Below are 72,089 nucleotides of genomic sequence, written 5' to 3'. Positions count from 1 at the left end.
CTTTTTCAAAAATCTGTTTCTCAAAACGATTTGCCGGATTTGGACTCTTTGGTTCAGATTAGGAACCGTGACATTTAAGAGTCCGAGCTGTAGTGACCCCAAACGAACAGAACGGGAGCTCGTTCCTCCCGGGGCGTTCGGGGGACGTCTACAGTTTCTGGCGACTCTGCTGGGGATTAGAGAGCTTGACTCGAACTCATGATATCTGTTTTTGACTACACTTGTGTGTTTCTTTGCATTGCATTTGCATTGGTGCACCTAGGACACCGTGTTTGCCATCTGCTATTCCTGAACGGTTTGCCGAAGGCTTGTCTTGTCAAGGCATGACCATAAGGCTGACCGGTTGTGGGCTCTGCCAGTATGGGAACACAAACCCCGGTTTTACCGGGGCACCCTCTTTGACCATTCGGCCTAGTGCATATTCGGATCCATAGTGACTATTCCAAATTAGGACAGGTTGCTTACCCGTTTATAGGTTGTTTGAAACCGCTGCGTGCGTAGTGAAGCCCTAGCTCCTGACACAATAGGACAGGGAAACCTTACCCCAACATAGGGGTGTTTTGGCTCTCACTCATCTGTTATGTGCTTTAGAGTGCGTCTCTACAGGAATGCATGTATCAGTATATGAGTTTGAGTATCAAGCCTGCGGGCTTCAGTTCAGTATTGGCAGTATCAGGCCTGCGGGCATCAGATCAGTATATGAGTTTGGGCATCAAGCCTGCGGGCATTAGTTCAGTATTGTCAGCATCAGGCCTGCGGGCATCAGTTCAGTATTATGGGTATCAGGCCTGCGGGCATCAGCCAGTATTCGAGGATTAGCTATCTGCGGATATCAGATTCTGTTTTAGGGAACAGTGATACAGGGATGATAATCAGTGTTTGAGGACAGTGTGTATTTTAGCTTATTGACCGTGTGTTGATTATGCCCGACTGTGTGTCATGCATTTTATTTTAAGCTGTTATGCTGTCCGTTTATCTATTTATTTATTTCCTTTTCGCTTTATTTATCTTTTGCTAGGTCAGTTTTAGCACGATTGCTTCCAACCCAGCAGGCATTCCCCAAGCACCTTGGACACGAGGTCGTCGACTCCATCGATCTGAGGATCTAATCGACGGACAGCCAGTGTTCCATTCTCTACCCCCTGTTACAAAGAGGAAGCAGAAAAAGCGTAGTGCATCTGAACAGAGAGCACCAGGACAGTGGTTCCCCCTACCAGTGGACAGTTGGACTGAGATCCCCATTGAGATAAATCTGCCAGTAGTTCAGACAAATCGAAGCAGTATGACGACACCGACAGGAGTTGAGGAAATGATACGCCAAATGCAGGAAACTATGCGGGCCATGCAGCAAGATGCTGTCCGCCGGGATGAGCTTGCTAAGCAACAAGCTGAGATTATGACCCAACAGGCTGAGCTTATCACCCGACTGCAACAACAGAGTACAACATCTGCTTCACACCAAATTCCTCCTCCGGCCGGAGCCCCGTTACCTGAGAAGGCTCCTGCTATTCAGGACGTTCCTCCGAACACCCAGAATACTATACCGACTATCCAAAGTCTGCAAGAGGACACAAGTCTTCCAACGGGGCTAGCCCCGCCCCCGATTCCACCACAACTGTCCAAGGTCCATGCCCCCAATCACCCGGACTCTCCATCCGAGGTCGAGGTTGATCAAACAGCTCTGAAATTGAGCAAGCTGGAGAAACTCTTCAAGAAATCCCAAGGGGCCAAGGCTATGCCGGATATCGGAGATGGATATACCGAGGAGGCCGTAACACTCCCCGATAGGTTCAAAATGCCACAAATCGACCGTTTTGACGGGACCGGCGACCCCATGGTCCATATCCGACTGTTTGCGGATGTCTTGCGGCCAATGGGCCTTACACGACCACAGAAGCTCTCACTATTCGGTCGAACCCTGTCGGGTGTGGCCTCTCATTGGTACGCAAGATTACCAGATGAAGTGAAGAAGAATTGGGATGAGATGGCTGAGGCCTTTGTCACGCAATATTCATACAACACTCAGATCGAGATCACAACCCGTGATCTTGAAACGACGAGGCAAGAGCCCAAGGAATCCTTCTCGGACTTTGTGATCCGATGGAGGGCCAAGGCGTCGACGATGACTTTAAGGCCCACTGACAGAGATCAAATTCGGATGATTGTGCGCAATCTCCACCCGAAGTTAATGCAAAGAATGATTGTGGTCCCCTTCCCTACTTTCGCAGATTTACATGATATGGGGGTGCAAATAGAAGATGCTATGAAACAAGGTCTGTTTGACCAGGACAGAGAACAACCGAGGAGGACCTTCAACCGCAACAACAATGCAGGCCCGAGCGGCGCTGCAAATACAAGGGCCTCGGAAGTTAGTATGGTTACCACCACTCCCCCTCCCTCTCCAAGGCCCACGACTGCTACACCATTCTCCGGCGCGTCCGGAAGCAACTCACAAAGCAACCGATTCCAACCACGAGGCCAAAGAACCTTTACTCCACTATATATGCCTCTGACCAAGGTTCTGGGAATATTGATCAGGAAAAATCATTTAAAACCCCTGGAACCAAAGCCATTACCAAATCCACTCCCCCCCTCCTACGACCCGTCAAGGTACTGCGCATATCACCAACAACACGGTCATGACACCGACCGCTGTTACAGATTGCGTCATGAGATTCAAGATCTTATTGACAAACAGGTGATCGCGCCTCCTGATAAACCCAATGTCACAACCAACCCTCTCCCACCACATAACCAAGCTCCTCCTCCCAAAAGAATTAACTTTATCCAGACTGGGGTCGCATCTTACGATCCTAGCATCTATATTACGCCCACCCACCTACCCAAGCCGGAGGTGCTCCTCCCCGATTGCGCTGACTTCTTGTGCATGGTGGACATCTCCAAAACCCAACCGGAACCGATGGTGGCGACCGTCGAAGACAGGGCAAGGCAGATTTTAGGAGAGACTGAGTCTATTGAATCTGGGACTGGGCAGAATTTTGCTGGGGGAGCCTATGATCCAAGCAAGTACATCCTATCAACGAGCCGAATTGGGCTAAGTGTAGAATTGCCAGAGACAGGAGAACTATGCATGATCCGAGGGGATGGATCTGGGCTATGGGCAGATGAGCCGAAAGCCGTAGAGGAGGACTTTGCTAACTTGCAATTTCTTGAGGACCAGGAACTGGGGGATGCGTCGATTAATTGGTATGATTATGAGGAATCAGAGGAGGCCACGGGATGGCTCGAAGATCAACCGGATGCAGTGGGGGAAGCCCAACCAGAACAAAGCCCGGCAGGGGCAGAAATATCAGTTGTGGCCGGAACGGCCGAAAATCAAGTTGTACCGCCGGAGAGCGCCGGTGTTGAGAATTTCGCTCGGGACATGGGCATTGTAGATACAGAAATCGTTAAACAATCAGCTGTACTGACGCAGTTGGAACAAGAAAAGTTTGAGGCTACTGAGAGAGCCAGAAAGGCAAAGGGCCCTGAGGGGACTGTAAGTGCTGTGTGCACGAAGACAAACAATGCTGCGAGCATATGGACAGAGAGCACTGAGAGTGCGAGTAGACCGGAGCCGGACAGATGTCTGTTGGCTGCCAGCGGAATGTGGTGGGAAGATGACGATTTGTGTCTTGCCCACACCGATGAAAATTGGGGAAATGGCCAGCCGGATGATACTTGGTATCTTGATGAAGTGGACCATATGACGAGAAGTGGGCAGTACTTCAAGCCCCCACACCTGGACCAACCCGAGGCATCCGGGAAAGATAGAGAAGTGGAAAAACAGAAGGAGAAGCAAATTAAAGATGAAGCTGTGCTGAAACAGTTAAAAAAGATACAAGCGGGCATCTCCATCTGGGGACTGCTAATGGCATCACGAGTACACAGAGAAGCTGTCCTATCTGCTATGGACAAGTCCAAGCTTTCCATAGACACCACGCCTGAACAGCTGGTTGGGCTGGTTTTTCCGGGAGGAGGTTCCCCGGCATTAACCTTTTCGGACAAGGAGCTACCGCCTGAGGGCACAGGTCATAACAAACCTCTCTATATTTCTGTCGAATGTAGAGATAAGTGGATACCGGTGGTACTTGTTGATACCGGGTCTGCGATCAATGTCTGCCCGACCAGAACGGCATATGCAATCGGGTTAAAACCCGCGGACTTCGTCCCAACCACCCAAGTGATCAGAGCATATGACAATACCAGCAGAGAAGTGATGGGGACTGTTAAAATTCAAACCAAGGTTGGTCCAGGACAACACAGTGTCGAATTTCATATCTTGGACGTTCCCGCAACCTTTAACTTACTTTTGGGGCGACCGTGGTTGCACCAGGTCAAAGCAATCTCTTCCACTCTACATCAGATGCTAAAGTACCCCCCACGGGAAAGGGGTAGCGATCATTTTTGGGAATTCATCAATCCATCCGCCGCCGGAAGTGTCCACACCTGTCTTGGAGATCGAGCATGGCACGGAGGATGTGTTTTTGTCGGGGTTCACTTTGGCCGAGGCTCAAGTGGTGCAGAATGTCATGGCTGTGAATGAGGGTATATACGTGAGTGCACAATCTATCTACCTCATGAATAAGCTAAAACATATCCCCGGGATGGGATTAGGGAGAAGTGGCCGGAAGGGCGCCTCAGTATTGGCCGAAGTGCCACACAACCCTCACGCCTTTGGACTGGGTTATCTGCCCACCAAGGAGGATTGTGTAAGGAAAGGAAAGGAAATGGCCGGAAGGGCCAGAGCAAAGAAGGCCGGGAAGCCATTTGAGTTAATGCACAAGCCCATCTGGGGTACCCTAAACGGACGCTTCGTCCGGGAGGGAGAAGATTTTCCATTCTGCGGCTTCCCGGAGCCATGGCTAAACGCGGAGGGGACGCGCGTGCCTGGTTTTGAAATCTTCTTCGACATACAATTATCTGGGGATGACGTTGCCGAAGCGCAGACAGACCCACCAACTGAGACTGAGCAGTGTGAAGCAGTGGATCCTGAGGGCACAGAGCTTGAAATGGGGGTAGCACTGGCGAGTCTACTATCAGATCCTCCGATCGGCCAAGAGTGCTTGGGGGATAACTTTTCGGTTTCTGTTATTGGAGATGAAATAGCTGCAGGCTTTCCAACGCCGATCTTGGATGCATCTATCGCACCTTCTCTCATCTGGCAATATGAATAAGGCTTTTTATCTAGCAGTTCCGGGTCAGGTAGTGAGCCGGAATCTGATTCTGCCGAATCTTCTACGTCGGAATCAGATTCCAGCTCGACTGAGTCTGAGTCCGGTATTCCTGGGGGTGATAACCCGGATGCCACAGTCCTGTCTAGGTCGTCTTTTTCATTTTCTTTTGAGTCTGTTGTAACAGAGGAATCAGACGGCTTGGAAGTATTTAATGAGAATGATGTGGATGTGGTTTCCGAGTATTTTTCTGTGCCTTTGATTTATTGCTTAAATCAGGATTTTCAAAATTTTGATGAAAACAGCGAGGAAGAAATTCCCCCAATTTTGCAACGGTTAATTGATCAGGAGCAGGAAAGATTTGTTAAACCTTTAATGGATGAAATCACTACTGTGAATATTGGTACTGAGAAGGACCCGCGGCTGGTCCAGATCGGGTCCACGTTGTCTTCAGAGGAGCGCGAGCGCTTAGTCGCTTTATTAAAAGATTTCAAAGATGTTTTCGCGTGGTCCTATGAAGACATGCCTGGAATCGATCCTGAGATTGTACAGCATCGGATCCCTCTTGATCCAGAGGCCCGCCCTGTCAAACAGAAACTCAGAAGGATTCGCCCGGACTGGGCCCTCAAGATTAAGGAAGAGGTCACCAAGCAGATTGACGCAGGGTTCCTGCTGGTATCTGAATATCCAACTTGGTTGGCCAACATAGTTCCGGTGCCAAAGAAGGATGGCAAAATTCGGGTCTGTGTAGACTTCAGAGATTTGAACAGGGCCAGTCCGAAGGACGACTTTCCCTTGCCACACATTGATGAATTGGTGGATTTCACGGCAGGACACACTTTGCTTTCGTTTATGGATGGTTTCTCAGGCTATAATCAGATAGTAATGGCACCCGAAGACCGGGAGAAGACCGCGTTCACTACCCCGTGGGGTACATATTGTTATCGAGTAATGCCATTCGGGTTGAAAAATGCTGGAGCTACGTATCAACGGGCAGCAACTACAATATTGCATGATATGATCCATAAGGAGGTCGAAGTGTACGTGGACGACATGATTGTCAAGTCCAAAGATAGAGAGGGCCACTACACCGCCTTACAAAAATTCTTTCAAAGGATCAAGGAGTTTCGGTTGCGACTAAATCCCCAGAAATGCACGTTTGGTGTTACAGCAGGGAAGATGCTAGGGTTTCTGATCACACAAAGGGGCATCGAGGTAGACCCTTCCAAAATCAAGGCCATCTTAGAAATGCCACCACCAAGGACTGAAAAGGAGGTGCGAGGCTTTCTGCGTAAAGTGCAATTCATAAGACGGTTTATTTCTAAATTAACCTTGACTTGTGAACCACTTTTTGGTCTCCTGAAGAAAGGAAAGAAATTCCAATGGGACGGCCGATGTCAAGCAGCTTTTGAGCAGATCAAAGAGTATCTACAGAACCCACCCGTGTTGTCACCGCCTGAGCCGGGGAGACCGTTGATACTGTACCTTTCGGTAACTGAGACTACCATGGGCTGCATGCTCGCGCAGGAGTCAGAAGACAAAGTGGAAAGAGCCATCTACTATCTGAGCAAAAAGATGCTGGATTACGAGACCCGCTATACACCGTTGGAGAAGGCTTGTTTGGCCTTGGTATGGGCAACCAGGAAGCTGCGGCACTACCTGTTAGCCCACTCTGTAATGTTGGTTTCGCGTTTGGATCCTATCAAATATCTTTTCGAGAAACCAGCACTTACGGGTAGGCTAGCTCGTTGGTTGCTGTTGCTCTCCGAATTTGATTTAAAGTATGTAACGCGCAAGTCAGTAAAAGGCAGAGCGGTAGCGGAGTTCCTTGCCGACCACCCGGTTGAGGGGGATGAAGCGGTTGAGTATCTATTCCCAGATGAAGCCATTCTGCATGTCGAAGATGAAACCTGGACAATGTACTTTGACGGAGCATCAAACCAGTATGGGTATGGGATAGGGGTGTTGCTGATAGCGCCTGATGATTCCCGTATCCCTTTAGCATTCAAGCTCCAGTTCAAAGTTTCCAACAATGAAGCAGAGTATGAGGCATGTATTGCTGGCCTGGAAGCAGCCCTGGAACTAGGGGCAAGACGGTTGGACGTCATTGGGGACTCGAACCTTGTTGTGTCTCAAGCAAAAGGAGATTGGAAAGTCAAAGAGGAAAGGATGATAATCTACCACCAAACCTTGGATTTGTTAATTCCTCGGTTTGAGAAGCTAAATTTCACCCACCTCGTAAGAGAGAACAACAGGTTTGCAGATTCATTAGCAACTCTATCTTCTATGATAGACATCCCGTCCGGAGTCCGGATGCGTCCAGTTATTATTGATCAGAAGTTCGTGCCAGCGTACGAGTCGATTTCCGCCATAGATGAGGTTCAAGACGGCAACCCCTGGTATTACGACATCTGGAACTTCTTGGAAAATGAGACATATCCACTAGGGGCAAATGCCAAGGATAAGAGGGCTGTCAGAAGAATGGCTGCTCAGTTCGTTATCTGCGGGGGAAAGTTATACAAAAGGGGCCATCTGGGAATGCATAAGCTCTGTGTAGAAGCTGAAGAGTCAAGACGCCTGATGGAAGCCATCCATGGGGGAGAGTGCGGTGCACACATGAATGGAGTGATGCTGGCCAGAAAGATCCTCAGACAGGGCTACTACTGGTCAACCATGGAGGAGGATTGCATTGGTTTTGTTCGGCGATGCCACAAATGTCAAATTCATGCAAATCGCATGAACATCCCGCCGTCAAAACTGTACAACATGACTTCGCCGTGGCCTTTTTCAGTCTGGGGAATTGACGTGATCGGAGCTGTTACCCCGAAGGGGTCAAACGGGCATGAGTTTATCCTGGTAGCGATAGATTATTTTACAAAGTGGGTCGAGGCCCAATCATACGCAGTGTTGAAGGCGTCGCATGTCGCGAAGTTCATCAGGAACAACATCATCTGTCGCTACGGGGTGCCAAACGAGATAATTTCGGATAATGGTTCCCACTTCAAGAAAGAAGTAATAGACTTGTTGGAGAAATACAATGTGGCTTTTCATAAGTCATCTACATACAGGCCGCAGACCAACGGAGCAGTTGAGGCCGCCAACAAGAACATCAAGCGTATACTACAAAAGATGGTGGAAACCTATCGAGATTGGCCAGACAAGCTGCCATTTGCTCTGTGGGGCTACAGGACTTCAATCAGAACTTCTACTGGAGCAACTCCATATTCATTGGTCTATGGAATTGAGGCTGTTCTACCCATTGAGATTGAGGTCCCATCGTTACGAGTATTGGCTGAATGCCAGATAGCCGAAGCAGATTGGCAGCAAAGCAGATTCGAAGAACTCATGCTCTTTGATGAAAGAAGACTGAAAGCACTGTACCACATCCAAGGCTATCAACGCAGAATCGCCCGGGCTTTCAACAAGAAGGTTAAGTCCAGGAATCTGAAAGAAGGAGATTTGGTGCTCAAAGATAACCGAGCTCCCATCCACGACCCAAGGGGCAAGTTCAAACCTAATTGGACTGGTCCTTACATCATCAAAGCTATCTGGTCAGGTGGAGCTGTGGTTCTGATGGATCTAGATGGCTTGGAGTTCTCACAACCGATCAATATGGACAAGTTGAAGAAATACTATCCTTGAGAGGCTCGCTAGGCCGAAAACCCGAAAGGGCGACCTAGGCAAAATTCAGAGCACAAAAAAATTAGAAAATATAAAAACTGAGCTCGCAAGGTTGAAAACCCACAAATGGCGGCCTTGGCAAAAGTTAGAGCGCAAAAGGAGAGTGAAAATACTCGAGTGAACCTTAGCCTGAACTACGTAAGGCTTGATTCCCATCTTTGGGATACGTAGGCAACTTCACCTTGAAGTTCAGCCATAAACTTTTTCCCGATCAACTCTGTCCATCTTGATCATCTCAGTCATCTTTATCCATCAGCATTTATCGTGATCTCCGGTACAGTGCTGCTCAGACTAGGGGCAACTTTCCGTTGCTATGGAGTGCCGCATTGTTCTTCAGACTAGGGGCAACTTTCCAGTTGCGGGGATCTGAGGTTGTGCATCTCAGTGACAGATTTTCGGCGTGTCCAATTCTGATCCACATCGAAAATAGTTTTGAAAAGTTTTAACAAAAGTTGACTTTGTTCAAATCAATCTTTTTACGACTAAGACCATTTTTGGACCAAAAACGGAAAATTTTCAGTACCACAACTTTCAATTTCATTGATTTCAAAATAGAGTTCTCCTGCTCTTGCATTACAATCGAGGTTGCTTTTTTTGGTACATTCATAAAGAAAACTTGAAAATGCTAAATAAGCAATAAATTTGGGGCATAGTTGAATCAAGTATCTCTGCGTCCCCTCCCAGAGCTGGACGAAGCATCTGATGCCAAGCTGGGCCCAACTTGTGCCTCCTCATTGAGCCAATCCACGCACTCATCTGACAAAGTGCAACTGAAAGTGGAAGCAGGGGCCAGGAGCTCTCTAGTCCTCCATGCTGTGGCATATCGGGCAAGCTGTGCACCCCGGACCGGGAAAGCGGCTGGGTACTCAATCCCCTCCGGTGGACAGGTCTGATTATGGCCAAACTGACGCAGGAACCGGAACGGAAAGTAGAATACGCAGTGGGTTAGACCAATCAGTTGGATCCCAATCAGCCGGGACATACTATAGCTCATTGCCGGGAGGTTGAGCCAAGGACAACGCCAAGCAATGCCGTCTGCGGACAAATTGCACATCCAATCAAACCACCACCTTTCGTCAAGAGCATTGACAAGGCGCTGCCGAAAGAAGTAGCCTCGCGCTGAATAAGCCGGGCAAGAGTCCACGACCTGCAACTTGTCCATTAACCATACCTAGGGGAGGGATGGAAAATGAGAGAATAAATAACAGAGAGATGTACGATGAGAGAAAAGTAAGACAAGGGTTTTGTGAGAAAAATCGAGCCTGAGGGTCGAGTGATGTGAGCAAATATATATGTGAGGTTGGGAGGGAAACATTACCTGCAGCAGCAGTGGACTCCCAGCAAACCTAGTCGCCTCCCGGCGATAGACAGAATCTAAGCCCATCAATGTCTCGGCCAAGGTCATGGCAATACAGCTCTTCCCTTCTCTCAAACCTTGGGCGACTTCAATCAAGCGAATGCTAGCCCCGCCAAAGCCCGAGGAAAGCAGAAAGTGAGACAACAAACATAAGCAGAGGGCGTGTTGCCGGAAACCCTGCCAATAATGGTTGCTGCGATCACCGGCGTCGGAAAAACGATGGATCAAGTCGAGGATGTCCAGTTCCCCACTGCAAATCAGGGATCGAGCGTCGTGTGCCGTGAGCCCACACATCCGCCCTAAAGCCTGTGCGTGACCAAAACGGAGCTGAGGCAAGATCACTTCAGAGCACTCAGACTCCATCAAAACCTGAAAATCTTCGAAAGTAGGGCACATCTCTTGGCCGCCAAAGCTAAAAACATGCGTCACTGGATTCCAAAACCTGGCCGCGGCATGGAGAAAAGGAAGCTGTAGCGGAGTACGGCTCAGCGTGAATAGTGCATTCAAGCCGAAACCCCAGAAATTCAACTTTTCCGAGCCATCTAAAGAAGAAATCCAAGATGTGACATTTTCTGCGAGAAACGCCTCCATCTTTGGCTAAAACTAAGATGAAATGAATGTTCCCGAAGTTGGGGCTTTTATAGAAGGAAAAACACTGTTCACGGGGACACGTGTCAAAAATCTGGTGGCTGCAGGACTGAATGGCCGGCCAGCTACTTTTTCTGGCTGGCCAGCCATTTACTTTTTCAGAAATGGCCGGCCAGCTGTCTCTCTCCACCAAAAATGGCCGGCCAGCTCCCAGGGATGGCTGGCAATGCTGCAGTGTATCTTATTGGCCCTGTTTTACCCTTTTGAGGAAAGTTCCAAGCATTTCCATGCAACGGAAGAGTCAAAGGCCTCCGTTTCGGATGCGTTCCGGTGCCCAGGTCGTCAGGAGTACACTTTGTTGTGGCTGAGTTTTGTTTATTTGCGTTGTTGCATTTTGCTTATCGAGTTGTAAACTTGCTAAAGATTCTGTTATATCTTAGTAAGTTGAGTTGCTTAGTTTGTTGCGTCGGTTCACTACCTGACTTGGTGATCACAATGCGCATTTCCATACAATTTCATTCTTGTGCAAAACAAATTGATGCGATACGATGCTAAAAATACAAACACTTTTCCAAAAGCTATTTCATTCCATCATGCTTTACAACAAACAAAGGTACAAGTTTTACAAAAAAAATAAAACTGCCTAACAATGTGCAAAGTGCTACAAACTACTAGTAAAAGAAAAATAAAGCAGGAAATAGCAGCATCAAAGTCCTCGCGAGCGGGAACGAGAAGCACGCCTCATCCTCTTCTGCGGGACAATCTCCGCACCATCATCATCATCCGAGTCGGAGTTGTCATCCTCAGGATTCCCCTCAGCCTCCTCCTCCTCCTCCCCGGCAGACGTCTCGGACTGACGATCGGTAGCCTCCTCCTCCTCATCAGGCTCCACCTCCACAACATGAGCCCTGCGTCTGCGGACAGGCCCTCCTCGAGCTCCTCGAAAAGGCCTAGATGGCCCGGCTCCTCGGGAAGGTCGAGATGACCCCGCCCCCTGAAAAGGCTCAGATGGCCCAGCTCCCCAATGAGGCCCAGGTGGCCTGGCCTGCGGCTGACCAGACCATGAAGGCATCTGAAAACAAAGAGTTCAATCCAAATACATCAGTCCAAATATATACATCAGATGCAGATACAAGCAAAGGCTACATGAAATGGGTGCATGTAAATACAGAATACAAGTGGGGTGTGTGTCAGATGTGCTCTACACAAATAGTCTATCGATGCAGTAGAAATCAGCATGTTGTCAGAAGTATGATAAATGCCAGAAAACTGAAGGGTACCTGAATGCCCGCAACAGACAACTGTGCCTCCCTGCGCAGGACCATGCCCTCGAGTGTGGCCACCAGTCCAACCACCTCCTCTATGTACCCTCGCGATGGCTGCAAAAATGAGCTCATAATCATCAGTGAACAGAAGAGTGTCTAAACATCTGAATGATAAATGAAAAGAAGTGGAGCATACCGGCGGTGAGTCCGGATCAATGGCGTATCGATCACTGGGCATCGGAGGCTCTAGTGGGATCGGGGTCGGAGAGCTAGCCCCATACTGCCATGCCATCAACTCAGTAGGCATATCTGGCCATCCGAGATGAGGATGAATCGACGGAGCCGGAGGAACCAGTCTACTCCCGCCTCTAGATGTACCAGCCCTACTAGAAGAAGGGACGTCTGTAGCTCGAGCCCGAGCCTGGTCCGAGGATGACATACCGGCAGGTCTCATCATCGGGATACGAGCTTCCGTCAATGGAGGCATCAAATATATGTGACGGTAAGTGGCGTAGTCCCCCTCCTCAGTATATAGTAAAGCTTCGCTACCCAGCATGACGCCGACTACCTCCGAGTAAGAGAGCCTGTCAGCGGTCCGCATACCGGCTGGGGGTACTGCGGGAATATCCTGAGAAAGATACCCCCATACCTGGCGCAGAAAGCGCTCCCCCAGGAACCATACCCTGCCAACCGGCCCCTCGAGCAGGACCCTGTACTGGGAGATACCTGACGCTCCGGTATACTGAAGTCGGAGATCATCACCCAGGGGCGCCCAAGGTTGCCATGTAATCTGCGGATGATGAATGCATAAACCAATCAGAAATCGAGAATGTACAAAGCAAATCAAAGATGAAATTAAAAAGAACTGGAAGTTCTGAAGTACCTCTGAGTGTCGCACAGTGTCGAAGTACTCTCGCAGGCGAAGGAGGGTCTCACGAGGTCTCGGCCGATACGGGCCCTCGAATATCAATGAATATGGGGTCACGGGAATCCCTACCACCTCCAGCTCTGGGCCTAATGATGGGAAGTATATATAAACCCATAGTTGAGAAAAGCAATGCAGAATGTAAATACGAAATGCTAAGAGCAAAATACAAACTGTAAAAGTGCGCTGTGTGTGTGCAATGTACAAGTAATGAGAAGCGGAAATGTAAATCAAGGGGACAGAAAGTACCTCCCAAGCTCTCCAGTAGCCGCCAAGCAAATCGCCCCGCCCGCGGGAGGTCGCGCTCATATAAAAATAAAGGGTAGCCAGGCCGGCGCCACCCCAATCATATCTATGGACCTGTGATAGGTCGACTAGAGCGCTCAACAGGTATAGCCCAACGGTGTTCCCTCTGTCGGCGAACAAGGTAGTCCCGATGAGGAACGTCAGGAAACCACGGGCGTACTGCTCTGTCTCCTCGGGACTCTCAAGCACCATCTCCGCCCGCCGAAAATGGGAAGAGAACCAAGTGTATCGGACTCTCCCTGAGACCCTATCAACAGGCGGGCGAGCCCCCAACAGATACATCCAGACGGCCTCCCACTCGCCCATATCCTCATCGTAAGGGATGGACCAACCTCCGACGTCTAAGCCGGTCAATACAGCAAAGTCAAAAGGGGTCATAGTCATGTCCCCGGTAGCAGAGAAATGAAAGGAATTCGTGGTGTCCCACCATCTCTCTACCAAGGCTGCCATCAGCGTCCTCCTGGCAGGACAACGTGACAACCCGATGCAGAAGGGTCCGAATCCTGCCAAGTCTACTAAGTCTCTGACGCCCTCCGGGAGCTCAGCATACCAATCCCGCCCCATGGTGGAACCATATCCCCGCACACTGCGGGAACAAACCTGCATTCAGAATGAATACACGTGTCAAACAATGAAATGAAATGGGCTGTGCGCCAATGAAATGAATGGGCTGTATGCCGATGAAGTGAAATAAACTACATGCCAACCTACCTGGGCTGCGTGTTCAGAAAAATTTGAAATTTGGGCTGCGTGTTCAACTTTCAGTTAAATTGTGGGCTGCGTGTTCACTATCTACCTGGGCTGCGTGTTCAGAAAAATTTGAAATTTGGGCTGCGTGTTCAACTTTCAGTTAAATTGTGGGCTGCGTGTTCACTATCTACCTGGGCTGCGTGTTCAGAAAAATTTGAAATTTGGGCTGCGTGTTCAACTTTCAGTTAAATTGTGGGCTGCGTGTTCACTATCTACCTGGGCAACGTGTTCAGAAAATTTGAAGTTTGGGCTGCGTGTTCAACTTTCAGTTAAATTGTGGGCTGCGTGTTCACTATCTACCTGGGCTGCGTGTTCAGAAAAATTTGAAATTTGGGCTGCGTGTTCAACTTTCAGTTAAATTGTGGGCTGCGTGTTCACTATCTATCTGGGCTGCGTGTTCAGAAAAATTTGAAATTTGGGCTGCGTGTTCAACTTTCAGTTAAATTGTGGGCTGCGTGTTCACTATCTATCTGGGCTGCGTGTTCAGAAAATTTGAAGTTTGGGCTGCGTGTTCAACTTTCAGTTAAATTGTGGGCTGCGTGTTCACTATCTATCTGGGCTGCGTGTTCAGAAAATTTGAAGTTTGGGCTGCGTGTTCAACTTTCAGTTAAATTGTGGGCTGCGTGTTCACTATCTATCTGGGCTGCGTGTTCAGAAAATTTGAAGTTTGGGCTGCGTGTTCAACTTTCAGTTAAATTGTGGGCTGCGTGTTCACTATCTATCTGGGCTGCGTGTTCAGAAAATTTGAAGTTTGGGCTGCGTGTTCAACTTTCAGTTAAATTGTGGGTTGCGTGTTCACTATCTATCTGGGCTGCATGTTCAGAAAATTTGAAGTTTGGGCTGCGTGTTCAACTTTCAGTTAAATTGTGGGCTGCGTGTTCACTATCTACCTGGGCTGCGTGTTCAGAAAATTTGAAGTTTGGGCTGCGTGTTCAACTTTTAGTTAAATTGTGGGCTGCGTGTTCACTATCTATCTAGGCTGCGTGTTCAGAAAATTTAAAGTGTGGGCTGTGTGTTCACTTTTGAATTCGGGCTGTGTGTTCGACAAATCAGTGTTTGAACCGTGTGTTCTAATGTGGGCTGTGTGTTCGCAATTAATTAATGAGCCGAGTGTTCAGAAATTCGAATGTTGAAGCTACATGTTCAAGATGCAAGCAAAGTACTATGTCATAAGCTAAACTGCATGTTCAAAGCATGGCAAAGGTGCGAAATGTAAAATACAGAAGATGAAGTAAAAAATACCTCTCGGGCCTCGTGAGAGAGATGCTGCTCCGGCTCTCTGAGAAGCAGATCCACAGGTGCTCGCTCGTCAAAACTGGTAAAGTGACGGAAGACGACACGAGGGAGGACGTGTGCTGCCGGACGGTACCTCTCGGGAATAAAAGGGCGAGTCCTCGGAGGTAGAGTCATGGGATCGAAATCATCTCCGGCACCTGGAAAACCTCCACCGTGGGGAGAATTACTCGCCATTTCCAAGAATCTGCAAAAGGTGAGCAAAAATGAGAAAAATGAGCAAAAATTGCAAAAAGTCAACAAAAGTCAACTCCCGAGAAAATATTCTAAATATTAAGATAAACTTACCTCAAGTGGTGAAAATGCAAAAAGAAGCTCCGAAGCCGGAATTTAATCGCTCCAAAGTGCTTAAAACTGAGTGTTTTTACGAAAACAATTTGCGCAGGGCGTTGGAAAACGCGCGTGAAACTCAAAACTGGAGAGGAAAATGTTGTAGAAGGCAAGAAAATGAAGGGGGCTCGGCTGCCATTTATAGGCTTCAAGCCTTGGTTGAAAAGGGATGCAAAAAGGAGGGAAAAAGACCAAAATAGCCTCGGAAAAAGGCCATGGCCGGCCGGCCCCTTTTTCTAGCTGGCCAGCCATCTGCTTTTTGCAGAAATGGCCGGCCAGCCATCTACTTTATTGGAAACCGGTTGGCCACCTCCCCTTGGGAAGATAAATGGCCGGCCATGCTCCCCATATGCTCACCTAGCCCTCTGCAAATTTTGAGGAAGATCAGAGTTCCCGGGACCTGAAAAAGTTCAAGAAAGGTACACTTCCGGTCGTGAAATCGCTCCGTCGGGACTTCGGCTTCAAGTTCTGACATATGTCTCATCATCATTCATCAAAATCAAAGTGTATCCTTTTTGAAAGAGTTGTTACCTTTCAGAGAAGTGGATCGGAGGCCGTGATCGAGTTACCTTCGCCGAAACACGCATTTCCGTACTCGTTGGTTCATGACAAATGAACACCCTGATTTATGCTCGTTTTGTACTATCCTGCACATTATCTTGCATTCTCATGAGCATACTTATCTTGTCATATACACTTCTTGTTATTGGCATACCTCCATGTTTGAGCATATGTTGTCACGCATATTCTGTTCTTGCATTGCGATGCATTCACTCACCGACGCTGCGTGTGTCGAACTTTCGAAATCACATTAAATACATGTTGGTAGCATGTTGTACTTGTTGCAATTTCTCTTTTGCAGGCACGATATTGTATGTACGGTTCAATTGAGGTTGGTGCGACCAGACAAATCGCGCAGGTATCGTATCTTCTCCGTGTGAGACGTGGCGGGGATTGAATAATCCTCCGCATTCTTAACTGCATGACATGTAGTTGTTGCTTTGCATTCTTGCTTAAAACTGTTGCATCTATTTGCGAATACTTGCTTCATTACAGCTTGTTGCATTTGCACGATCATTGGGTTACCTTTGGCTTCTTGCATATCATTTGCATTTTGCCCCCTGCCTGCGGGCATGCCTGCGGGCGCATTTCTGTTTATCCTGTCTGTTTGTCTAAGTCTTCGGCCTTGTCAAAAATGGGTCGTCTCTGGGCTTTGACATTCACTCCCGTCACTTGTGACTTCCGAGTTCTGTCAAAGAGGGGCAACTATAGACACCCCATTTTTGACCGACCTTGAGACTCAGACGTCACCGATTGAGCGCTTGGTGATGTTGCATAATGTGCTCGTTCAGAAGTTTCAGAGTCACGGCCGTGAGCCCTGCCTCCGGACTTCCGAACCCTTTTCCGTGCCTTGTCTCGGTTTGCGAACCAGACTCGGTTCTCTCTGTTTCTTTTCCTGAAGGGAAGGAGAGGTCCCGTAGACCATCTCTCAATGTCCGTAGGCTACATTTGGTGGCCGTAGGCCATTTTTCCCATTTCGGAGTCCGGTTCCCGGTTTTCGGAGCCGTCAGGCCGTGTGCCTCAGTTCGGGACCGCTTAACCATCTCCTATTGCTCTGATTTTTGGCATACTTCTTATTTGCTCCCTTTTGAGGGACACTGGGGGCTGAGAAACCCACTTCGTGGCCGAATGCCACTTTCGGTGCTTAACAGCCCATTTTCGGGACCCCGAACTGCGTGTTTTGGCCCCGGAACATTCGTTTTGCAACGGTTTTCGTTCATTTTTGGCAGGTACCTCTGTTTTGTCACCAGGAAGGTCACTGAAGGGTGGGAGGCCAGCAATTGTTGCAGCAGCCAGTTATCTCTCCTCCGGAGCCTCCCGGCGCCCGTTTTTCGCACTTCCGGGCTAATGTTGAACACCCTAGGGTTAGTGTTGCCAACTTTCAACCACATATCTGTGATCTACACACCTGAGAGGCCACTAAAAGTTGGTGGCCGGCCATTAAGGTTACCTGACCCTTTTGACCCCTTTCTTCCGGGCTAATGTTGAACCCCTTGGACCCTTTTTCTTGAACTTTCAACCACATATCTGTGATCTACACACCTGAGAGGCCACTAAAAGTTCATGGCCGGCCAGTAATTCAACTTGACCCTTTTGACCCCCTCTTTCCGAGCCAATGTTGAACCCCTTGGACCCACTTTCTTGGACTTTTAACCACATGGTTGTGTTGTACACACATAGGGGTACCTCTCCATTAGCTGGCCGGCCAGAAAATCTCATTGAACCTTTTGACCCCTAGCCGGCCGGCTAGGTGGTGTGGCCGGCCGGCCACCCGCAACAAAAGTAATGGGTCGGCCTGCTTCCTTGCACTGTGCACTTTACAGCTGTGGGGCAATATCCCCCAGATATTTTCTGTATCCGGGGGATATTTTGTGGGGGAGTTTTCCTCTCCTTCTCCCCCACCTTTACACCCCCTTTTGGACCCTTATAACCAGCTGGTGGCCTCCTTTGTAAGGGTTAGAAAATTTACTCTTCAAGCTTCCATAGCCAACTCCATCTTCTTCCTTCTCAATTCTTGAAAAAACCCTAAGTCCCTAACCATTATTCCTTCTACACCACCAAGCTCTACCACCACCATCTCATTTCCAGCAACAAGGAAGGATTCTTGAAGGCTAAAGAAGCTGCAAATCCATCCAAGAAACAACAAAAGTTTGGATCTTCAAGGGTAAGTAATGCTTTTACCCTTTTGACCCTTTTCCTTGATCTATTTCTAAGCCCCACTTCCTTTTTGTTTCAAGCTCCGGCCCTAACTGAAAAGGGCCATCTTTTGAGCTCATCTTCACTTTTCATCAAGGGCTCAACCCTGTTTGAGCCCTCCATGACACACTTGCTTCATTGATCCTCTTGTATGTCATAGTTTTGCATGCTATTTTTGGTCCATGAGAAATTTATTTTCGAGCATGTTGTAAACTGATATTAGGCTTATTTTGAGCCCCTCTTCAAAATTGGAGAAGGGCTCAACATTGTTTGGTGTCTCCATGTGTCACTTGTAGTTATATCCTTTATTTGGCCCCATTTTTGCATAAATTGGTAGTCCTCTTTTCTTCTGTTTTTGGACCTTGGTCCGAACTGAAAGTGGTCTTATTTTGGCCTATACTTCATGTTTCATTAACACTTTTTTTCTATTTGGTGATTATTTTGTATACTTCATGTTATAGCACCTTTTGAGCCCTGTTTTGCATCACATTTTTAGCATATTTTTATACTGATTTTGAGGCTTCCATATACTGTAAATGTTCATATTTTTGGTCCATATTCAGTGTTGTAGAAGGAAATTTTTCAGTTTGGATTTTGCTTATACCACTTGCTTCATTACCCCTCTTTTGGCCCCTATTCTTGCATGCTATTTTTCCCTTACCTATGCTTGCTGTTTGGCCATGTTTATAACTGTGAAAGTGCATATTTTGGGACTGTCTAGCTTCTGTCTTTGCATTGCATGTCCATATTGTGCGTGTTTAGCATAGCTATAGGCCATTTCGGGTGCCTAATGTTGCATTTCGGGACAATTTCATGCATTTGGTATCATTTCGCTACATTTCGGGACTGTTTTCCCCATATTTTGTTGCTGAAATTCTGTTAGTATGCTTGCATATCATTTTTGCCATGTTTCATCATATTTTACCATTGCCTCGGTTTGCGTGCCCGTGTGCACGCATTTCGAGGCACCTCTTTTTTATCCACCGGCATCCGATGTGAGTGTGGCTGAGGCTCACACACGTTGGTATAAGCCCATTTGTCATTTCATATCATTTTACCATTGCCTCGGTTTGCGTGCCCGTGTGCACGCATTTCGAGGCACCTCTTTTTTATCCGCCGGCATCCGATGTGAGTGTGGCTGAGGCTCACACACGTTGGTATAAGCCCATTTGTCATTTCATATCATTTTACCATTGCCTCGGTTTGCGTGCCCGTGTGCACGCATTTCGAGGCACCTCTTTTTTATCCGCCGGCATCCGATGTGAGTGTGGCTGAGGCTCACACACGTTGGTATAAGCCCATTTGTCATTTCATATTTTACCATTGCCTCGGTTTGCGTGCCCGTGTGCACGCATTTCGAGGCACCTCTTTTTTATCCGCCGGCATCCGATGTGAGTGTGGCTGAGGCTCACACACGTTGGTATAAGCCCATTTGTCATTTCATATCATTTTATCATTGCCTCAGTTTGCGTGCCCGTGTGCACGCATTTCGAGGCACCTCTTTTTTATCTGCCGGCATCCGATGTGAGTGTGGCTGAGGCTCACACACGTTGGTATAAGCCCATTTGTCATTTCATATCATTTTATCATTGCCTCGGTTTGCGTGCCCGTGTGCACGCATTTCGAGGCACCTCTTTTTTATCTGCCAGAATCCGATGTGAGTGTGGCTGAGGCTCACACACGTTGGTATAAGCCCATTTGACATTTCATCACATTCTGCCATCGCCTCGATTTGCGTGCCCGTGTGCATGCACTTTGAGGCACCTCATCCTCATTGCATTTATCATCGCCTCGGTTTGCGTGCCCGTGTGCACGCACTTCAAGGCACCTCATTCACATTGTTGCTATCATCGCCTCGATTTGCGTGCCCGTGTGCACGCACTTCGAGACACCTCATCTTCATTGCATTTATCATCGCCTCAGTTTGCGTGCCCGTGTGCACGCACTTCGAGGCACCTCATTCGCATTGTTTCTGCCATCGCCTCGGTTTGTGTGCCCATGTGCACGCACTTCGAGGCACCTCATCTTCATTGCATTTATCATCACCTCAGTTTGCGTGCCCGTGTGCACGCACTTCGAGGCACCTCATTTTCATTGCATTTATCGTCGCCTCGGTTTGCATGCTCGCGTGCACGCACTTCGAGGCACCTCATTTTCATAGCATTGTGCATACTAGGTTGTATCTTAGATTGTATTCTGTCATTTTCTCGATTTGCGTGCCTGTGTGCACACATTTCGAGACATGTCTTTTCATAGCATTCTGTGTATGTTAGGATTATATTTTAGTTGCATTTCATGCATATCATGCATATTGCATCGTGTCCGGAATAGAAGCTAGCCCGGGCACGGGAAACGAGGTACATTTCGTACTCCGAGTGACGGAATGTGTCTCAATTCCCCAGTCACCGACACTCCGGATTATCCATGATGGAGTTAGGTTTTTTTTTTTTAGCTGTAGTTTCATGTGCATTCATCCTATATTGAATTGTGCATTTCGACTCCTCGGCCATCATGCCTCGGTATGCGTGATTGGTGGCACGAGGATCGAGACATGCATATATCTGTGCAGATACATTGCTATGCCCCTTTTCTGCTCTCTGTTGCAGCAAAACGAGGAATCAACAACTTTTTGGAACTTGGCACGCATTTCAAGAACAGGTGTAAACAGAGGCTAATTGGAGCATTCCGGTGGATTTCCGCGCAAGACAACCCAGACATGCATCATCCATCAGAAGCAAGGCAGTCCCTGGCTTGCACGCCAGTGTTATTTGTTTTCTTAGTTAATTCTTTAATTAATTAAGATTTTGTAATATTTTGGACTGTAATATTCTTTTATTCGGGACTGTAATATTTGGACTGTATATTTATTCGGACCCTCTCTGCGAGGGCACAACTGTAATAAGTGTGGGTGAGTGTGATGTATGTTTTCCAACCCCACGTCTTTCTCCTTTTTATTTATCCGCTTATGATGGTTAGATTAGGGCATATTTAAATTAGCATACAGTATGACAGCATGTTTGCATCATTCATCTGTATTGCATGCACCGGGCTCGGCGCACCATACTAACTGCATCGTACTTTCAATTCCAAGTTGAATACATGGTAATTGTAGCATTTCATATACCATCTTAGAATAGCCGAGCCTGCTATAGTTGCATTTTGCATGTGTTGCATTAGGCATTTCTGTATACTTAGGATCATGCATGATTTCTAATGTAGTTTCTATTTTGGCTTGGAGTACCCGGTAAGTTTTATGCTTTAGCATCCTTGCATGCGTGTGAGTGCTGCCATGAATAGCATGTTTACCATGAGGCTATGTGCTTATTTGATATAACTGCCTGAATGCCTGTGGGTGAAGGTTGGGTTATCTGAATTGGAATAAATCATCAAATGTTTTAAGCCTACCTGCGGGTAGCAAACCATTTTCAAAAAGCGAACATGAAATGTTTTGTTCCAATTTGGACGACCTGGTCTATACTTGTATGCTGTGCGCATCACATAGTAACCTAGGCTAATAACCGGAATAAGAGCATACAATGTTTTCAAAAATTGATATCATGGTTAGTAGAGGCCGGTCTTTGACCGGGCGAGCGGGGGTGCTCATGAAGTGACCTTCCCTAATCGTACCCAAGTTCCCGAGCCGAGGCAACTTTGGTGATGACGGACACGTGGCCTTTCGGCACCGAGTCAGGGTTTCCTAAATTTCCCAAAATAAAATATTTAGGTGGCGACTCTGTATCTGGCAAAACAGTCCATGTTTGGCACTACTTTTTCAAAAATCTGTTTCTTAAAACGATTTGCCGGATTTGGACTCTTTGGTTCAGATTAGGAACCGTGACATTTAAGAGTCCGAGCTGTAGTGACCCCAAACGAACAGAACGGGAGCTCGTTCCTCCCGGGGCGTTCGGGGGACGTCTACACTAGCCTTCATCGACAAATATTCAAACAGTTTATCATTTAAGCAATTAGCCTCATAGCAAGCATGCTAGACATGGCAACAATCATATTCGTGCAATATGCTAAAGCACAAAAGAGCTCACCTAGTACTCTAAGCCAAAAAGATGAAAGAGTTAGGAAAAATGCATGATCGTAACTAATGCAATATGACTAATGCAACGCATGCGATATGCAATCTAAATAGCCTCGACTACTTAACATGACATGTGAATCAATTTGATAGTATGCGGTCTAAGCACGTTTGTAGACGTCCCCGAACGTCCCAAGAAAATCTCGTTTTGTTCATTGGGCTCACTACAGTTCGGACTCGATGTCACGGTTCTGAATCTAATCTCGCAAAGTGCAATGCAAGATCGATAAATCACCAAAGAGTCCAAATTCGGCAAATTGTTTTGAAAATTTGATTTTTAGAAAGAAGTGCCAAACATAGACTGCTTTTCCAAATACAGAGTCGCCACCTAAATATTTTATTTTTGGGGAATTTAGGAAACCCTGACTCGTGCCTAAGGCCACGTGTCCATCATCACCAAAGTTGCCTCGGCTCTGGAACTTGGGTACGATTGGGGAAGGTCATTTCATGAGCACCCCCGCTCGCCCGATCAAAGATCGGCCACTACTAAGCATGATATCTCGTTTTTGAAAACACATGTGCTCTTATTCCGGTTGTTAACCTAGAATTACTATGTGATGCGCATAGCATACAAGTATAGACTAGATTGCCTAAGTTGGAACAAAGCATCGCATATCCGTTTGTTTTGAAAATAGATTGAAGTTTGCTACTCGCAAGTAGGCTAAAACACGGGTTTTGACGAATTATTCTAATTCAAGCAACCCAACCTTCACCCACAGGCATTCAGGCAATTATATCACATAAGCACATAACCTCATGGTAAGCATGCTATCATCGCAATCACTCATACGCATGCAAGGATGCTAAAGAATAAACACTTACAGAGTACTCCGAGCCAAAGAAAGAAGCTAATTAGAAAACATGCATGAATCCTAACTATGCTGAGATGCCTAATGCAACACATGCAAGAATGCAACTAAGATATGCTCGGCTATTCTAAGATGGCATATGAGATGCTACGGGTAACATGTATTCAACTTGGAATTGAAATACGATGCAGTTAGTATGATGCACCGAGCCCGGTGCATGCAAGACAGATGAATGGATGCAATCATGCAAGCATAACAATGCTAATTAAAACATGTCCTAAAACTAACCATCATAAGCTGGTAAATAAAAGGGAGAAAGACGTGGGGTTAGAAGACATACATCACACACACGCACACTTATTACAACATTGCCCTCTCTCGGAGGGTCCGAATAAATAATACAGAACCAACTAGCTAATCTAAGCTAATTAAACTAGTTATTACACGATCGAAATGAATAACGAATTACAACAAAATATTACACAACATTAATTAATTAACGAATAAAACTAAGGAAGCAAATAAATTAGCATGCAAGCTACATGAAATGGACTACTTCAGCTCTGTTCCGAATGATAAAGGATGCATGCATGCTCGAGTCGTCTTGTCAGAAAATCCATCGCGATGCCCCAGCTTGCCTTTGTTTGCAATTGATTTCCGAAAGTTGCACGAGGCTCCAGAGAGATGAAACTCCACCCAAGAAAGCTGTGGGAAGGCTGCCGACCAAGCTATGGGCAAGGGAGACCACCTGCTGACCACCTTTGGTGGTGAAGACCAGAAAAGGTGGTCCGCCTGCCAGAAAACCTGGTCGGCCGACCAGTTCATTCTCCTGGTTTCTGCTTTTTCTGCAACAAAGGCAAAGGACAGAGAAGGCAAGGTATTTTCAGCATATGTGTGCCCGACCATTCTCCCCATCATTGCATAAGCTCTAGAGAGTGTAGTCTGCAATCCTCGGGCCACCAATCACGCATCCCGATGCATGATGGCCGAGGAGTCGAATTGCACGACTCAATGAGACATAAATGCACATATAAGCAACTAAAACCAACAACTCCATCATGGATGGTCAAGAGTGTCGGCGACCGGGAATCGAGGCACGTTTCATCACTTGGAGTATGAAACGTTCCTCGTTTCCCGTGTTTGGACTAAATCCTACTCCAAACACAATGCAACAAACAATGTATGGACAAATGCAACTCTAGCATGCGATCTAAAGGCAATGCAACTAAGTGATGCGAAGATGCACGGAATGACATGCAAGCATGCAAATGGCATACACAATGCTATGAACTAATCAATGGCATACTCAATGCACATGGATTATATGGCATGCATACACAATGCACTAACATACGCAATGTTATGAACGAGGCATACGCAATGCAATGATCAAACATGCGATACCATGGACTATAGGGCATACACAATGCGAGATGGACTTAAACCAAGATGGATGGGCCTCAGCCACACCCAAATCAGTGGCCAATATGATAAAAATGAGGCAACAAGGTACATGCAAACATGCAAAAATGCAAGGGACCAAACCTAAGGAACAAAGTGCAACTCTACCAAAGCATGACAATGATGAAATATGGCATACAATGACACATGTTCCAACTCTGAAATGACATACAAGATGGTCCCGAATCAAGCAAACAACTCACCCGATGCATGTTGGATGACACAATTACCGAAACTAGTGAAGTGCATTACACTAGAGGTATGCAAAGCGATACCCAAATGACCAAACCAACCCCAAATAGTCCCTGTGCAGACCCAAAACAGTGGCAAAATGGACTAAAATGATGGCTTGCAATGCACAAGAATGAAGCTCATGCAATAGCCCAAAAATGAGGCATACAAGTACAACTCTCAAGCGCATTTAAAGAGTGGAAAACATGGGAATATGGCATAAGTATAAGCTCTGAAATAACATGTTCAATGATGCCAAAACATGAAAACAACTCAAGTTAAGCATGCAAGAGGCTTCAAAACTCGAAGCTAGGCAAGGGTATTACACTACAAGCATGCATGGAAAGCATCATTCGACCATGGGACCTCAAAATAGAGCTAAGGTAGCCCAAATCGTGAATAAAATTAGTTTAGAACATGGCCAAAATGTGCTAGAATCAAGGGCCAAAACAACATGCAATGTGAGCTAGTGAGCATGGATTACACTACAAGCATACGAAGCATTCAAGAGGCCACTAAACCAGCAAAATTTAGAGACATGACATGCCAAATAAAGCTCAAAAATCCGCTGAAACATGATCAATGCATGAAAGAATGTCATGCTCCTTTGATAGGCTATAAGAGGGGTTATTCTACACATGCAAGAGACACACCCAAGGTGACAAAACCAACTCTGGAAAGAACCTAGGCAGGCCCTAAAAGTCATTGAAAGGGGCCTGAAACAAGGCTTCGAGGTGTGCAAATGAAGGCTCCTTTGTAAGGCCAAAAATGCTAGTGAACAAAACAAGGAGGGAGAGGGTCACCCCTCTCTGATTTTGGCTCTCAAAAACACATTTTAACCATTGAAAATCTGATAGATTTCAGTGGTTAAAAGACCAAGCAAAGGTCAACACAAAGGCCTTAGGGCATGGCTCAAAACAAAGGCAAAAATGAAGCATGCAAGGGGGTAGATGACCCCCAACAACAAAATGACCTTAGACAAATATCAAAAGGACCTCAAAAAAAGATTTTTTTCAGTTGACAACGAAGCTCAAATATGCATGAAAATAAGGCTAAGAGATGGATCAAAATAAAGCTAAAAAGAGGGAAAAAGTGTTACCCTTGTAGCTCAGCAAAAACCAGCAACTTCTCGTGCCCAAAACCAACTCTTTGAGACCTCTCAAGACCCTCCAAGAACCTTAGAACAATGGTGGAGGTGTGTGGCTATGAGGTGTGCCGTAATCGGTCAAGAGCAAGACTCTTTTGAACCCAAAATATAAAGATATAGATAGAGATATATTGTATGCCTTCCAAGAAGTTCTGAACCTGGTATAAGGAGAGGAAGGCTCTCTCTTATAGAGATACAAGGCCAAAGCTTCTTCAAGAAGCTAAAAACCAAGGCTCAAGATCCTCCATACACATGTATGGAGGATACAGTCTGTGCCTTCCAGCTGGCACAGCTGGCACACACTCACACAAACAAAACAGAAGGGAGTAGGCCGACCAGTTCAAGTGGTCGGCCGACCACTTTCCCTGGTCGGCCGGCCAGTTCAAAAGGTTCAACCCCAAAAAAGTTGGTCGGCCAGCCCATTTGATGGTCTCCCAACTGAATGCAAGCTAGTGGTATGGTGGGAGACTAGTAAATGTGGCTCAAAGACCAAGAAGACCAGCTTCCTGACAAGAAAATCGGCTGGCGGGAGAAAAGTGGTCTTCAAGGAGAAAATGTGGTCTCCCACCCTTGTACCACCTCCCAAACAATGAAAACAAGGTCCATGCCAAAAATGAACCAAGGCAGATGCAAAACGAGAGTTTGGGGGTCAAAACACACAGCCGGGTGCCCCGAAAACAGGTTGTTAAGCATTGAAAGTGGCGTGCGACCACAAAGGTGGTCTCTCGGGCCACAATGTCCCTCTAGAGAGAGGAAGCAAGGTGTACGCCAAAAACCGTGCCAAAGGGAGAAAGTTAAGTGGTCCCGAACCGAGGCACGCGGCCGACGGCTCCGAAAATCAAAAACTAGTCTCCAAACAGGAACAGTGGCCTGCGACCACGAAAAGTAGCCTACGGCCACTGAGAGATGGTCTACAAGACCTCTTCCTCCCTTCGAGAAGAGAAAACAAGACCTGGTTCGCAAATCGAGACAAAGCACGAAAGGGTCTCGAGGTCCGGGTGTAAGGACCTCAGCCGAAACTCCGAAACCTCAGAGCGAGCACAACATACGCAATCACCGAGCGCTCTATCGATAACGTCTGAGTCTTAAGGTCGGTCAAAAATGGGGTGTCTACAGTTGCCCCTCTTTGACAGAACTCGAAAGTCATATGTAACGGGAGTGAATGTCAAAGCCCAGAGACAGTCCATTTTTGACAAGGCCGAAAACTTAGACAATCAGGCGGGATAAGCAACAGATGTGCCCGCAGGCAGAGGAAAAATGCAAAACGATATGCACAAAGCCAAACATAACTCATGATCATGCAAAGTGAGCTGTAATGAAGCAAATATTCACAATAAATGCAACAGTTTTAAGCAAGAATGCCATGCAAATCAAACTACATTTCATGCAGTAAGGATGTAAGAAAATTATACAATTCTCACTGCGTCTCACGCGGAGAAAGCTAAAAGCGACCACCGAGAACACCTGGAGTCTCAAACGAAACAACTCTCAACGTATCAAACGCAAAAAGAGAAAGCGAACAAATGGTATGAATGAACACCGGAACTCATCCGAGTGTTTGAAACCGAAGATGTCCTAACGCACCGCATGCGAGAGGAGAAAAGGTATGAATGAACACCGGAACTCATCCGAGTGTTTGAAACTGAAGATGTCCTAACGCACCGCATGCGAGAGGAGAAAAGGTATGAATGAACACCGGAACTCATCCGAGTGTTCGAAACCGAAGATGTCCTAACGCACCGCATGTGAGAGGAGAAATGGTATGAATGAATATCGGAACTCATCCGAGTGTTCGAAACAGAAGACGTCCTAACGCACCGCATGCGAGAGGAGAAAAGGTATATTCAAACTGAACTGGAACTTCTCTTGAATGAACCGTACATACAATATCGTGCCTGTAAAAGAAAGGAACTTAATAGGTACAATAAGTTAGCAACATATGTTTAGAGCTATATCAAACGCGGACAAGTATGGTGCCGATGGCAAAGTGTATAACGATGCAAGTGAAACGTGCGCAACGACGCCTGCAAAGCATGGAGGCATGATAATACCAATGAAACGTGCACAACAATGCAAGTGGTGTGCATAACAACGCAAGATAAGTACAAACATAACTTTACAGAGTTATTACTCACAGTGGGCCTTGAGACGGACAGACGGAGTAAACTTGGTCAAACGGTACGTGGCACGTGACCTACATAACACATAACAGATGCACACTTGAAACACACGTTCTAATTGTACAAAACTTATTTCGTTGGCTCTTAGTGTGTTTCTAATCTCTTATCCTCATTATGGGGTCTTAAACATGGCCTAGGAATGCCTAGGATGGAATGAGGATGCAAGAATGCATTGAAAACCATTTCTCAAATTTTGCTGAAGATAAGGTCCACACTTGAGCGTGGCTTTCCCCGCTCGAGCAGACATGCAAACAATGAAGCTCTGCTCGAGCGTGGGCTTCCCCACTTGAGCAGACTGCAAACTTATGAAAAAAAAGTGCTGGATGCATGAAATTCACGCTCCACGGGCCCTCGAACCCCGCTTGAGCGTGTGACACAGACCCTCACTCGAGCGTGGCTTCCCCCGCTCGAGCGGACTGCAAAACACACAAACTTCTGGGTATACGCATTTCACGCTCGAGTGTGACTCTCGCCGCTCGAATGGAAGTGCATGTACTCAGGTTTCACGGTCGAGCATGAATGTCCCCGCTCGAGCGTGGGTCAAATTTCTGGAAAATCCAGATTGACTTCCAAGCATGAAACTCAACCTTTAAGCCTTCAAAACTCATTTTTCTGGGCCAATATTTGAGGAAACATATAATAACTCATAAAACAACATGTATTAAAAATCATTTCAAGAAATCATGGCCCAAGAACAACCCAATTTGTGCAAAATCAACATGAACTCTATGAATATGCTATTAATTCAACATGCAAGAACCTCCTTGAATTCAAACCCTCCAAAACCTAATCAAACTTGATAATTTGATGGAAAACAAGTTGAATGACCATAATGTGAGTGAAATTAACACATGCATGGAAGAAATCTTAGAATTCAAACTCAAAGCATGGAAATTTATGCATGCATGCATGGATTGACTCTCAAAACCACACATTGAGCTAAGTCTAGACTTTAAATACCAATTTCACCATGAATCTAGCAAGGACAACTCAAATTCATAATTAAAATGATGAACTCCCTACCTTAGGCCTTCAATTCCAAGTATAGAGGCTCAATTATGCAATTCTTCTACAATTCTGCAAGTTCCCCAAGTAATTCTCTAGATGAAACCAAACTTCTCCTCTTTCACTCTCTCTCCTACGGTTTTAGTCAAGAAAATGGCTGAGGAGAGATGCTTCTAAGTGTAATGAGGTGTAATATAGTTGATCTCAAATTAAGCCACTAAGTGGCAAACTTGTAATAACTCAAACAAGTATAAATTAACATTATTTAATCTAATTTAATCATACCAAATCAAATTTTAATTAAATCTACCATAAAATCACATATATTCTAACTAGTATGAAACACTAATCAATTTCGAAATCGGGCGCCGATAAGGCTTTCAATTCGCAGTTCAAAGTCTAAATATGAACAGATCATTTTATGGCAAACAGGTAGAAACGCAAAGATAATGCAATACATATGCAAATTAATTCCGGATTCTTTCTAAATTACTGTCAGGCATAACTAATCATGGATTAGCATTAATCAGAGGTCGGGGTTATCACAGTCTTCCCCCCTTAAAAGAGTTTGGTCCCCAAACTCGAATTACCTTCATTCTGGAACAACATTGGGTCCAACGGGAACAAATCTAAATATCTTTTCATCATGTCTTCCTCGATTTCCCAAGTTGCATAGGTCCCTCCGTGATTTTGCCAATCAACTTTTACTAGTGGTATTTCCTTATTCCTCAATCTTTTGACTCGGCAATTCACAATCTGGATAGGTTTCTCCTCATAAGTGTAGTCATCTTTCAAAAGCACATGTGTCGGTTCGATGACGTGGAGTGGATCTCTCAAATATTCCCTAAGCATCGATACATGAAAGATGTTGTGCATATGTTCCATTACTGGAGGCAAGGCTACCTGATACGACACTGGATTGATCTTTTGAAGGACCTTATAAGGTCCAACATACCTTGGCGCCAACTTGCCCTTAACACCAAACCGAGTTTGACCCTTCATCGGGGTCACCTTTATGAATACATGGTCCCCAACTTCGTATTCTATCTCTTCTTCGGACATCAGCGTAGCTTTTCTGCCAACTCTGTGCAGTTTTCAGGCGTTGCTGGATCAGTTTCACTTTCTCGGTTGTTTCTTGCACAAGTTCCGGTCCCAACAAAGGTCTATCACCTACTTCAGCCTAACATATCGAAGAACGACATTTTTTTCCATACAAAGCTTCGTAAGGAGCCATTTCAATGCTTGAATGGTAACTATTGTTGTACACAAATTCAGCTAATGGCAAGTAGGTCTCCCAATTCCCTTGGAAGTCTAACACGCACATTTTGAGCATGTCCTCTAAAGTTTGGTTAGTTCGTTCAGTTTGTCCATCTGTCTGTGGGTGATAGGCACTGCTCAGTCTCAATTCAGTTCCCAAAGCCTGTTGCAAACTCTGCCAAAATCTCAATACAAACTTTGAGTCCCTGTCAGACACAATAGATACTAGCACTCCATGCAATCTCACAATTTCAGTCATATAGATATTGGCTAATTTATCAGCGTTATAAATAGTTTTGACAGGCAGAAAATGGGCAGACTTAGTTAAACGGTCAACTATAACCCAAATAGAGTCCATACCTCGAGAAGAACAAGGCAATCCCACAATGAAGTCTATAGTAATGTGCTCCCATTTCCATTCCGGTATTGGGAGTGGTTGTAGCAAACCAGCAGGTCGTTGATGTTCAGCTTTAACCTGTTGGCAATGTAGACATCTCGCCACAAAGTCTACAATACTCTTTTTCATTCCAGGCCACCAAAAATTCTGTTTCAAATTATGGTACATTTTCGTGTTCCCCGGGTGCATAGCAAACTTACCACTGTGAGCTTCGGTCATAACACATTTTCTCAAATCACCACAATCGGGTACACAAAGACGGTTCTGAAATTTTAGCACATCCTTCTCAGACACAAATCCTGGCCTTGGCTTCGAATCAAATTCCTTCGTGATCTTTTTCAAGTATTCATCATCGCACTGTTTCTGTTTGATCTCATCAAGAATTGTAGGTTGAGCGGAGATAGCGGTTAACAGCCTAACTTGTTCTAGGTCATTCTGCAGTTCTTTCCGGTTAGATAATAGACATGACAAACTTCCCATTGATTTTCGGCTCAAGGCATCCGCTACGGTATTAGCTTTCCCTGGGTGATACAAGATCTGCAAATCGTAATCTTTGATTAACTCTAACCATCGCCTCTGTCTCATGTTTAATTCTTTTTGAGTGAAGAAGTATTTCAAGCTCTTATGGTCGGTTTACACCTCACAAGTTACCCCATACAAGTAGTGACGCCAGATTTTCAAAGCAAACACCACAGCTGCTAACTCAAGATCATGCGTTAGATAATTCTTTTCATGAGGTCGGAGTTGTCTAGAAGCATAGGCAATCACTTTTCCGTTTTGCATTAATACACACCCCAAACCTTTGTAGGAAGCATCACTGTACACTTGAAACCCATCAATACCATTAGGCAAAGTTAAGATTGGTGCAGTGACTAACCTGGTTTTCAGTTCTTGAAAGGCTGCGCCTCTTTGTTCGTTCCAGTCAAATGGCACATTTTTCTGAGTTAACTGGGTCAATGGCATGGCAAGCTTGGAAAAGTCTTTCACAAATCTTCGGTAGGAACCTGCAAGTCCCAGAAAACTTCTAACTTCCGTTACGTTCGTCGATCTAGGCCAATCCACAATAGCTTCAATCTTCTGAGGGTCAACAGAAACACCATCCTCATTGATCACATGTCCCAAAAATGCTACATTATCAAGCCAGAATTCACATTTGGACAATTTAGCATACAGTTTCTTTTCCCTCAAAATCTGCAAAGTAGTTCTCAGATGGTTCCCATGTTCTTCCCTGTCTTTAGAATAAATCAGAATGTCATCAATAAACACAATAATGAATTCATCAAGATATTGTTTGAAAACCCTATTCATTAGGTCCATAAAAGCTGTAGGTGCATTTGTTACTCCAAAAGGCATTACCAAGAATTCATAATGTCCATATCTAGTTCTGAATGCAGTTTTCTCTACATCTTCTACCTTAACCTTTAACTGATGATAACCGGACCTAAGATCGATTTTAGAGAACACTTTAGCTTCTTGGAGTTGATCAAACAAATCATCTATTCGGGGTAATAGATATTTGTTCTTAATGGTCACTTTGTTCAATTCCCGATAATCGATACATAACCTCAAAGACCCGTCTTTCTTTTTGACAAATAATACTGGAGCACCCCAAGGTGAGGTACTCGGACAAATGAATTTCTTGTCTAAGAGTTCCTGTAGTTGAGCTTTCAGTTCTTTCAGTTCAGAAGTTGACATCCTATATGGAGTCTTGAAGATGGGTTGTGTTCCAGGTGTTACATCAATGATGAATTCTATTTCCCTATCAATTAAGTCCCCAGGTAGGTCATTTAGAAACACATCGAGAAATTCACAAGCAACCGGGATAGTTTCTACTGTAGTTTCGTCAGATGGTGCAGTCAATATATAGCACAAGTAACCTCTACATCCCTTTCTAAGCAGTTTTATGGCTTTCAAAGCTGAAATCAGATATTGGAGAGGAACTACCCCGTCCCCAGTAAAAGTAAATTCAGGCATACCTGGTGGTCTAAACACAACAGATTTACTTGCATAGTCAATGGTAGCACAGTATTTAGTCAACCAGTCCATTCCCAAAATACAATCAAAGTGATCAATGTTCAAGGGTAATAAATCAACATATAATATCACATCGCCAATCATAATATCACATGCTGGATAAACATGAGTACACACCATAGGATCCCCAGACGGCGTAGATACAGATAACACATATGTCATAAGTTCTAATGGTCTAGTCAATTTTCGAGAGAAAGCATACGATACAAAGGAATGTGTAGAACCAGAATCTATCAGTACACATGCATTTTGAGAACATATAGAGAGTGTACCTGACACCACAGTATAGGTGTTGGCACGTCACCAGGCACTAAGGCGAACACTCTCCCTTGCCTCAATGTGTCATTATTTGCATTCCCTCTAACATCGGCCCTTGCATTCAGTCCTGCTGCGGAAACAGACCCGGTGGAACTTGTCATAGGACAGTTAACCTCGTTGAATCTCATCGGGCAATCCCTCACCATATGGCCAGTCTTGCCACAACGAAAACGCGCACCTAATGCTCGATAACAAGCACCTCTGTGCTTCTTTCCGCAGTCGGGGCAGTTTGGAGTAGATCCGCTACTTTGGCTAGAGCTGCTGGAGGATCCTGTATTTTGCCTCTTCAAAACTGATCGGCCTTTCTTGAAACTGAATCTGGTCCTCTTTCCTCTCCATTCTGTTGTTGGTGTTGTAGTTTGTTTCTTAGCTGCTATTGTGGCTTCTGCCATCAATGCCCTATCGAGTACCTCCAAATAAATAGGTAATTTTAGGACACCCACTCGGTCAAATATTTCCAGGTCCAGCCTTCCCTCAAACTTCCGTGCTTTCTTGTAATCAGTATCCACCATATGGAGCAAAATGTGCCAATTCGAGGAATTTGGCTTCATACTCTGCTACAAACATTCTTCCTTGTTTAAGTTCTTGAAACTCGGACACCTTCCGATCCCTGAAGCATTGGGAAAAATATTTATCATAAAAGATTGCATTAAACTGTGCCCATGTCATATTCCCATTGCCACTTCGAATCAGTAACCACTACCTTCGGGCTTCATCTTTCAGAGTATAGGTAGCTAGGAGAACTTTCTGAGTTTCTGAACAAGGGAACACTTCATATAACTTCTCCATTTTAAGTAGCCACATCTCTGCTTTCAATGGTTCAATTCCGCCATAGAACGTTGGTGGTTTCATTTTCATGAATTTCTGTGTCAGATTGATGATGTCATTATTATCCGCCTCGGCTTGTGCCGGTGGAGGCAGAGGGGCAAAGGTTGTTGCCTCTGTTGTTGTGTCAGAGTTTCAGTCAATGCTGCTAACATCTGTTCCATCGGCCCATGCAAGCCTCTGAAGATTCACTTTCACCACTTCCCCTTGCATTCTCCATCTTACTATACAAACATCAAATGAGAATAAACACAGGCATAATCTTATTCATTTCCTTCAATTCATTTGATTCAAATGTACATTCAGTTTTCATATTCAGTTGCAATACCACACACTCACACATGCAGATGGAATGCCCCTAACTCTTACTAGGACATCCTAAGCTCATACGGACCTGTGTGTGCGGTAGAACACGTGCTCTGATACCACTCTGTCACGACCCAAACCCGCCCCTGCGGGTTTAGGACCGTAACCGGCCAGTAATCCGTGGATTACCAAAGGCCTCTGAACAGATTAGCAAATAATAAAGGCCTGTGGAAGGAATAATACAAAATAGACAAGGTCTAATGAGCCGTGATAACATACATGGGACAGAACATTTCAAAACTTATTTATATATATACATAAACATGCCAGTCAAAGGACACCACTATTTACAAAGTATTTACAGAAGTACACATCTCAAGACCTGACTTTACAAGACAGTCACAGAGACTAGCATGAATACAAAAACAGCCATAACGAGGCTTCAATCGGAACCTCCTCGGGAGGCACAACGGTTGGCTGACAAAAACAGAACAGCAGGCCGTCAACTCTGGCCCTGATCACCCGCCGGCTCACCTACATACATAATATAAACTGTAAGCGGAAGCCCAGTGAATAATAATAGAGTAAAGGGGTTTTATGAATGATGTCCAGCACAAGTTAGGATCCAGTATTTAAATCAGAACATATTCAGACTTCAAAACAGAAATAGATTTAGATACACACTATGTTCATATTCAGATTTCGCATAAGATCATACGTGGTACACCCATTAGTTATCAGATCAATTTGGTCCAGAGACCCACATGCGTAATTGGTACCAACGACCATAAAGGTCCATATCTTGCACGCAAGTAGCCATGGTATTGTTGCCCCCAGGCGAGGGCCACGTGCAGATTGGCCGCGGTATTATTACCCCCGGGCAAGGGCCACGTATAGATTGGCCGCGGTATTGTTACCCCCGGGCGAGGGCCACGTGAACTAAGGATGCCACAAATACTTTTCAGAAAATTGGACATTCATTCATAATTCGTAAGATAGCATTTTAGAAAACAGATCATACCATACCAGTCAGAAAATACTTAAGTTAAACATAACTACAGTGAGCCTTGAGACAGACAAACAAAGTAAACTTGGTCAAACGGTACGTGGCACGTGACCTACACAACACATAACATATGCACACTTGAAACACACGTTCTAATTGTACAAAACTTATTTCGTTGACTCTTAGTGTGTTTCTAATCTCTTATCCTCATTATGGGGTCCTAAACATGGCCTAGGAATGCCTAGGATGGAATGAGGATGCAAGAATGCATTGAAAACTATTTCTCAAATTTTGCTGAAGATAAGGTCCACGCTTGAGCGTGGCTTTCCCCGCTCGAGCGGACATGCAGAAATGAAGCTCCGCTCAAGCGTGGACTTCCCCGCTCGAGCGGACTGCAAACTTATGGAAAAAAGTGCTGGATGCATGAAATTCACGCTTGATGGGCGCTCGACCCCCGCTCGAGCGTGTGACACAGACCCTCGCTCGAGCATGGCTTCCCCTACTCGAGCAGACTGTAAAACACACAAACTTCTGGGTATACGCATTTCACGCTCGAGTGTTACTCTCGCCGCTCGAGCGTTACTCGCGCCGCTCGAGCGAAAGTGCATGTACTCAAGCTTCACGCTCGAGCGTGAAAGTCCCCGCTCAAGCGTAGGTCAAATTTCTGAAAAATCCAGATTGACCTCCAAGCATGAAACTCAACCTTTAAGCCTTCAAAACTCATTTTTCTGGGCCAATATTTGAGGAAACATATAATAACTCATAAAACAACATGTATTAAAAATCATTTCAAGAAATCATGGCCCAAGAACAACCCAATTTGTGCAAAATCAACATGAACTCTATGAATATGCTATTAATTTAACATGCAAGAACCTCCTTGAATTCAAACCCTCCAAAACCTAATCAAACTTGATAATTTGATGGAAAACAAGTTGAATGACCATAATGTGAGTGAAATTAACACATGCATGGAAGAAATCTTAGAATTCAAACTCAAAGCATGGAAATTTATGCATGCATGCATGGATTGACTCTCAAAACCACACATTGAGCTAAGTCTAGACTTTAAATACCAATTTCACCATGAATCTAGCAAGGACAACTCAAATTCATAATTAAAATGATGAACTCTCTACCTTAGGTCTTCAATTCCAAGTATAGAGGCTCAATTATGCAATTCTTCTACAATTCGAGTTCCCCAAGTAATTCTCTAGATGAAACCAAACTTCTCCTCTCTCACCCTCTCTCCTACGGTTTTGGTCAAGAAAATGATTGAGGAGAGATGCTTCTAAGTGTAATGAGGTGTAATATAGTTGATCTCAAATTAAGCCACTAAGTGGCAAACTTGTAATAACTCAAACAAGTGTAAATTAACATTATTTAATCTAATTTAATCATACCAAATCAAATTTTAATTAAATCTACCATAAAATCACATATATTCTAACTAGTATGAAACACTAATCAATTTCGAAATCGAGCGCCGATAAGGCTTTCAATTCGCAGTTCAAAGTCTAAATATGAACAGATCATTTTATGGCAAACAGGTAGAAACGCAAAGATAATGCAATACATATGCAAGTTAATTCCGGGTTCCTTCTAAATTACTGTTAGGCATAACTAATCATGGATTAGCATCAATCGGAGGTCGGGGTTATTACACTAAGAACATATGACTTGTGAGAAAAGATGGGACTCAAAACCGATTTCCAGTTTTGAATCTAGAGCCTAATTTATATTTGTGAAAACTTGTCCTTTAGAAACTTTTTTCCCGAACTGGTTGACATACTAAATTGGTCAAACGGTGTCGAATGTCAACAAAACTTAACATATACGACTAATTAGGCACAAATGACTTGTAGGAAAAGACGGGACTCGAAATCGATTCTCGATTTTGAATCTAGAGCTTAATTTCTATTTGTGAAAACTTGTCCTTTAAAAATTATTTTTCGAAGAACAATTGGAAAAACTCTTGGCAAATACATTGTGTGGCGTTTGATTTATGCATATGTTGCAATCTTATTTATTTATTTATTTTATGAAATAAATATCAAATGTTTTACATATTTTTTAAGCTTGAAATTAATTATATTATAAATATTTTTATTTTTTTTTGCAGATGCTACCCTTTTGAGTACATGATGATATCTTCACATATCGATATTGGAGCTTACTGTTGATACTAAAACAAGTTGTTAATATATATGTTTTTTTATTTGTATTGTCAATACTTTGGTTTTGTTTTAGATACAAATTTAAGTTTTTAAATTATCAAAAAATATTAGTATTGTTTGAAGATGTTTTATATATTTTTGTAAAGAATGTTTGGTCGACCCTGTATCGTTACAGGGTATATATATATATATATATAATTATTCGTATATATGATTTTGTGAATGTAAATGTGAATGTGAATGTGGATGTGTATTAATAATTTGTACAGGGAATGAATTAATAAAATATATATTTATTTTATGAAAAAAAAATTGCAACAGTAATAGATCGTCGCTAATGGAATCATCATTTCCTTACATTTTAATAGTGACGGGTTAACCTGCCGCGTATACATATTAGTGTCATCTTTAGCAACAGTTTAAACTGTCACGAATACATTATTAATTTAATTCTATTTTTTTGTGACGTTTAAGACCGTCGCTAATAATACTTTTCGCAACTTCAACTACCGTCTCTAAAAAAGTTTTTGGTGACGGCTTCCTAAACCGTCGCTAAAAGAGATTTTTTTTTCGTTTTTTTGTGTCAAGTTAAACCATCATAAAAACCATTGATTTATCGTCACTACAAGAAAGCGACGGTTTGTAATCATCGCAAATACTTTTCGTCACGCCTCCTTCTGCCACCCCCCGTTTCTCGTCGCTATTTCGTCACAAAAGTCTTTTGTGACGGCATATGCACTTTTTACGACGTTTATAACCATCGCAAAAGCTCCGAATTTTAGTAGTGAATTATACTTTTCATCGGCAAAAATCAATTTTGAAATTTCCACCCATGATGATGAGTTAGTTGTTGAGACAAAAGTACGAAGTTGTAGACTCATAGAGTAGGTCTTGTAGTAAACTGTCAAAATAAATTTTATTTATCTATATATCTTCTTTAAATTGTTCATTGTTTTGATCAGAATGGAACATGTCACCAGGGTGTCATATATGACGACTTGGAAAAAAAAATTTGTGGAAATCATTTGGTTTAGTTTTAGGATTATGATTTGAGTGTGGAGTTGTATTTTGAATTTTAAGTTTTTGAATCATGATTCGAAAAGAGAAAATTTATTTAATTATGAGTTTTGAAAATAATTTTGGGATGATTTGTAATTTTTTTTAATTTTTTTTTTTTTGTTGATTAATGTATAGAATGTGAGAGGAGAAATGAGAGAGAAAAAGTGATTGATTGATTAAATAATAATAATAATAATAATAAAAGAGAGGAGTTTTGAAAGCAATTTTGAGTTGTATTTTAAAAATATGTTTGATTAACATGTTTCATTCAGATTATTTGCTTGGTTAGAGTTTTTCAAAATTATTTTTCAGAAAATTCTACTTTTTTGTTTTTCGTATTTTTTTGTTTTTACTAAATTTTTTTAATATTTTAAGAATTTTTTTTATTTTTTAGACATACCTAACATAAATATACCTAAAAAGTAAAAAAAAAAAAATTGTGAAAAAAACCTTTTAAAAATTAACTAAATACCAAAAATATAAAAAATAAAAAAAAAAACGAGAATTCAGTATATTTTTTATATTTTTATGTATTTATTAATTTTTTAAAATATTTTTTCACAAATTTTTTAATTTTTAAAGGTAAAAAAAATGTTTAAAATTTTAAAAATATTCACTAAAAATAAAAAAAAAAATACGAAAATCAAAAAATTCAATTTTCAAAAAACTTAATCTAAAAAACTCAAACCAAACACACTGAATTTTGAAAATTAAACCAAACTATCCTAAATTTTCAAAATTTTTGAAAAGGACAAAAAAAAAAAAGTTTTTACTAGTTTTCAAAATAAATTTTCAATCTCTCCTTCCTCTCCCTCCCACCACTTCCAGCTACCACCCGCCGGTGACCCTCCAACAAGCTCCAAACACCTTCCGACAACTCTCTAACTGACTCCAATAACTGTCACTGCCCGTGATCTCTCTGGCCACTACCATCAGTAACTCACTAAATAACTTTCTTTCTTTCTATTTTTTGTTTATTTTTAAAATACTTGTATAAATAAAATAAGCATTTTGCTTTTGTTTTAAAAAAAATTAACTTGTTTCCTATTTTGTAAACAACAAACAGGAAACTATGGTGGGGTGACCCAAATTGGCTGCCGAAGGTCACGTGTGATGACCGCCTGATCATTGGAGCCAGCCAGAAGGTGGCCAGAGCTTGGAGCTTACCAAAGGGTCACCAATGGTTGGCTAGCGATGGCGGTAGGTTGGGTGCGGCAGTGGGTGGTGGGCTGGTGGGGGAGGAAGGAGAGAGTGAATCAATTCCATCTCTTTTTGTTCTAAAAAAAAAATCCATTTTTTTGAAAACAAATTTAGTATATAAATAAGTTTTAATTTTCAATTTTTTTATATATAAAATTAAATAAAAACAAAAACATTAACAAACGAGCCTAAATTGCCACCCAAAAAAAATATAGACACCTGAATTGCTAAAAAAACCATATTAACCACAATATATTACCCCTCTACTGGATCAGGTCGCAACTGTGTTTTGTTACAAAGCTGAAATGGTAATTACCATGACTTACAACTGCTGACAAGAAGCTAACAAGCTTTCACATGAATATGTTCCAGTCACCAAAAAATTAAAAAGTAAATTGACATGGACAGGCCCACGAGGCATACGGTATGGACAGGCCCACGAGGCATACAGTCCACAACAAACCACCCCGAACCCATCGCTTAGGACTAATAGCATAACCCGGTTGGCAAAGCCCAGGACAGCTGGAGGCCATCTAGTCACGGGGGGCCAATGGCATTCGGGCACGTGGCAGGTGGAACACGGGCCACGTCAGCAGACAAAGATCTGCAGAGTTATTACCATAACACATCACCATTAATGCATCCCATCACAGCATTTATTACGACAACACCTCCCCGTCGGAACAGAGCCCGCTCACCCTGAACAAGGTAAGCTACGGCACAGGCTTTCGGCGGAAGGAAGCACGTCACGAGAGACAGTGAAATGATTACCAAAGGATATAAGCAAGAATTAGAGACAAGAGGAAGGTTAGGCTTTTCTATCTCTCTTTTTCTCTCTCTCTCTCTACATTTTCCTTCTTCCTCTACTAATTCACTCGCCGGAGGGTTCACTGGGGGACTACCTCGTTCCCCTTTGGACTTGCTTGCAGGTCATTTGGTGGAATCATCACCCTGAACCGGAACCTGGAGAGCCTGGGCCATCCCGACCCATCCACCTAGGACGGACCGTATCATCAGTTGGCGCCGTCTGTGGGAACCTTGTGGTTTATTCGTGCGCTAGTTGTGTTCGCTATCGCCGGAGCCCTCCTTTCTCACTATCACCTTATTCCTCTCACCCGTCCAGGTGTATGGTCACGACTAGGTCCATGGCCTCCCACCATAATGCCACCGATCATTAAACAGACCTTTCCCATCCAAACAACCTACCACAGTACATCATCGAACTTACCAACAGTATTAACCGCATGGCCGAGCAAAACCAGGCCCTGATCAATGCTTTGCTCCAAAGAAACCTCCCTGCTCCACCCCCAGACATTCCACCCAACCAAGAAAGAACCCCGAACCACACTGCTCCACCACCCTTTCCCCCCAACCCAGAAGGTTTACAACCCCCTCCTCCTCCACATATGAGCCTACCACCTCCGTCTCCACGCCTGCCAGTCGTACCACTACCCCCTGAGGGGGAAGCCAGCAGTGTCCAGCCCCCATTGACCGACCAGGGCGACAACATTCCCCTCTGGGACGCGGAACTCCGAGCTATGAAACTCCAACTACAAGGGGTCATCCAGAACATCCAACACAAGCCCTCAGCCACCGCCCACTCGCCTTTTGTTGCCTCCATCTGCGACAAACCGTTGCCTGCCAAGTTCAAAATGCCTACCATTGACTCCTTCGATGGCACGACAGACCCAGTCGACCATCTAGAAACCTACCGCACCCTCATGATCCTCCATGCTTTCCCTGACGAGATCATGTGTCGAGCCTTTCCAGTGACACTAAAGGGATCAGCTCGATTGTGGTTTAGCCAGTTACCGGCGGACTCCGTCTCCACCTTCCAACACCTCAGTGACTCTTTCCTGAGCCACTTCATCGGGGCCTAGCGTCAGAGACGCCCAGCCACCCAACTCCTCAACATTCGTCAGACCGAGGGGGAGTCGCTCCGCAGTTTCGTCACCCGCTTCAACACCGAGGCCCTTCAAGTAGCGGAGAATGACGACAAGGTCATCCTCACCGCCTTCATGGCCGGCCTGCGGTCGTCGGATTTCCTTTTCTCCCTCTCCAAAAACCCTCCAACCACCATGGCAGCCCTACTATCCAAAGCCCAGAAGTACATGAATGCTGAAGATTCCCTGGCCGCTCGACAAGAGCCCACCCCTAAAAATCCGACCCCTAGAGACAAGAGGAAAGACCCCGAACCCAGAGCCGCCCAGTATAATAGCCAAACACCCCACTATAATGACCGACCCCCCCGTGCCGACCGGACGACTCTGACCAGACCGCCCGGTCGGTTTGAGCGATACACACCTCTCAACTCCCTATGGAGCACGTCCTCAATCAGATCCAACGAGACTACCCCCTCAAGTGGCCCCTACCTTCACGAAACCCTTCCACTCGAAAAGATCAGTCCAAATACTGCCGCTTCCACCAAGACCATGGTCATACCACCGACGAGTGTATTAACCTCAAAGATCAGATTGAGACCTTCATACGCCAGGGCCGCCTCAGCCGATTCACAGATAACCGCCCTCCACAGAGGCAAAGAACCGACCTCACCAGGAACAATCACCGACAAACACCACCCCGCAATCAAGGCCCACCTAACCAAGGCCACGATTGCCCACCACCACAGCCTCAGCCTCCTGGTAATCCCCCTCCACCAGTCGGAGAGATCCGAGTTATTTCAGGCGGCCTTGCTTGCGGGGGACCATCCCGCTCGGCTCAGAGGGCAGAACTCAGAAAAATCAGGCAGCGCTCAGACAAAGCAGTGGCGACGGTGGACCGACCTCCCAAACAGGCAAAACAATGGATCGAACCCATCACCTTCACCGACACCAACTGTGCAGGAGTCCATTACCCACATGATGACCCCCTTGTCATTTCCGCCATCCTCTCCAACTACAAAGTCAGACGAGTCCTCGTAGACAACGGCAGCTCTTCAGACATTATCTTCCTCAATTGCTTCCGCCAGCTCAAGATTGGGGAAGAGAGCTTGTCTCTTCTCCAAACCCCTCTGGTCGGCTTTACCGGCGACCGTGTGACCTCCATCGGCTCCATCGATCTACCTATCACCATTGGCGAGCACCCGCGGCTGACCACTAAGTTGCTCACCTTCCTTGTGGTCGACTGCCCCTCTGCTTACAACATCATCCTTGGCCGCACAGCCCTCAACGCCTTCCAAGCCATCACATCTACATATCATCTTGCCATCAAATTTCCTACTGATCTCGGTGTCGGAACTGTCAAAGGAGAGCAGACTGTGGCCAGGGAGTGTTATGTCGCCTCACTCAAGGAAGTCAAGCTAAAAGAGGCCATGATCATCTAAGGGCTTGATGTCCGAGACGAGGACGAGCTGGTCAGAGGTGAACCTGTAGAAGAATTTGTTGAAGTTAAAATTGATCCCACCAACCCAACCAAAACCGCCAAGATTGGCAGCCAATTACCTTCCCAAGTCAAGGCCGACCTTACTGCTATCCTGACCGAGCACAGAGATGTATTCGCCTGGACCCATTCTGACATGCTTGGCATCGACCCCTCCTTCATAACCCATCGCCTCAGCATCGAACTCCACTTTCGACCCCACCGCCAGAAGCAACGCATTTTCCATCCGGAACGCAACACCCTTATAGCCGCCGAAGTTGACAAACTCCTTGAGGCCCAATTCATCAAAAATGTGGACTATCCTAGGTGGCTGTCCAACGTGGTCCTCGTCCGCAAACACAATGACAAATGGCGGCTCTGTTTCGACTACTCTGACCTAAACCGAGCTTGTCCCAAAGACAGCTACCCCCTTCCCCGCATAGATCTGCTGGTCGACACCACGGCCGGTCATCAAATGCTCAGCTTCATGGATGCCTTCTCTGGGTACAACCAAATCCAGATGCACACATCCGACCAGGAACACACATCATTTATTACCGACCGAGGTACCTACCACTACTGTGTAATGCCGTTCGGATTGAAGAATGCTGGGGCCACTTATCAGCGGCTGGTTAACGCCGTTTTCCATCACCAAATAGGTCGGAATATGGAAGTCTACGTCGACGACATGCTAGTCAAAAGCAAATACTCCTCCGATCACCTTACTGACTTACGTGAGACCTTCGCTACCTTGCGCAAGTACCAGATGAAGCTCAACCCAGATAAGTGCGCCTTCGGCGTAGGGTCTGACAAATTTTTGGGCTTTATGGCCAGTCAGCGCGGCATCGAAGCTAACCCTGAGAAGATCAAGGCCTTGGTTGAGATGCAGTCGCCTAGGACGGTCAAAGAGGTTCAGAGACTCACCGGCCGAGTGGCGGCCCTCAACCGCTTCATCTCCCGTGCGACAGATAAGTGCTTGCCCTTCTTCAAAGTTCTTCGGCAAACTTTTGAGTGGACAACTGAATCCGAAGAGGCCTTCCAACAGTTAAAGCAATGCATGGCCAACCCCCCCTTCTCTCCCAAGCAATCACGGGTGAACCACTCTTCCTCTACCTAGCAGTATCAGGAACCGCAGTAAGTGCAGCTCTCCTCAGAGAAGATGGCTCAATCCAACAGCCGGTCTATTACATCAGTCGGGCCCTCAGGGGCGCGGAGCAGAACTACCCCCTGCTTGAAAAACTGTCCCTGGCCTTGGTCATTGCCTCCAGACGACTCCGCCCATACTTCCAAGCCCACTCCATAGTGGTCCTCACCGACCAGCCCCTGAAGAAGGTCATGTAGCAACCAGAACTCTCAGGAAGACTGATGCAGTGGTCCGTAGAACTCAGCCAGTTCGACATCTCTTACCGCCCCCGGATAGCAATCAAGGGGCAGGCTGTAGCTGATTTCATCATGGAGTTCACCAAGCCGACCTTGACCACCACACCCCCGCCCCTCCCAACTCCAACAGAGCTAGAAGATCCCCATTCTTGGACTCTTAATGTTGACGGTTCGTCCCGAAGAGAAGGAAGCGGTGCCGGCCTCATCCTCACCTCCCCTGAGGGCGGCTACTTCAAATGTGCCCTCCGTTTCTTATTTGAAGCAAGCAACAATGAAGCCGAGTACGAGGCATTAATAGCAGGACTCCACCTTGCCAAGGACATAGGGGTCAGCCACCTCCAAGTATTTAGCGACTCCCAACTCGTCGTCGGTCAGATGACGGGGGGCTTTGATGCCAAAGACGACACGATGCGAGCTTACAGAGACCTGGCACTCCCCCTTGCTCGCCTCTTCAATACCTTCCACATCAGGCACATTCCTCGGGCGAAAAACTCCAAAGCAGATGAGATGGCTCAGTTGGCCTCTGCCGACCATCCTACCCTCAGGCATGATGTCCGCGTCGAATATCTACACCACCCGGCCGTTTCACCCGATCTGCAAGCCGTACAACACATCCAAAATGAACCCATCCCTTGGGCATCGGACATTCTCCTATTCTTGACCATAGGAGCACTTCCAGATAACCAGCAGCAGGCTGCCAAAGTCCGATCCCGAGCATCCAATTACGTCATCGTCGACGGTATATTGTACAAGCGCGGTTTCTCTCGGCCATATCTACGGTGCCTCAATCCAGCGCAAGCAACTTATGTAATGCAGGAGATCCATGAGGGAATTTGTGGTAATCACTCAGGTGGCAGGTCCCTTGCCCAGAAGATACTCCGTACTGGGTACTTTTGGCCAACTCTCAACCAGGATGCGACCGACTTCGTGCTCAGATGCGATAAATGTCAACGCTTCGCCAACATCCCTCATGCTCCTCCTACAGAGTTAATCACACTCTGCAGCCCTTATCCGTTTGCCAAGTGGGGGATCGACCTGGTTGGTCCGCTTCCCACCGGTCGAGGTCAGACCAAGTTCGCGATTGTTGCCATTGATTACTTCACCAAGTGGGTCGAGGCTGAACCCCTTGCCACTATCACCGAACGAAACACCACCAGGTTTATCTGGCAATCGATCATTTGCCGGTTTGGCATCCCTCAAGCCATCATCTCTGACAATGGCAAACAATTCGATAACGCGAAGTACAAAAAATTTTGTGCAGATCTCCAGCTTCAACCGTGCTTCTCCTCCCCCGGTTACCCCCAAGCAAACGGCCAAGTTGAGGTCACCAACCGTTCCCTTCTGAAAATCATCAAAACCAAGCTCGAAGCTGCTAAAGGCCTTTGGGCTGAGGAACTACCAAATGTACTCTGGGCTTACCGGACCACTGCTCGCACTCCCACCGGTGAGACCCCTTTTCGCTTAACATATGGCGCTGAGGCGGTTATTCTGGTAGAAGTCGGTTTGCCCACTCCCAGGGTTTTACATCCGGATCTGGCCGCAGCCGAAGAACTCCATTGAACAGACTTGGACCTTGTCGAAGAACTCAGAGAGACCGCTGCTGTCAGATTGGCTTCGTACCAGCAGAAAATGAGAACACATTACAACCGCCGAGTTCGACCACGAGAGTTCTCCGTAGGGGACCTTGTCTTACGAGAAGTGACTCCTGCCACAAAGAATCCAACCGAGGGCAAACTGGCAGCCAAATGGGAGGGGCCCTACGTTGTCAAAGCCCGACCACGACTAGGCACTTACCGACTTCAAGACATAGAAGGCCGAGACCTGCCTCATCCCTGGAATGCGAAACATTTGAAGCGTTACTATCAATAAATTCGTACTTTTGTATTGTCAATATTGTTGTATTCCCTTTCTATACATAATGCAAACCCCGACTGGTGACTTAGACTTTCATAACTCAACTGTCTCTATGTCGCTCCTATAACTTTTTCACTTGCAGCATTCAAAGCCTCGGCCAGACCAAGCACTTTAAAAGCCTCGGCCAGACCAAGCACTTCAAAGCCTCGGCTAGACCGAGCACTTCAAAAGCCTCGACCAGACCGAGCACTTCAAAGCCTCGGCCAGACCAAGCACTTCAAAAGCCTCGGCCAGACCGAGCACTTCAAAAGCCTCGGCCAGACTGAGCACTTCAAAAGCCTCAACCAGACTGAGCACTTCAACAACCTCAGCCAGGCTAAGCACTCCAAAGCCAAGCAGAATCACATTTTTAACACTTAGTCACATTCTAAAGCTTCTTCACAGCTCCAGGACCACGTTTTTACCTAGATAAATTCCCCACATACTCACCTATTTCATTCACTAATCAGATTATTTGCCAACTGTTTAGTTACAATTTGCAACCTGCCTCTTGCCCTCATCCGCGGATTCTTCATCCATGCTTAATATTATGTTCTCCAATTCCGTACTCCAATTTTTCAATTATCCTTTCAATTTTCATACAACTCTAATCACACTCCGCAGGGAGGAACTTTTAACTTTTACTTTACACGATATTTTTATTGACCTAATCTTTATGACCAGTTTTTATAGCAACACTTCATTCATTTTTGGCAACATCAGCAAAATAAACAAAATTCAACTAACAACGTAAACAAAATAAACTTTATACACAAATTCATTACAATTAAATTCTTCATACATTCATCCATCCACTTATTCCTTTACAATGTGTTCACAAGTTCATTACAAAAAAAAAAAACAAAACAAAACAAGAAAAAAAAACACAGAGCACGCCCACCTCTTCTCCTCCTTGGCTACTCCTCCTCGCTAGACGCCACATCTTCTTCTTCAACGCCTTCGTCCAGGGGGGTCTGGGCCACATCATCTTCACCTATTGTTACACTACTAAGGTCCAAGTGTGGAAACAGCTCTTCAGCTCTGCACTTGAACATCTTCCAACCGTTGTCCCAGAACTCGGCCATTTCGTGCTTGTAGAAGTCTAACTGCTGGAAGCTTTCAATCACCTCTGCCTCTGTCCTACCTCCAGCAGTCTTCCTTGATGGGCCCACCCCCCCAGACTCTTGCCCAGCCAGACTCCTGGCGACAGCGGCGTCTACCACCATCTGAAATTCGGGGGACCCTTTATATTGCTCCACTGCTGCGACGCACAGATCAGGGTAGGCCGCCTTTTCAGACGCCGCCTTCGCCCTCTCCTCGTCCAGCTCTCTTTGCAGGGCCCCCCTTTCAGCAGCCGCCGTCGCCCTCTCCTCTTCCAACCCCTTCTTCAAACTCTCCAGCTCCGCCACCGCCTTAGCCTTCTCTACCTCCTACTCCCTCAGAAGCCTCCCCTTCTCCTCCTCTGCTCTGGCGCGTTCCTCCCCCAACTCCTTCAACAGATCTCCAATTCTGGAATCTGCTTCATCCTTTTGCCTGACCAGCTCTTCATTGCTGGTCATGGCCTCCTTATGCCGCTCGACTGCCACGGCGCAGGCCCTTTCAGACTCTTCCAACTTTTTCTGTTCACCAGCCAGTTGGAACTCGAGCGACACGACCCTACGGCGTGTGTCCTCCAGCTCCGACTTGACTGTTGGCAGCTCGGCATGGGCAGTTTTCCATTCGGCACTGTCCTTCTTCAATTTGGCCAGCTGGGCCCTGGCCTCCTCAGCCTTCAACTTGGCAGCCCCTGCCTTCCTAAGGAGGGCCCCTGCCAAGGTAGTTACCTCCATTTGGGCGGAGCATAACGCCCTCAGCAGGTCAGCCTCATTATACCCTGATGCCACGCGCAGAGCCGTCTCCTCCACAATCTTCACCAGGCAGTCTGCCCCCGCCCTGGCTGGGCCTTCTTCTCCCTCCAACCTTCCAGCTACCGCGTGCGCATGATAGATCGCCGTAGCCAGACGAACCCCTCCTTCCTGGGGGTCAGGCCTCTTTTGGACCTGTTCCCTTCCGCTCGGCACTGCCTCAGTCGGCCCAACCTCCACTTACACTGATGGAGCAATCTCCACAACCTCCACCGTTGGGATGATCTCCACCACCTCTGGGGCGTCCTTGGCCACAGGGACCTCCACCTCAGTTGGGGCCACCTTAGCCCTCTTGGCCCCAGACGCGTCTGCGGTTTCCTCTGGAGCGCTCCTCTTCTTCTTCTTCTTTTTTAGAGCCTCCACCTCCTTTCTAGCCTGTTCCTTTACAGGGTCTACAGGCGGCGGCCGCGGCTCAAAACTGCTTAAGTCTTTTTCCCCCAACGGCCTTGGGCGCGGTCGGATCCTCTCCCGCGCGATCGGTTGAGGCGGACGGTCCCTTTGCGCCTCCGTGAACTTCGCGGCCTTGGCCAGAACGGCCCGATCCTCTATCTCCTGAGCTTTTCTCCTCGCCTCCAATTCCGCCCGGCCGAGGTCTCCGCCTTTCGGCTGCGGTCCCAGCCCCGCCTCAAACAGTGCAGACGGTTGGACAAGCTCGTCCCATCTGGCCTTCTCTCTCTCTCTCCACTCCATCACCCTCTTCACCCTCTCTTCCGCCATCGCCCCCAGTCTCGACTCCATCGACCTGGTTGGTACCTTCTAGATAGTGCGCACCCCCATCCCCCCATTAACAGACACGTAAAACCATCGTGGCCACCACCCCTTGATCGACGTAGGCAGCCCCGACACCAATCCCCTCCCCATCACCGCCTGTAGGGTGACCCAAGTTTCTTGCTGCCCCGATGCCTTGTAACACAAAAAGAACTCATCTATCGTCATGGCCTCCCCCCCATTCGCCTTAGGCCACGCACTCGCACAGGCCAGCAGAATCTCCCATGCATTGGGCATCAACTGCCCCGGCGCTACCTCCAGGCGATTCAGCACGTCAACCACCACTTGAGGCAGTGGCAACCTCAGCCCCCCTTTTAGCGCCTCCTCGTACAGGGAAAACTCCCCTGGCCTCGCAGTAGACGGCCTTTCCCTTGATGTTGGCAGTAGTAACTCTACCTCCGCCGGAATCTGGTACCGTTCCCTAATCACCTCCAAATCCGCCGCCGTGAGTGTGGATTTGTCCGCCTTAGTGTGCCACTGCTCTAGCTCCACCTGGCTTAGTGGCTTTGGGGCCAATATCAGGGCCGACGCCTGCGATTCTCCCACCGTCTCCCCCACCCCCGCCCCCACCATCCGTGCCTCCGTCCTGTATTGCGTTGCTAACTCCTCCGCATCATCATCCCCAAGCAGGTCCACCCTCACATTGACTACTTCTTCTTGTGCCATTTCTAGGGTTTGCTTACAAATCACTTCTGACGCAGGCGCAAGGAAGTTGAGAGAATGCTACACAGGTATGTCGCACGCAGTGAAGGAATTAACACTTTGATATTTTGAGTTTTTGTCAAACGGTAGGTGAAACGCATTATACCCAACACCCACGGTTTACCCGTATTCCATGGATCCACATTTAATTTTTGCCCGTTTCAAAACCTTTCAAATCAGCCGCCAAAACAGCCTCCTCAAAACCCCCCTCATGACCTATCGTTTCATTTCTGCTCCAACGCTTCGCTTCCCCCACGATATTACCACGTGTATGGCCACGATGCACTGTCCCCTCCCCTTCCCCTGTCCTTTCCATTTCAAATCATCACATGGCCCCACCCTACCGCCTCTCTTTTTGAGCCCCGCGCCGTCCTAGTCGGCACACCTCACGGTCGACCCCTCTCACTCGGCCCCCTCGCGGTCGGCACGCCTCTCGGTCGACCCCTCCCGCTCGGCCACCCTCGCTGTCGGCACGCCTCGCGGCCGACCCCTCCCGCTCGGCCACCCTCACGGTCAGCTTCTCCCGATTCAGTCGCCCTGGCAATCGGCACGGCTTCCCGTAGACCTCTCCACTCGGTTCGACCTTCCCTTCCTTACTACTATTCCCTTCGTTGGACTAAAGCTGCACTCGGAAATGGGGGACTACTGACATGGACAGGCCCACAAGGCATACGGTATGGACAAGCCCACGAGGCATACGGCCCACAGCAAACCACCCCGAACCCATCGCCTAGGACCAATAGCATAACCCGGTTGGCAAAGCCCAGGACAGCTGGAGGCCATCTAGTCACGGGGGGCCAATGGCATTCGGGCATGTGGCAGGTGGAACACGGGCCACGTCAGCAGACAAAGATCTGCAGAGTTATTACCACAACACATCACCATTAATGCATCTCATCACAGCATTTATTACGACAGCACCTCCCCGTCGGAACAGAGCCTGCTCACCCTGAACAAGGTAAGCTACGGCACAGGCTTTCGGCGGAAGGAGGCACGTCACGAGAGACAGTGAAATGATTACCAAAGGATATAAGCAAGAATTAGAGACAAGAGGAAGGTTAGGCTTTTCTATCTCTCTTTTTCTCTCTCTCTCTACATTTTCTTTCTTCCTCTACTAATTCACTCGCCGGAGGGTTCACTGGGGGACTACCTCGTTCCCCTTTGGACTTGCTTGCAGGTCATTTGGTGGAATCATCACCCTGAACCGGAACCTGGAGAGCCTGGGCCATCCCGACCCATCCACCTAGGATGGACCGTATCATCATAAATAAAAATAAAAATAAAAATATTGGGGAACTAATTGAACTGATGGGTGATATTAGAAGGAATTCCTAAGCACTTATGGGCTGGAAATGATTAATGTTGTTTTAATTATATCTGACAAAGATCCGCAGTGATAGGATTCTCGTGCACGAGGGGGATGTCCTTATTATTGAAGTAGATTCTCTTTCATTGGTTCTCATGGGGGGGATACCTTGGGCGGGGAAGAATGTTCGGATTGGGAAAATACGATGAGGATCTGCATAAGGATCATAACAATGGCCAGAAAACTTACACAAATTATGAGTTCTTCCCATAAAGGCAGGCCTGAAAACCATTCGAAAAATTTGATACTTCCCTATATAAGGAGACAGGACCAACCAATCTTAACCTGTACGCACCAAAAATTAATAAATTGAAGTAAATGAGATAAGTAAGGAAGAAGGAAGAGAAAATGTGTATATATATATATATGCATTTTGTGTGAAGCAGAAGAAGAGTATATCTTACAAACAAACGACCAATGTCTTGACAATCTTTGTCACCAAAATTGCCCTCGACAAGCTAATGCTCCAATAAAGCATCCTGTAAAAACTTTACGCTTCTAAGAAGGGGTTGACTTTTTGGCTCTTTGGTTATTTTTGGTTGGAATTAAAAGTCTCGTTTGAAAAGGATTTTTTAACTTTTTGTGAGAGAAAGAATGTAATGATTATGAGTTGAATGTGATGTTTTGTTTTATTAGGTTAAAAAATCTATTTTATCTGTTTATAATCCCAACCCTCTTCCCAAACAAAGCCTAAGTGTCTGATTCATCATTCCCACATCTTGGATAAGGGGACACGGAAAAATATTCATATTTGTTAATATAATTCTTTTATTTTCTGGGATAAAACGATGTTTATAAGGAGTCAGAGCATTTTGTACGTACAGGAGTTGTATGCATATTTTCATGGTAAAGTACTAAAATTATGAAACATGATTGCTAAGTGAATGTCCAACTACACTACATGTGCCAGATATATCAAATTCCCTTACTCAAGTGTCGAGTTCCTAAATCCATATAACATAGATTCCAACTATCCCCCAGTCATGGAAAAAACAATTCCTTTCATTCAGACAAAATGGAAAATTTTCTTTTACTTTTTTTTTTTTTTTCTTGCTCCCAAAACATGAAAAGCATCTTATACTCATTTTTCTAGTATTATACTTCCAATTCTACCTCCAAATTAATTGATAGAAACAAACCAAGCAACACAAATGCTGTCATATCTATCTTGGCCATGAAATAAAGTACTTCACCATCCTCATCCATTACCTTGCTCACAAACATATCTCTACACCGTTGTGCCATGCCACTGTTTCTGGCAATTCATTCATCAGATGTCACTTGATGTGCACGTGTAACTGCAACAGCGGGGACACGTTAGCATGTACTATAAATCAAAATTCATGATAAACAAAATTTCAATTTTGACGATAGTCTAATCTAAGCTAATTTATTATATTCAGTTCTAGGATTACTGATATATTGTTGCTTTACCACGGAAGATTGCCCCCTGAACATTCTCAACATTGTTGGCCGAGGCTCATTTTTAGGAATAGCCACTGTAACATCATAAATTGCTGGAACGAAAGACTGCATATTATTTACTGCTGAAACAAAAACCTGAGAGCAGCACAAGAGAAAAAACAATTATACAGTTACATATAATCAATTGAACCCAAATATTTACAAAATTATGTCTGTAAACTTCACATTTCTGATAGATTTATAACTAATTGTTGAGTTGGGATTAGATACCCTCAAGATGACAAAACGAAAGATTGAGGCTCATTCAAATTTTGAAAAAAGCTCAATTGGTTCCAATTTGGAAAAATGTCACAGTTCACGGAAACAACCTCTCAAAAAATAGGGATATAAGGTTGCATATATCTTGCCCTGTCCAAACTCCACTAAAGCCTCGTGCAATGGGTCACAGTTTTTTTTTTTTTTCCAGTTCTGGTGCTTGTAGATTGCCACAAATTGAAAACTATAATCTAACAGGAAAAAGATTCTTAGAAATAGAAAATAGAATGCACCAAAAACCCAAGAAAAAATTAATTGGAAATAGGAAAAATCATATTTTGGACATATAGAGCAAGTTTGAATTCAATACAATAAGAGTAATGATAGATACCCCACAAAATACAACCCTCACTACTCGCAAAATGATCTGGACCATTCATGTCACTGTCAGAGATAGAAAGAAAAAAATTCAAAAACATCAATGGTCAATATATCAGTGGGGGTCGTGGGATCCTCCTTTGTGAGGATCCCAAACGTTTTTCATATAATAATATGAAAATAAATAAATAAAAAACCTTGGTACGAGGAACCAAAACATTCCTAGTAATGGGCAACCCAGCTGAAGCAGCATATTCCTGAGCTGCTAAAAGGTTTTCCTGTGTAAAACGAGTTCCTTCCACAAAAAGAGCCAACCAAAATGGCCGAGGGAAGTCCTTTAGATTTTGAAAACCTGACTGCCGCATAGAATAATCTGAGCGGTGTAAACACATTAACAAGGATTACCCATTTACCAAATGCAAATACTAACAATTGCATTTCAGATTACCTTCAATGTTTCCTCATCCTTGGACCAGCTTCTTTCCAAGAAGACATAATCAGAAAACCCCACCTTATTTCCTTCCAGGGGTGCTCGTGGTTCAGTTGCGGTCTAGGAACCTCTAATCCGCCATCCGTCCAAAATTAGTCAGATTGGAGAAAATCAATCCACAAACATCGGTCAGATTGGCAGATGTGAATTGAGAGGATTGACGGATGGATGTGAATCGGTTTAGCGGTTTATATTCTATATATTTTCAACATAATAAAACCTCTTGACGTACATTTTTTATTTTATTTTTATAACAATCCAATCTATCTTATTAATAATGACTACAAATATGGATAATAATCTAACAAATCTCTATCTTAACAATGACTGCGAAAATCCAAAAGAGATTACCGGGCAATAGTTTGAGAGAAGGTGTCCAAATTCCAAAAAGTATGGAGTATATACATACATACCCAGGTGTGTGTATTTATATATCTATATTTGTGTATAGGTTAAAAAAGAAAAATAAATAAATAAAAAGTAATAGAATAGTAGGTGAGTTTTTCAAAAATAGAATTTGGTTGGCGTGCTCGCGGTTTGGTTGCGACTTAGGAACTCCCAATCCATTATCCGTCCAAAATTAGGTGGATTGAAGAAAATCAATCAGTATCCATCCGCTTATTGTCACGCATCTATCCAAAGTGTAGCGAATCGGTTCGATTTGATCGGTTTGAACGGATTGATATATCCGCCGAGCACCCTTAGAGTGTGTTTGATTGGGAGGATTAGGAAGGGATTATTCACTGTTCGAATTACTTATCTGAAAGAGTGAGATGTCCATCATTTGTTTTTTTTTTAGTCTGCTAGATATGGAGTCCGGCCAGACTCCTTATTCCCCTATGGGGGATTATACTATCCCGCCGGGGGAGACAATTTTGGAGGGATAATTTACTGTTGGGATTAGGTGGTAAAATGACCATTTTGACCCTCTACTATTTAATTATGTATTATATTTAGTAAAATTTAATAAAATTTAAATATCTCAATTTAAAAATAAAATAATTTTATTTAACTTTTATTGATATTTTATTTATTTAATTTTTTTAAAATAATTTTTTATAGATAATTGATATTTTATTTTAAAATTTTGTTTATATTTTATTTAATTTCATTATTTAAATTTTGATAGATGTGTTTTTTAATTTCATTGTTTAATTATTATTATTTTTAAAAACAAATTTATTTAAAATTTTAATTAAAAAATAACATATATTTTTATTGATATTTTATTTATTTAATTTTTAAAAAATAAATTTATTTAATTGTGTAAAAAATAAAATAAAATAAATTTTTATTTGATCTAGTTAAAAATAATTAAAATATTAAAGATATGTTAATATTGCTATTACTTAGTAAACAATTGAAAAAGAGTAAAATAATCTTTTGCTCATTTATTATATCCACTCCGTTCAACCAAACATTAGATTTACTAAAAATAATCATTTCCAGACATCTAATCCCATGAGAAAACAAACACAGGATACATATCCAATCCAACCAAATAGTCTAAGGATTCACAGTCCCAGAATTCAAGTCCGATGGATTCTAATCTCCCCTTATTCAGTCTGTCCAATCAAACACACTCTTGCTTCCTACTCATCCGGACGGAGAAAATCAAGAATGTAGGATAGAGCAGAGTACAGAGCCGGCCCTGGGGCATAGGCCACACGGCCATGGCCTAGGGCCCCGTGAAATAGACTCAAAAAAATGGCCCTCTCTTATTATAATTTAGTGTAATATATTAGGTATGTTTTAGGTCTAAAAAAAATTAAAAAGGCCCAAACAAACTTAAAATAAATTGACCCATTAAAAAATTAAAAGGCTATTCAAAAAAATTAGCATTGTTATCCATTGAAAATAGACCCAAAAAAGGGGTCTCTCTTATTATAGTTTAGTCTAATAGATTAAGTATATTTTAAGTCCAAAAAAAATTAAGGAAGGCCCAAATTAATTTAAAATAAATTAATTCATTAAAAAATTGAAAGGTCCATTTAAAATAATTAGCACTGTTATTCATTGAAAATGATTTTGTAAAAAAATTAGATTATGCAAGTATGATTGATTTATTTGCTTCTAAAAATACAAGAAGAGGGAGGATCAAGTGATACTTATTAATTATTGTAATGTAATGCTAAGTATTTTTTGTGATTTTGACACAAATCTTTTGTCCTTTACTTTCAATTTTTTTTTTCATTTAATGAAAAAAAAAATGTGAAGGGCCCCAAAAATTTATTAGTTGATTATCGACTTTGAGCCCCGTAAATCTTAGAGCCGGACCTGGCAGAGTGAGGGAAAATTACCATTTTCGACACATACCCATACTTGACAAATGTATCCATATCATGTAACACATAGAATCACATATGACCAAAGGTTTAAAATGTTAACTAAATAATAATTGGTAATTATTTAGTAGTCCTCAATTACTCGTATGACATTATTTATATAGTATTATAAACCAATCATATAGCAGATTATTTCACTAATGAAATATGCTAACTCATTTTTATGAAATAGTTCAAACATAAAAAAACTTAGGCACTGTTTGGGATGAAATTTTTTTGGTTAAAATAGTCAAAAAATCTCAAAACACTTAATCACATCACTTTCTCTATTTTTTTACATATTTTTTTAATAAAAGTTAAAAAAATAATTAATATAGTCAATTTCCAAATAAGTTCTAAATATATATTGTGATTTTTTTATTAATAAGAAAATATTACATAAATAGTAACCCATGATATTCAATAGTATCAAATAATTTCCATGAAGGGTATCATGGCATATTGAAAACCAACAAGGCAAATCAAGCCTAACTTGCATTGAATTGATCCTAATAAAGTGCATGTCTAAGCCCAACAGACAGATTGTTGATCCATTAATGAACATGCTATGTCACTTTAGATTGATCCATTACCGCAGTTGCTAGATGGATGGTTGGCAAAGATTCATGTATCTTTTTAAACTATAAGGGAGACAAGTAAATTTTAATGGTGAGATTTAAAATTAGGTACCACACATAATTAGTGAAAACGGAAGTTATATTGTAGAATAATGAAATTTGAATTTAGATATCACATATAGCTAGAGTGGCAAGATGAGAATATTATGCAATAATAAAATTCGAACAAGTTAGAGCGATTTATTTATTTAAAAAAAAAAAAATCATCAATAAGCCAATCCTGCCTCTCTTGGCTTCAACTTATAAGGTGGTTTGGTTTTTTGTCTTATTTTTGTTTTTGTTTTTTTGTAAAATTTAAAATTTAATTTTTGTTTTTCATCTTCTTTTTTTTTTTTTTACCAAATTAAAATTTAAAATTTGTTTTTTTAAAAAGCAGATTTTGAAACTCCATTCATTGACTGGTTTCAGAATTTCAAGACTTGTTCCTTATTTAAAACTTTCTATAATATTTTCATTTTACCTTTCTAGATTTTCACTTTCCTAACATCAATATTTAGGAGTTTTTTTTTTAAGGTCCCTTGTATTAAAATTTTATAGCATAAAGGACATCTAATATTTTCATAATGTCTAAGGTCCTTCAAGTTGACCCAGAGAAAATTGGTCTAGAGAAAATTATTCCAGAGAAAATCAGTCCAGAAAAAATTCACGTCACAGAGAAGATTGATCCAGAAAATTTTTGATGGAAACTCCAGAGAAATCCATAAACACCCTTACATCCTTCCAGAGTTTACTTATGATTGTTTATTTTCCCTTCCTTTCTAAATTTCTCTGCATCCATAAACACCCTTACACTGGCCTTCTCACAAAATTATCCCTCTAGAGAAATTTTAAATTTCTCTGGTCTCCTTAGCCTTTTATGGACTCTCCAGAGAAATTCCATATATATTCCACTCTCCAGAGAAATTTCTCTACATTTCCACAACATTACCTCTCCAGAGAAATTTCAAAATCAACCCAGGGAAATTTTAGTTCAAACCCAGAGAATTTCTGTAATAAAACAAAATGGACAAAACAAGAAACACACAAAATGGACAAAACCAAAGACAAAATGGTTAACATGATCATCTAAATACTATAGATGATTTTAATTGAGAAATAGATTGATTGACAGTTTCACATCACAATATGACAATTCCTTTCATTGGGGAAAAATTTTGATAAACTGACAAAACAATTTAACCAGATAATTCCACCCTTGTGCCAAAAAAAACAACCAAAAATTGTGAAAGAAGGAAAAGAATTGGGGAGGAAAGAGAACTCACTCTTGCTCTACCCTCAGAACCAGAGCCAGAAATTTCAACTTCAACGGAGAAGCCTCAAAAAAAACCAAGAAACACACACACAGCTTCCATGGCAGAAAGCAGCAATAGCCATGGACCTTGGTCTCTGTTGACGGAGAGCTTGAGCGGCCAAAGTAGAGTCCAGACCGTTGCCTCATTGTCGGAGATCGTGAACCAGAGGCGGACGTCGATGCCGAAGCGGGCGGAGTGTCCACTCCTCCAAAGAAGGCGAACTCTCGGTCGATGTTGAGGATCGTTGCCGGTTTCACACTGTGGAGCACGATCGTCTCATTGTCTTGGAGGTCGAGTGTCACATCGACAACTCCTCCTTCGCCGGCGGCGATGCGCTACAGATCCAGAGTCAGTTCTCGGCGAAGATCTAGAGTCTGAGAATGGAGAAGTTTAGAGAGAGAGAGTGAGAGAGAGAGAGATGAGTTTTGATTTGGTACGGTCAAATTTCTCTGTGACATAATGGTGTGAAAGTTGAGGGATCTTAGACATCATAATATAATATTGTGGATCTCTTCCATTACGAAAAGTGGGAGAGGGACCCTATACTAATTTTCCCCAATATTTATAACATTTTTCCCCTTTATTTGCCTTTTCTTTTTGGTAATTACAATGATTATCAATATAGTTTATTAAAAAAATACTGATAACGTCCATGTGATATATGAAATTACACTATCATTATTTACTATTCAAAATAATGATAGTGTAAAATGCACATTACACAATTGCATTTATTTGTAATGTCATTTTGAAGCAATCTAGTTCATATGTTTGGATTTTGAATTTGTGATATGAAAAAATTATGATAAAAAATGAAGACAAAGTATAAAGATTTTGTTTTATTGAATTAGAAAAATAAAAGAAAATAAATATGTATTAGTCAATAAATATATATTATTTTAGTTATCCAAAAAGTTGACTGAGCTCGATTGAAGTGCTACTCATGAGTTGAATCTTTTTAGAAAAACTTGGGTTAATAATTAGATAAACCCGATAATGGACCTGCTTTAGGCCTCGTTTGGGAACAGGCTAATTTAGTAATTTTTTGATTATTTGGCTAAAAAAGTAGGTAAGAAAAACTTGTATGTTTGGAATGACTTTTTGGCTAATTACGAAAAGATGTGCAAAAAGTAGAGAGAAAAGAGAATCTTTGACTTTTTGGTATGAATTGTTGACTTTTTGACTAATTTAGTAACTTTTTGGCTAATTAACTAAAAAGGTAAGTCCCCAGACGAGGCCTTAGTCATAGGGCAAGACTTGGTGAATAAGGTTGCTTTTTTGTAACGTCATCAAATTTCTATTTTTTGGGATTACCATAGATATTTCTTAAAAAGGTCTATATTATTATAGGGTATTTGCGCCATAAGTTTAATTTCAAGTTTTGTAAGGTAATAGTCTCAAGCTTTGTTTTGGGTTAAAAGAACAAAATAATTTGAAATATCATATTATGCTGGATAATTTTTAGTGGTTCTCTATTAAGATCTCATGTTGTATTCCGATCAAAACTTGGCCCTACTAAGGGTAGTCGATGAGCTTCACTAGTACTTTGATGGTGGGGCCCTTCTTATGAATTAGATTAAATCAGACTGGCAATCAGCTTTCTTAGGGCCTAGGCTCACAGATGCCGTAACGACACCTCAAAGTTTTTTTTTTCTAGTTCAAAAAAAAAAAAAAAATTGTCTACATGTTGATTGTCCATATTTTAACATCACCTATTTGTCCAAGTGTCATCTATTTATCCACATATCACCTGTTTGTTTACTTATCCATAATATCATCACCGCCACCTGCCACCAACCACTTTCCTGCATGGACAAATTTTTCAGCAATTGCCGACAATGATTTGGTGTCAAGTTCAAAACAATAATTTTTGTATTTTCATCAAACAATTTCATTAATCATACCTTTATAACTAACGGGGTTAGTTCAATTGGCCAAGACTCTTGTACCTCACCAAGAGTAGAGGTGTAAATTGGGCTTGGCCTGGCCTACTCGGGCCCAAGCTCAGGCCGGCCCATGTCAAGCTGCCTAGGCTTCTGACAAAATTTGAACTGGGCCACGGGTTAGAAAATTAGGCCCAAGCCCATGGGATATTCAAGCTTGGGGCGGGTTTGAACATTTTTTTTAAATGGTTTTCTATTTTTTCAAAATTTTATTCTTTTCCACTAAAAATGACATTGAACCATGGCGCGAGTTGGGCTTTAAGTGGACTTTTGAGCGAGTCAATGGGCCAGGCTTCAAAATGACAATCCAAGCCTAGGTCTAGGGTCTTAGATTGGGCTCGAGCCTGGGCCTAACCGTGCTGAGCCCACCTTAGGCCGCAGGTGGGCTTCGAACCGCTCACAAGCAACAAACCATTTTTACGCCCCTAACTAGGAGGTCAGTGGTTCAAATGCCCTACCCACGTTCTTATTTCTTATCTATTAATTAAGATTTTCTCTCCCACTTTAGGAGTAGCTTTGCAAGTGTTTGATCTTCATTATTATGATGAGTGGTACTACATGCACAAATTAATATACTAATTAATGTACCAACACTAGTTATGACCTTATTATTGATTTCACTCATTATACAAATTATAAATATCAAAAACATCTTAAATTATGCTACATCGTCAATTGGTATACTAATTAGTACACTAATTGATATATATAGTATTACTCTATTATGATTGTAATATCCTATATGAATCAGATAATATATATATATATATATATCATGTCTTTATCATCAAAACAAAACGAGTATTAGATCTAATGACACACCCCAAAAACATATTTTTTACCAATTTTTTTAAAATCTTATTTAAGTTTAATTTAAAAACTTGATAACTTTTAAAATATATTTAAATTTATTTATCTAACAAGTCAATTTCAAACAATTTTTTTAAAAGTCAATTTCCGACAAATTTCTAACGGGGTGAGAAAGCCATCAAAAATAGATTGCTAGAAGAGAGAGTGGAAGAGCTGGTCCAAAAAAAAAAAAAAAAAAAAAAAAAAAAAAACGAAAAGAGAGACAGTGGAAGAATTGGATTGTCACAGGGAGGGTTTTGGATGTTATGGGCTGGGTACCCCTTAGTCTATCAACGACCCAAGCTGTTTGGTTGGCCCATTGGAAGCCGTCCCCAAATCTAGATGGATTTTTTTCAATAATTTTTTTAATTTTTCTATTGTTTTATTGTATGTCCAAGTTTACTACTGCCACATTGATTTCCTTTGTTCCCCTTAATACTGTATTTGGTTGAGGGATTTGGAGAGGAATTTTGAAAGAGAAAAGGAAAAAGTGTGTGAAACTAGGTGAAATTGAGGTATATTTTACTCACATGTCACCTAATTTTTTCCTTTCCTTTTCCAAATCCCTCCTCCAATCCCCAACCAAACACAGCGTAAAAATGAAAAAATATACAAAGTAAAATATAGGCCAAAGTTGAACTCATTATTGTATAGTATATGTTGGGGAAAAAAACAAAAAAGAAGCTAATTTTATGTTAATTTTCAACTAGGGTTTGAACGTAAAGAGATTGTTATCGTGCCACTTCGTTAAACAAGTATTAATTACTGGATCAACTCTCTTTCTTTATACTTATCTTTCTTATTAATAATTTTTTTGTGTTAAAAAATATTGCCACAAATCATTGTATAACAAGAATCCAATTAGGTTGTTTTAATTATTTTTATTTCATCAACTATATTTATCTATTGTGCTAGTCATAATTTTTATTAGGGTATTATTATTTTTATTTGTAAAAACCTAATTCAGCGCCCCTTTTAGGTTATCTTTTGGGTTATCAATTGGGTTACAATTGGTATCAGAGCCTAGACTCTTGTGTTTAGATTTAACCATCTGGGAGTTTTGATTCATGGCAACCTTAGCAGAAGAACAAGCCACAAATAGGCCACCATTATTTGACGAAAATAACTATAGTCATTGGAAGGATAAGATGACCCTATACTTACAAGTCACTGATTATGCCATGTGGATTATTGTCACCAAATGTCCAAAAATTCCTACCAAATTAGTAGACAATATTAGTGTACTTAAAACTAAAGATGAACGTGATGAAAAGGATCATAAATTATTGCAAGCCAATGCTAAAGTCAAACTCACTCTTATTTGTGGATTAGACTCTAAGGAATATAATAGAATTTCAAGTTGTGATTCGGCAAAAGCAATATGAGACAAACTTGAGGTAACGTATGAAGGTACAAACCAAGTGAAGGAATCTCATATTAATATGCTTGTTCATAGTTATGAACTGTTTAAAATGAACTATGATAAATATATTTCAAGTATGTTTACTAGATTTACTGAAATTGTAAACTCTCTGAAATCTCTTGACAAAACTTATACTAACAGTGAGTTTGTGAGAACAATTCTTAGGTGTTTACTAAAGAATTGGGAAGCAAAGGTCACGGCCATTATAGAAGCTAAAAATCTCTCTACACTTGGATTGGATGAGCTTATGGGTTCCCTTATGACTCATGAGATCACCACGAAAGGACATGAGGATGTTTGTAGACACCCCATTTTTGACCGTCCTCAAGATTTGGACGTCACCGTTGGAACACTCGGTGATCATCCGTGCTTGTGTTCGTCTCGAGTTCCCGGAGGTCTCGGCTGCGCGCCTCGCCTCAAGATCTCTCGACTCGACTTTTCGGTGTTTGGTTTTGCACCAAACACTTGTGTTTCTACCTTGAGAGGCAAGGAATGGCTTGTTGGCCATCCCCACACCCCACCGGCTGTCCCCTCACATCACCGGCCGTTTATTGGTTCCACCGGCAGTGGTTTCTTAAAACTAATGGCCGGACGGCACTATATTTTGCCGACCGGCACTTTTCTCTGGCCGGTGACTTTTTTTTTGCTGGCCGTGCGACCCTTTTGCACCCTCCAGGCATGGTGCATGCCAGCTGGAATGCACCATCACTCCTCCCCATGCACGGGGATGACCACTTTGCACCCTTGACCCCTTTTTTCCTTCTAGAAGGTTGACCCCTTTGGCCAAGCTTCCTTTAGGGTTAGAGTTTTTGAACATAAAAACCAGAGCTTATATACATATACATCATATACACTCTCTCTCTATATATATTCCCCTCTCTCTCATCCTTTGTGTGTGTTTTGTGGCCTAAAAGTGCATTTTTACCTTAGTTTTGCACTAACACACACACTACCACATCTTACTTTGACTTTGAGGGACTTTGAGGGTTTTTTGTTGAGGTTTTGGACTGATTTTGGTCAGTAGAGGGTGGCTAGACCAACTGTTCTTCAAGGGTTCTTCAAGGGTAATCACTTTACTTTAGTTTCCCCAATCTTGCATTGGCTTTTGACCTATCTTGCTTTCTGTTTTAGACTTTGTGTATAACTGAAAAAAGTCTTATATTTTCCTGCTTAAGACATCTCATTAGGTCATTTTGGCATTAGGGGTCGAACTCCCCCTTTTAGGCCTCTTTTGGCCTCTTTTGGTGCCTTTTCTTTAAGCCTTGTTGACTTTGTTGTATTGCTCTTTTCACCACTGAAATCCAGTGAATTTTCAGTGGTGAAGAAGATGGTTTGAGGTCTTGTATAGGGGCGGGACACCCCTCTCCCCTTTGTCTCTCTTTTACTCTTGTTTTTGGCTTAAAGGGCAACATGCATGCTTGACTGATTTTGGCCCTATTTCAGAAGTTTTTAGGTGTCTTTTGATCATAATATATCTCTATCTTTGGTCGGGTTTGTGGTCTTTTCCATGCATAATACCCTTGTTTTGTATCCCTCCCTTTTTGCATAGAAATGCATCTTCTATTTAGGCTTCCATGCTTGCATAATTTAGCTTAGTTTGTTGAAGCTTTCGGTCATGATTTGTCATGCTTAAGGTCTGTTGGCCACTATTTTGGTCATGTTTGACATGCTTGATGTAGTTGCTTTGCATTTTGCCTTGTAGGCCTTGAGTATGTTGGCTTCCAGCATGCTTAACTTAGACTATCCTCATGATTTGGTATTATTTAAGATCATATTTCAATCCATGTAAGATGGTCTTATATTGTCATTTGTGTCCCTTCCCATGCTTTAAGGTGTTGTAGCTTTGTGCCTTGAAATGGGCATTGTGCATGCTTGTATGTTTAAGACATTTTAGGGCTGCCATATCAGCGGGTTTTTGGGTGTATTTTGCTACATTGAACATCTGTTTTTGGTCCCTTAGTCCATGCCATGAGTGGTCATGATGATTGTAGTAGAATGCCCCTTGTTTGTGCCTTAGCTTTGGACCCCTTTGGCTTGCATGTTGGCATGAGTGCTTGTTCATCATTTTGGATACTTTTTGGTCACTGTTTTGGGATGGACTGAGGTCTGCCCTTCATGGTTTAGCACCACCATTGCATGATCATGTTGCATTGTTTTGGTCCTCGCGCTTACAATGTATCATACTTGCATGTTGGCATGGCATTTATCTAGTTGCATCTCATATGCATTGTACCATACTTGGCACATTTAGAATGCACTAACTTAGTTTGCATCTTTAGGTTGCATTACATTTGGCTTGTTTTTTCATTTTAACCTCATGTTGTGCATTTGGGCCAAGTTTGCATATATGCATTGCATTGCTTGGTTTGGGGTGTCAAACCGGGCATGGCACTACTACAAATATAGATAAAGATCACACTTTTTTGGTGTGATGTATTTTTTTAATCACACCTTTTAAGTTTTATTAAAGTGTGGTCTTTAGGAGTGTGATTAAAAATGGTCATTTTTAATCACACTTTTTAAGTGTCATTAAAAAATACTTTCATCACATCTTTTAAGTGTGATTAATAATATTTAGATCACACCTTTTAAGTGTAATTAAAAATATTTAGATCACACCTTTTAAGTGTGATTAAAAACTTTAGTTCACACCTTTTCAGTGTGATTAAAGACTTTAGATCACACATTTTAAGTGTGATTAAAAATATTTAGATCACATCTTTTAAATGTGGTTAAAAACATTTAGATCACACCTTTTAAGTGTGATTAAAAACTTTAGATCACACCTTTTAAGTGTGATTAAAAACATTTAAATCACACCTTTTAAGTGTGATTAATAACTAATAAAACCTGTGATTAAAAAAAAAATTGACATATTTAAAGAATAATCAATATTATTTTTGCACGCGCATTTGAATAATGTAATACACACTATATACTATATTTCGAATCACAACCATATATTGAATGAAATAATATCATATATTTCATAAATGAAAGTTAAATGTTTAAAAGTATATACAAAGAAATTAATAAAAAAAAATTAACTGTGATTACATACATTAAAAAATAAAAAATAAAAAACTTGAAAAAAGTAAGTTCTTGAATTCTTTGACCATATTTTGCATCTCTCCAAGAAATTTCTGACCTGAAAAATAAAAAAACAAATTAATTTAAAAACCGCCAGAAGCATATGAATAAACTTACTAATTAATTTATAAACTTACATTTAGATCACACCAAAAATAATGTAATTTATCCAGTTGTTAAACTGCCCCCAATCCTTTCCCCACAGCCACCAAAAATGACATAATTATTTTGATTCTCCACACAAATATCAGTAAAACAGCACCACAAAAGAAGACAATATGCAACAATGCAGAAAGGATCACATAAATGATAAAATAGAGTATTATATGGACAATCAAAATCATATGATATCAACATATAACTCACTAAAAACTATAAAACAAATAAGGATCAATAAAGCTTATTGGTCTTAAAAGCAGAAACCACATAGCCTGAATAATTACAAATTGGTACACCCATCGATGGAAACATCACCGTGAAAGGTTTTCCTCAAGATCAATAGTACACCCATTAAATTTCCAAATATAACTACATGCTTAAAAAATAATTCTATGTAGACAAGATATTATAACAGAACTGGTAAAAATGCATACTTCTCTGTTAGTACCAAACTACCTATTCATATGGGTTCAACTCTGACACAAACTGAGATGCACATGAGATCCATAACCAATATCTTCTAATGCATACCTGGGGCAAACAAAAAAATGGAGATAACAGTTAAGAGACATAGCTTGAAGAATAAAATTCTGCAAGTGAGGAAATGAGTGAAGTTTAACCAATATCAGATCCTTGTCAAGGATCTTCACCTCTCCCCCAAGATGTTCTAGCCAACACAGAACAGGGAACATATATGGTCTGGTTCCCTTAACAAACCTGAGTTAGATTAAAATTCACATCAAACGGATCGAGAAATACCTATAATTAAAATTCACATCAAAAGGATGAAGTAAACAAAAGTCAATTAAAATTCACATCAAACAGATCGAGAAATACCTATAATTAAAATTCACATCAAAAGGATGAAGTAAACAAAAATCAAACAGAATCAGTTAAATTAATTTTATTAATTCAACATTAAAACTAATTTTTGGCTACAATCTGTATTAAAAACTCAATACTACTTGAAGGATAGAGAAATACCTTGATAGAGAGTGAATTAACCAATCGATGTCTTCAAAGTAGCAGAAATCTGCAAAAAAATGAAGAAGAAGATGAAGAATCAACCTATAGAAAAACTGCATCCATGCCAATGTGCAGGCCAATAGAACAAAAATATGAACCACTTATTGTGTTATTTATAGATCTACAATTTATACATATATATATATGAACATATTTTCAAAATAAAAAACAAACAGGTTCAAACAGAAAGAGTCATATGCACATATTTTCATTCGAATTTTAGGTTGGTAGATAAGATTAGATATATGATGCGTAATTAGTACATCAAATAATTTAAATGAAGTGAACATAAGAATATGCCTCTGTTTATTAATGGACTAGCGTATGCCCGTGCCTGGAGGCACGGTATTTTTAGATTCTAAAAATAATAATAATAAAATAAAAATAAAAGCCAAAAAGCCAACCCCGAACAGGAGTTACCTAAAAAGTTAGCTTATTGGCTAAAAATAAGCCAACAAAAAAGCTAATGCTAAAAAAAGTTAGTTCGTTTGGAGCATAGAACTTTTTTGGCTTTTCTTAAGGCTTTTTTAAGTGGCTAAAGTTCACTTTTTCGTGGGAAATCTTTAATCCCAAACGGCCTAAAGGGGTTATAAAGCCAGCTTATAAGATGTGCCAAACAAAGCCTAAGAGTCTGGTTACTTGGAGAACTCACAGATCAACTCTGCCAGCACCCTGCTCATACACATTGGGACCAGAAAGCTTCGCAGCCCCCTCAACCAGTGCTTGCTTCACGCTTGCTGGATTTAAAATGTCTTTTCGATTTCCTTCAGGAATGACACTAACAAGAAGGCATACCACACCAGCAACAACCGGACTTGCCACACTAGTACCAGATAAACTTTTACAACCTGTACTGATCTTAGATCCCATAATTTCCCGACCATACGCAACAACATCTGGCTTCACACGCCCATAGCTGCAGAGGCAGACTTTCATGGTTACAGAAGGCAATTTTATCAGCTTAACTATATACAAGTTATAATCATTATCATTGTTCTTATAATTTTCTTGGCGGAGAGAGGGAGAGAGAGGAAAGTGGGAAAAAAGGAAGACGGGAAATAGAATTAACTATGGACAGATGACAAATCAGACACCACAGGTAACATGATCCAAACAAATGGTGACATGAAGCATGATTTTTTATGACAAAGCAAGGACTGAAGCCTATGCGAAAATCTTCCTAAATTAATGGGGGGATTGCATATCAGTGGGGGAGACAAAATATTTACAAAAAAGTGATAGACATTATAAATATTAATAATTAAAATCATGAACTTTTCCACTTTTTTGTAAATATTTTTTTGTGTGTTCCCCACTGATGTGTAATTCCCCCCGAATTAATTAACATCACCATTAAATCATGCTATCAAGGTAGGAAACAATTCACTGACAACATCTGTGACACCGCCCTATGGTTCTTCATTCACAGCATGGAATCACAATATATATTTGACAACCCAAGCAAAAAAGAGCTTCAGAGTCCACATGCTAAGCCTTAAGATGTGGAAACAGTAATAAATGTCTATGCAACCACAAGGAAGATGACAAAGCCATATTCTCCCCAAATGAGCAATAGTACGTTGTCTAGGGTGTATGTTAACAAATTCATTTAATTCCGAAACACATCATGTAATTTGTCTGAGAAACAAAAGAAGTTAAAAAACTAAAAGGTGTGCTGGACATGGGGTAGTTTAGGGATTGTTTGGGATGTTCTAAATAAGCGTATTTTTTTACTTTTTATAAAATATAAGTTGGGTTTGAAGTGATGTGGTAGAAAGGTTATGTGACTTAAATAAGATGATGTGACTTAAATAGGATAGTAACTTTTTGGCTTTTTTAAGGGATGCCAAACAAGGCCTTAGTTTAAATTTTGACATATTACAATAATATATTAGAAACTAAATTACATATGTCCTAGTAAACAATTAATATTTTCATATTCCTTTGTTGGAACTTGGAAATGCTGGTGCTTTGGCATGTCAGCATTTGGTCCGATGTTTTCACCTTTAACAACCAAAAAGAACTAAAATCTGGATGAAATTAAACCAGACAAATAAAAAAACAAGGACTAGAACTTAATGAAAAAATACAGATACGCTACCCATGAGGAATCTCCCAAGTACTCATGCCCCGCGAGGAGAATGAGGCTATGTGATCACTGTAATCAATGCCACCGACACCAATAACATCACTTTGATCTGCTGGATTGTTTAGAGTACCATAAAGTGGTCCATCATTTCCAATTGCCGAAACCATGATAATATTATTTGCTGTCAGTTCCCAGACCTGGTGAAAATTGCAGAACACGGAATATTACATATGTAAATGGAACTTCCTTGTTCCAACAACATAAATGTTTTAAAAAAAAGCTTTTACATACACAAGTAGATATCCAGTAAAAAGCCGATCCACCCTGCAAACTAAATTTTTCTATAGTTTGGATGACTTTCACAAGGAGTACTTGGTATTTAACGGTCCACATACTTTTTAAATCCTAATCTACATGCCCTAGGATTATCCAGATGTTGAGAAGCATGAGTACAACTCGTCAAATTTAAGAATCATCCAAAAGTTCAAATGGAACCAAGTGGATGCATGCAATAGCCTGAAGCATCAGATGCCTGAGGCATATTAAAGATCTAAACAAGTTCATCCAGATAACTGCGTTATTCTAAGGTCATAGACAACAAGCAACTCTAGACTACTTCAAGCATAGAGTATACAAACAGTGTGGCAAACAGGCAAGCATTCAGTGAGCATAAAAACAATATTAAATTTAAAATAAAATAAAATAAAAATTTGGAAATTAAATAAATCAAGTATGTTATGTGATTTTTAAAATATAAACTGCAATTAGAAGGCCAAAGGGAATCTTACCTTCTCCACAAATGGGAGATCCAAGTAATCAGGTCCACCTATACTTAAATTCAGCACATGACCACCAGCCATGACCAAGTCATAACATAGGAAGTAACCAAAAGACCACAAAATCATAATTTGGCATATGATGTACTATAAAATTTTCTTCTCAACTAATCAACAATTTTGAGAGTATGTTAGATGTTACTTGGATTTTATAATTGAAAAATATAAACCATCAAGAATTTTGTAACCAGACAATCTACAACAAAACTATTTTCATTTCGTAAAGCGAACTGAGTATTAAAAAAATCACTGAAACAATTTAATTGCATCGAAAGACTAACCTCCGAAGAACACCAACCAGATCACCATCAGGCCCAACCAATGCAACATGAATCGAAGCCCCAATTCTTTCTTTAGCCTGGTCATCAATGGCTAAAACAATCGGCAACGACATGTTCACAATAGACCCATCTTTCATTCTCAAACAATTGAAATGCAAGCTCCGCAAATACTCATCCTCTCTCATGAGCGGACTCGCCCAACCCTCGCTGAGCACGTGAACCCATTCGAGATCAACCTTTGTTATCTTCAGCTTCGGCATTGATTCAGCCTCTAGAGTCTTCAAATCCATTTGGCTCTCCGCCACCACGAGATCAACCAACAACCCACCATCTGGGTCGATCAGAGAGCTCATGACAGCTAAAGGGTTTTTTGCGGAACAATCTACACAACTCATTCTTCAAACAAATGAAAGAGAAGAAATACAATAAACAAATAAAATCTATACAATCTATGTACAAACAGCCTCAGCAGAACGGTGATCGTAATCTTTTAACGCAACAGCCTCAGCAGAACGGTGTGCCCTTTCTTCGGACACAATTAGATGCCAAAACAGATTCAATAACAGACACAATATGAATTCCACAATTAGAGACCAAAATTATTCCACCTATTTTTCTGATTTCAGATTTAATAACAGACACAACACAATTAATAAAACAAAGAGATTCAACTAAGACACAACTAAGATCAAAACAGGTTCATATTTTCATTCCAAATAGAGGCCAAAACAGATTCATATTTACAGATTAATAACAGATTCATATTTACATTCCAAATAGAGGCCAAAACAAACACAGAGAGTTAGTGTGAGAGCCGATCGGTGTGCCAAAACAAACACAGATTAACAGACAGATTCATATTTACCCGTGTGTGAGTCGATCGGTGCAGAGATGCAAAACCAGAGAGTGAGTGTGAGACTGATGAGATGAGAGAGTGAGGGAGCCGATTAGGTCAGATCAGAGATATATATATATATATATAACAAAAAAAATCAACGATCGGGAGAGAGAGAGAGAGACAGAGATTGAGAGAGAGAGTTTACCTGTGAGTAGATCGGCTGTGCGATGATGATCGGTGCGATGAGATGAACAACGAGAGAGTGAGAGGGTGATCGGTGCAGAAACGAGAGAGTAAGAGAGACTGATGTTGAGATTAGGGATTTTGGTTTTGCGCCCGGGGGGTGGGGAGGATGGCAAAAAAAAAAAAAGACGGGAATGAAAAAAAAAAAAAAAAGAGGGAGACGGGGGTGGATAAAAAAAATTTTAATTTTTTTTTTTTTTTTTTTGGAGGGGAGTCACAAATAAAATTTAAACAATAAAATAATATCGTTTAATTCTTTTTTTTTTTTTTGTGACGCTAGTTGCTGTCGTTAAAAAAATTAATTTTTTGTTAAAATAAATTTTTTTTGTAGTTAATGAAAAAAATTTCATTTTTTTTAATTACTAAGATTGAAAATTTATTTGTTTCATTTTTATTTTAATTAAAAAAAATATTATTATTATTTTTTATTTGGTAGAAGTAGGGGTAATATTTTAATGAAAAATATTTTCCACTAAAATAAAAGTTTATTTTCTGTGGTCAATGAAAAATATTTTTCTACGGCCTATTTTTTTTTGTTAGTAAAAATCATGAACTATTTTTTTGAGGTAGAGGAAAGGGAGCGACATTAGTGGTAGAGGTGGTGGATAAGAGATGATGGTGGTGGTGGTGGTGGTGATGGCAAAAAATATTAGTGGTGAAGTTGTGGTAGTGGTAGTGCAGATGGAGTGGCAGGGGTGAAGGAGAGGTAATGGTAGTAGTAGTGGCAGTAGTAGTGGCAGTAGTGGAGTGGTGGCGATGGTAGTAGTAATGGTAGTCGTAGAGATGAAGTGGCGACAGTGGAAGTAGTGGTGGTGGTGGAATGACGTTTGCAGTAGTGGTGAAAGTGGTAGAGGAGATGGGTGGTGAGAGAGAGAGAGATGAGTGAGAGACGGATAGAAGAGATAGAGAGAGAGAATAGAGCGGGAATGGAAAACAAAAACAGGCGGGAATAAAAAAAAAAATTTTTGTCAGAAATGAAATTTAAATAACAAAATAATGTCGTTTAATTTTTTTTTTTTTTTTTTTTGCGACGGGAGTTGCCGTCGTCAAAAAAAATATTTTTTGTTAAAATATATATTTTTTTGTAATTAATGATTTTTTTTTTTTTTTTTTGTAGAGGATAGAGAGTGGCAGTAGTGGTGAAGGTGGTGGATAAGAGATGATGGTGGTGGTGGTGGTAGCGGCGAAGGAGATTAATAGTGAAGTTGTGGTAAT

At 42.6% G+C, this 72,089-nt stretch overlaps 2 protein-coding genes and 1 pseudogene across 5 annotated transcripts; all 3 read right to left on the bottom strand.

The window, feature by feature from the left end:
- Window positions 1-29,306: 29,306 nt before the first annotated feature.
- On the bottom strand, window positions 29,307-30,408 carry LOC145819384 (uncharacterized). The gene is made up of 2 exons (XM_082913371.1): window positions 29,937-30,408; window positions 29,307-29,317 (listed from the first exon to the last, which is right to left on the bottom strand). The coding sequence occupies exons 1-2, from the start codon at window positions 30,406-30,408 to the stop codon at window positions 29,307-29,309; spliced, it is 483 nt and encodes a 160-aa protein (XP_082769497.1).
- Window positions 30,409-51,225: 20,817 nt separating this feature from the next.
- LOC145819383 (1-acyl-sn-glycerol-3-phosphate acyltransferase 2-like) lies at window positions 51,226-56,163 on the bottom strand (annotated as a pseudogene). The gene is made up of 7 exons (XR_014360226.1): window positions 56,160-56,163; window positions 53,802-53,872; window positions 53,551-53,709; window positions 52,730-52,855; window positions 52,505-52,593; window positions 51,700-51,774; window positions 51,226-51,580 (listed from the first exon to the last, which is right to left on the bottom strand). The product of XR_014360226.1 is annotated as a 1-acyl-sn-glycerol-3-phosphate acyltransferase 2-like (transcript).
- Window positions 56,164-65,273: 9,110 nt separating this feature from the next.
- On the bottom strand, window positions 65,274-69,766 carry LOC114269460 (subtilisin-like protease SBT6.1). Of its 3 annotated transcripts, XR_014362372.1 has the most exons (6): window positions 69,465-69,766; window positions 68,689-68,873; window positions 67,240-67,503; window positions 66,546-66,594; window positions 66,018-66,278; window positions 65,274-65,460 (listed from the first exon to the last, which is right to left on the bottom strand). XR_014362372.1 is itself a non-coding variant. In XM_082916647.1 (5 exons), exons 1-4 carry the CDS (start codon window positions 69,579-69,581, stop codon window positions 66,579-66,581), a joined length of 582 nt encoding a protein of 193 aa, XP_082772773.1. In that variant the 5' UTR covers window positions 69,582-69,766; the 3' UTR covers window positions 65,274-65,460; window positions 66,546-66,578. The 3 variants fall into 3 exon arrangements, 1 of the variants encoding a protein (XP_082772773.1); XR_014362371.1 differs by having other exon boundaries at window positions 66,018-66,594; XM_082916647.1 differs by lacking the exon at window positions 66,018-66,278.
- Between the last annotated feature and the right edge of the window lie 2,323 nt (window positions 69,767-72,089).

This window comes from Camellia sinensis, chromosome 2 (assembly GCF_055761805.1).
Source record: "Camellia sinensis isolate YWXY chromosome 2, ASM5576180v1, whole genome shotgun sequence".
NCBI classification, from domain to species: domain Eukaryota; kingdom Viridiplantae; phylum Streptophyta; class Magnoliopsida; order Ericales; family Theaceae; genus Camellia; species Camellia sinensis.
This window is presented reverse-complemented; position numbering and strand designations above follow the sequence as displayed.

What these genes read in the sequence shown, in the direction of transcription:
- LOC145819384 (XM_082913371.1), bottom strand. Translation starts at nt 30,408, where the DNA reads ATGTCCGAAGAAGAGATAGAATACGAAGTTGGGGACCATGTATTCATA.
- LOC114269460 (XM_082916647.1), bottom strand. Translation starts at nt 69,581, where the DNA reads ATGATTTTGTGGTCTTTTGGTTACTTCCTATGTTATGACTTGGTCATG. An exon ending in ATCTCCCATTTGTGGAGAAG is followed by an intron (nt 68,874 to 69,464) that starts GTAAGATTCCCT and finishes AATTTTCACCAG; the next exon opens with GTCTGGGAACTGACAGCAAA. An exon ending in ACTTGGGAGATTCCTCATGG is followed by an intron (nt 67,504 to 68,688) that starts GTAGCGTATCTG and finishes CTGCCTCTGCAG; the next exon opens with CTATGGGCGTGTGAAGCCAG.